Here is a 72,089-nt window from a genome sequence, read left to right on the forward strand (position 1 = left end):
TAGATAATGTGACTCGTTAAAATCGTACTAGGAAAAAATCTTGGGAAAAAATCCTATTGAAGGAAAAAGAGTACATATTTAGTAGACATAATACATTAACATGACACTTAACTTGGCTTCAATTGGAAACTATGGCATTAACTTGGAGTGTGCACAAGTAGGCACTTAAACTTGTATAAATTAAGAAAGTAGACACATTCATCTTACATGAAACCTTACATGGAAATTGTGTATCCTACATGGCGTCCTATGTGTATTATGTCATGTGGAATAAATGTATCTACTTATTCAATTTTATGTAAGTTTAAGTGCCTACTTGTGCACACTCCAAGTTGGAGGGTATAATTATCCGTTGAAGTGAAGTTATGGATCATGTTTATGCATTATGTCTACCTAGTAATACATATTGAAAGCTACCTCAATAAAACCCTGGCCAGTAAAATTTAGTGGGACAAAACCCCACTTAAGAAAAAAAGAATGCAACACATATTTTACCCCCTCCCCTCCCCGATTAAAATATTACTTAACTCTTGTAAAGGAAAGCTCTCAATCTTATATTAGCTTTTGAAATATGAATATCGATTGTGTCTTTGTACCAAATAAAATTCACAAAGATGTTGCATCCTTGAGTTTATTCTGATATATTATTTTCTTGTCTCTTGGATATGTTGGGTTTAGCCAAATGCATCATTGACAATCACTTAGTTTATGACCTCGTTGGTGTAGACAAATTGCTCATTTGATTTGTTTATAGCAATAGTCAAGTGACAGACCTTTTTATGCAATAAAATTAATTGTCTTGTTGAATAATATGATATGAAAGTATTTCCGCATGAAAACATATATATCTCTTGAAATAAAACTTCCTATAAGTCAAATGATTCCCTATAGTTTCATAACCATTAAACCTTGACAAGATTGGTTAGAATAAACACATTTATAAACAAATATTTGACTCACTTTGATATCTCTATTGATATGAGTGATGTTATATTTTGCATTCACATTAAAAAATTACTAGACCATGAGTAGTAATATCATGATACATAAATGCACCAATTACACTCAAACATAATACTTTCTATTCATTTTAAAGAGATTGATATGAATCTTTATGTTAAGAGATCTCACAATTATTGGGGTACTCAATAGGATCATTTCGAAATATTTACTCTTCAAAGATTTTCATATAATATTTACTTGTCTAGCTAGACATGAAAATCATTTATTATGTGTATTCGAGTTTTTCATATATTGCCAGATCGGAGAAATCCCATTGCATCCATCAAAGGAAAAACACATCTCCATATAATAAAGTCATGACTTTTGCGAAAAATCTTTATATCCCTATGGCACAAGCCATACTCTATATATTAGAATTTTACTTGTTGCACAATAATCTATTTGTACCCCACTGACATTATATTCAAAATATTACTTTTCAAGTGAAATAAAATATACTTAAATTGTGTATTTTCTTTGGTCAATCATTTATCTATCGATACTATTTGACAAAGTTGAATTTATGATCCGTCACCGTTTATCATTTTGAGCGCTACATTATATTAAAGATATCATTGATGTTTATCTAATACTGATTCTAATATGACATAACTTGTCAAACTCTCTTTATTTTTCATCATTTTCAAGTACCTAAACCTTTTCCAAGGTTTTATAAACTATTATGTCATCGTACTTCTTATAAAGAAATTGCCTCATTATTATGATCATCTTGATCATTTTTTCCTTTTCATCCTCAATAAGATTTATCTTTCGATTTGTTTTATCTATCATGCTTCAGGCATGTCATAAATTATGTCCTTCAAGGAATTTTCATTGAAGCATCGCAACGAAATTTTAACATAGGGTCAGCAAACGTGTCTGATAACTCTCGCTCGCCATTCTCCCTCTCTCGCTCGCCAGTCTCTCCCTCGTCTCTCTCTCTTTATAGAAACAAAAATTTATAAATTGTGTAAAGTGAGAGAAAATTTTATTACACATGCAAATACATACATCTTCGTCCTATACACTAATAATCATACTATACAAATATTCACCTGCTCAGTTCTCTTTTATCTTTCTCTCTTTCTCGCTTTATACAAACAAAGATTACACAAAATACAATTTATGATTTATGTTTGTTAAAGAGAGAAAGAGTGAGATTTGATACACAAACATTTTATTTCCATTCAATTGTTATACAAATTCAAATTTTGTGCAGATATACAAACACATAAAGTTGAACTGAGAGGATGTTAGCAATTTATAAAAACGATAGGCTGACAAAGATTTATACAAATGGTCTGCAACCAAAATCATACAAATTTGAAGAGAAACCAACGAGTTATATAATCTGATGCTCTGTAGCAAACATAAATTTTGTTATGGGGCGCAATTATACAAACTATAATTATAGAATACAAATATGATTTTATATTTGATATATTTGAAAGTTGCTCAAAATGGAATGAGGGAGGCATCATAGAAAAGTGAGTCCATGAGTTGGGCCCACACAATTCAACAATAGAGTAATTTTTTATAGGACATATGAGTTATTATGTAACGTTAATTGGTTTTTTGGTCTAAAAAAAGGTACACCGTTAAAGCAAGAGATTACAAAGGCTTCATAAAACTTTAAAATTCCAAAAATATTCTTGTCATACAAGCAAGCATGTTGAGGAAGACATGTCTAGGTGTAAACTCTTCAACTATATAGTAATAATATACTAGTTGATGTTTTGCACAAATCCAATAACATAAATTTTTATATTTGATTAATTACACTTTCTATATTTTATATTAATTGAAATGTTTTCTTTTATTTCATATTAACTAAATTTTGTGGTATAACAACCCGAAAACTAGTTGTGGAACTAGAGCTTTAAGGGTGTGTTGTTAAGTTTAATACTTTTTCCTTAAGTTTAGTGTGTCCGAAAGTCTTTTTGTGCTAATTTTTATCTAAGTTTCTCTTTGTTTTGCAAGAAATCTGTCCAAAGCTGAATGCCGAGATTATGAGCGAAGAAATGATGTAGAGACCACCTACAGAGCTTATGACGGTCCGTCATGCTTGTGACGGTCCATAGGTGGCAGCGTAGTGCAGCTGCTGAAGGAAGATGGGGAAGTCTGACCAAGTGTGGGGTTACGAAGCTTGTGACGGTCCATCGTGTCTATGACGGTCCGTCCTGCAGGTTCGTCATGAAGTTCAGAGAAGTGATCCCAGTACCCAGATTCCAAGAGTAGAAGTGTTTTAGAACTAAGACCCTCGACGGACCGTTGTGCCTATGACGGTCCGTCATACTTGCCATCGAGGGTGGTGAAGAGAGCAGCAGAAGAAATTGCATAAGTATGGGACGAAGGAGTCCATGACGGTCCGTCGTGACCACGACGATCCGTCGCGTGGTCCGTCGACCCAGCCGCGTTTTGGCAGATTTCCAGCAAACAGAGTCCTCGTTTAATTAGTTTTTATTTTTTATAAATAGTTCAAAAAACCTCGTTTTTGAGGTTGGACTCGGTTAGGTTAGACTCTTAGATTGTAAAATTCCTTATTGGTAAACATTGTATTGTGACATTCTTGATAATCATTAGACTTTTTGTGACATTATTGATTACTTTGAGATTCTTGCAAGTGAATATTGGTGATTAATCAAGCAAACTTTTGGATTTTACTCTTTCTCATTGAAGGAAGTACATGAACTCTTATTTAATATATTTGAATATTGTGTTTATGGCCATGAGTAACTAAACTCCATAACTAGGGTTGTGGGAACCATAGGCAAATAATGAGATAAACCCTAACTGAAATAACAATTCTAGAATAGTGTCTTGCATGTATTAATAATTCTTTCGCTTAGAAGTCTTTTTAACGGATGGCCAATGTTAGAACTCGCCTTAATGCTACTTGCCGGACCAAGGAGGTAGATAATAGGAAAAGAATTATTAACAGAGATTTAGTGTTTATATCTAATAGGCTAGTATTGATTGGTACGAGGTAATAACTTACTCAAATATCAAATACGATGTTTAATCTGAGGTAAGGATAAGGGTTAGTATAGCAACACACGTAGCCGGACCAAGGTGCGAAGTGAGATTTTCTAGGAAAGAATTGTTATAGTTAGAGTTATCAAGTTATGAACCTGTGGGGAACACGTAAACCCTAGTTACTTTGATTAATTGATTAAAATCCAACATTCAAATTTGTTAAGTGTCTCTGTCAAGTTTGTTAATTAATTTTACTCATTAAAAATAGAAACCCCCCTTTATTGTTTTTACTTTCCAAAGAAGTCATTGACCAAACAATAGTAATAACAGGTTGAAGTTAAGTCTAGACTATTTTCCTCGTGGGAACGATCCCAAACTCATTAGTTGGGTTATTTACTTGACACGACCGCTTTACTTCTTATTTGAGAAGTAAGTTTGAGCGTATCAAATTTTGGCGCCGCTGCCAGGGATTCTAGCTTTTAGATTAACTTGAACTTATTACTATAGTTTAGTTGATATTTTCTTGATTTTACTTTGTTTTATTGTTTTTGATTTTTTTCAGAACTATCCTCCCTGTATGTCAAATACACGGAGAGGAAGAGAGCCCTTGTTTCCCTACGATCACGAGTTAGAGCGTACACTGCGCAATATGAATCGAAACTTGGGAATAAATGATGAGGATCCGAACCAGAACATCCCAGCTCCGGTTGATGTTCATGGTTAGATGTTACCCGATGCTTCGGGTGAACATCAACAGAGGGGAAAAAATCCCGTTCCACGGCCCCAAGCATACTACAGAGGGTATGATAACATAGCAGACTCGGATGGGCCACTTGTCTTGCCCCCTCTACCCACAAGCCATACCTTTGTGGTAACTAGTAGCCTGATGCAAATGCTCACTGCCAGAGGTTTGTTTTCAGGGCTACCTTCTGAGGATCCACATGCCCATATAGCTAAGGTAAGGGCAGTGTGTAAAAGTTGTGTGGGGAGGCCTGATTTGGATCTAGATGTAATATGGCTCAGAGGGTTTCCTCTCTCACTAACGGGAGAGGCTGCTCTATGGTTCACCGAGCTCCCATACAACTCAATCTTCACATTGAACCAATTAAGAGATGTCTTCTTAGCACGTTATTATCTGGTCTCCAAGAAACTAAACCACAAAGACAGAGTGAACAACTTTGTGGCACTACCAGGAGAGTCAGTTAGTAGTTCTTGGGATAGATTCACCTCATTCTTGAGAAGTGTTCCAAATCACCGTATAGATGATGAGTCACTGAAGGAATACTTCTATCGGGGACAGGATGATAACAATAAAGCGGTGTTGGACACTATAGCAAGTGGATCTTATGGGGAGTGTCTTTATGCTGAGATTGCTGAAAAATTAGAGAAAATCTCCCAGAATAACAAAGCTTGGAGTACTAGGAAGTCTGATACAGCGAGAAACACCTTCGCAGTACAGTCCACTCACAACCCAGCCACAGATGAGATTCGTGAAGAAATGGCTCAGATGAGAACTGAGCTTGGGTTGGTACTAAAACATGTCACAGGGGGTGCAGAAAGATAAATGTAGTTAACTACTTGGCTAAACAACCACCTCCTAATGATGAGTGCTATTATGCGGAGGACACTTAAGCAGTAAATGAGCAGACGGGGGCTTTCCGACCAAGCGCCCAAGGCTCAAATCAGGATAACTGGCGCCAAGGTCAAGGGAACCAAGGTCGGAACTATGGTAACTACAATCGTGAGGGTCATTATGTCCGAGATGGAAACTACAACCGCGACAACAATTTTAACAGGGGTAACTATGCTAATAGAAACAACAGGAATGGGCCCTATGTCCCTCCTCAAAATCGTGAAGTTACTCCTAGGGATGGTGGAGATAGTATGGGGCGAGTTGAGGATATGTTGCAAAAAATGATGAGGAGGTTCGATGCTAGTGATGATCACATTAAAGAGTTGAGGTGTGATTTAGCTAGTATTGGGCAAAAAGTTGATACACATGCAATTTCGATTAAGCAGATTGAGTTGAAAATGGCCCAATTATCTGCGACAATGAACACACGGCAACCGGGCACTCTTCCTAGCAACACTGTCCAAAACCCAAACAATGATGCGCACTGTATGGCAATCACTACTCGGGGTCGTAAGCAAACCATTTACCCACCTATGCCATCTACTGAGGAAAATGTGAGAAGGGATAATGATAATGTGGTAAACGGTAGTGGTGAAGCAGAGGAAAGTAATGGAAAAGATGCAGAAGTACCTATCAAGGTAATTCCCATGCCTAGGCCACCACCATCCTTCCCTCATGGATTAATGAAAAATACCGAGGATGGTAAATACCGGCGATTCATAACAATGTTGAAGCAACTTTCTATCAATGTCCCTTTGGTATAAAATTTAGAACAAATGCCCGGTTACGCCAAATTTATGAAAGATCTAGTCACCAAGAAAATATCGGTCACTTTCGAGGATGATGATAGACTGCAGTATTGTAGTGCTATTACTACAAGATCCCTCGTACAAAAGAAAGAAGATCCTGGTGCGTTCACTATTCCTTGTACAGTTGGGTCATTACATTTTGCGAAAGCATTATGTGATCTGGAGGCAAGCATAAATCTCATGCCCCTCTCAATTTACAAGAATTTGGGTTTGGGGGATCCAAAACCCACAGCGACGCGGCTACTGATGGATGATCGAACAGTGAAACGGCCTATAGGGATACTCCATGATGTGCTAGTAAAAGTGGAGTCATTCATCTTTCTGGTTGATTTTGTTATTCTTGATTGTGAGGTCGATTTTGAAGTGCCTATTATTCTTGGGAGGCCATTCCTTGCTACAGGCAGAGCCTTAGTTGATATGGAGAAGGGACAGATGACATTTCGATTGAGAAATGAAGAAGCGACCTTCAACATTTGTAGGACCATAAGGCAGAGTGATGAGCTCCAATCGGTATCTGCCATATCTCACAAAGAAAAGATGAAGAAGGAGACTGAACAAAAAAATGCAAAACAAGAGTTTATGGTTGGGGATTTGGTGCTTGTAGACAGTTCTGGGGTGCCTTGTTTTCCGAGCAAGCTCAAGCCCAAGTGGACTGACCCTTACTTGATTACCCAAGTATTCCCTCATGGAGCAGTTGAGTTAAAAGCCAAGGAGGGAGTGCGGTTTAAGAGGAATAGAGATAGAATAAAACTCTATTTTGGGCATAAAGCATCGAGGAATAAAGTGATAGAGGCATACCATCTTGATGATGTCTGAGTAATCAAGGGTCCCCAGTCATGCCGCGACATTACATCAGGCGCTTCTTAGGAGGCAACCCAATACTTATAGTCTTTTTAGTAATGGTAGCATTTTTCTACTAATGGATTTTTAAATTTGCAGGCACATCACAAGGAAATTTTGCAGAAAACTTCTCTGCACCAGTCACTGACGGATACATCGACGGACCGTTGCGCCTGTGACGGACCGTCATATGCCTCCGTCGTACCAGGTACGTCATTTTGTTATTTTCAAACTAGGGCACACACGACGTAACCAACGATGGGTCGTCACAACTGCGATAGACCGTCGTCGGGGAACCGTCGCGTGATTAATGAGTCGTACCTGACCCGACCCGGTTGAAGTCTTTTTCAAAATTAGACTGTTTAAACCCCCCCAACCCTTCATTTCACCCAATTCATTCATTATTCCTCCCACTTCCCTCTCTTTTAAACTTCCATATTCTCCCCCTCGATCATTGTTCCCCCAAAATTCTCCAAAGCCCTAATAGTGTTAATCTACTAGTCGGAGTTGCTGCTGTGGGTGTTTGCCTAGCCACCGAGTACTTGTCCAGTTTTTTTCTCCATTTCTAAGGTATGTGTCTCAAATTTCTACTCATTTATCTTGAATTTTTGTTTATTAGTTAGTATTATCTTAGTTCTTCGTCATATGTTGTTTCTTTTATACGATTCTATCTAACCTAGGTTTAAAATGTTTGAAAATTACCATGTTTACAACCCTAGACATAGGTGCTTTTGCATTGCTAGTTTCCTAGTAGTTGGGTTAGACAAATGTAGGTCAAAATTACTACAAGTTTGATGTGGGTTCATCGGGGATGCATAGGGTACCGTCAGTTCTGTCACTGTTATTCAGAACGAGACCCCGATGACGGACCATCGTACCCACGACGGACCGTCGTAGGGTCCGTTGCAAAAGCCGTAGCACCTTGTCCCAACGGACACATGTGACGGACCGTCGTACTCATGACGGTCCGTCCTGCACAACCGTTCCGGTTGTTAGAGACCCTGTTTCTAAGGGTCTCTCATTTTTTCCCAAGTGTTCCTCAACGGACACATGTGACGGACCGTTGTCTTCTTGCACAACCGTTCTTGTTGTTAGAGACCCTGTTTCTAAGGGTCTCTCATTTTTTTCAAGTGTCCTTCAACGGACACATGTGACGGACCAGCATACCCACGACGGTCCGTCCTGCACGACTGTCAAGACGGTCAGAGACCCCTCCCCTAAGGGTCTCAATATTTTTTTTCAAGTGTTCTACGACAGACACCTACGACAGACCGTCGTACCTGTGACGATCCGTCCTGCACAGACCGTCATTCTAGTCAGAGACTCTCCTTCAGGGTTCTCTATATTTACACAGTCCAAGTAATACACGAAGAACCTCATGACGGTCCTTCATAGTCACGATGGGTCGTCACCAGGCCCGTCGTGTGCCACTATTTCTATAGCAATTACCTACTATTTTCAATGTTTTGTTAAGTATGGTTTTGCTTGTCTTGTTTGCCACTACTAGTACTAATATTGATCCTTTACAGGTACTATCTACTATGGAACCCAAGCAAGACCGCATCTATGCACGCGGGCGATCGAAGTCTGTCGCCTCTTCTACCCTCATGGTCATTGGCTTTGATGATGAGCGTGACCTTGAGTACGTGCCCCCAAGCACTTCCACCCCTTCCCGTGCTTCGCGTGCTCCCAGAGCCACAACCCAAAAAGGTGGCGTCCGACGTAGTGACTACCTCCCAGTCTGATGAGGAACGCACACTGACCGGCACACCCTCTGGGTCAGCCACAAATGAGGAAGGAGCGTCTGGCTCCTTAGGAGTATCATGGTCCGAGGAAGCCTCCGGCTCTGCTTAGGTTCCCGCACCCACCACAGCTGCAGCGTCGGCCTTGTCTGATGAGGCTGACAGTTCAGACTCTACATCAGGCTCACCAGTTTAGGTCCCCACCCCAGCCACTGACCAGCCCAACCGGTGGTGTGTTGACGGGCAATTCCAAGTCTACTCTGACGCCAAGTTCCTGACTGATAAAGGAGTGATGACTCGAACACTTACCTTGGAGCGGCGGGTCCATACAGGGAGTCTCCAGACGATGCCTGAGATCCACAATCTCTTCATCAGGCATCGCTTGGAGTGGATAGCACGTCTGTTGGGACGATACAGTGAAGAATTGGTCCGAGAGTTCTACGCATCTTACGTAGTGACTCTCCGATCACAGATAGATAGATGGGCTGCCCCCGCTAAACAGGCCCCACTGGAGCAGGTCCGAGTATGGGGCGTACAGGTTGACATTTCCCTGCCAGCCATCTACCGATTTCTATACGGCGAGAGTGTTGATGCCACTCGGACCCCCCTCACTGTCGAGTTTGACTACCGCTGGCAGATAGTTAAGGATGGCCAGTTCTTGCGCGAGCCATCACTGAGAGAGACCACCAAGAGGTGGATGGACCTGCACCTGTCAGTAGATGGAGATGGTGCCGATTGGGTGACTGAGCCGAATGGGGCCATCAAGAAGGCCAACCTCATGTTCAAAGCAAAGTTCTTGTGGCTGCTTGTGCGTCACTACCTTTCCCCCACAGCTGCTGAGAACATCATTACCTGGGATCGAGCAGTGTTGATGGTGGCGATGATAGCCGGACTCGAGGTGGACTTCGCATGGCTTCTCCAGGCAGTCATGTACGAGAGGGCATTCAAGGTCACTACTACCTACCCTTTCCCGTGCATGATCTTTGCCCTCTGCAGGTCCGCAGGTGTGCCCATATGGCACGTAGATCAGCTTAAGACCCCGCAAGGCACTATTGACGTCGGTCTCATCAGAGACGAGGCCAATGAGTTGGCTCCAGGCAGAGGGCCCCGTCCGGAGCTGCCCCCACTTGCTGATACGGTAGCCCAGGCCCGCACAGCTACACAGGCGGCATCCACTAACACTACCCTGGTCGATTCTATGCCGGCTAGTAGCACTGCCCCAAGCTCCTCTCGCACAGCCCCTCTACCGGCACTGGTCCCGCTTGCTAGGGTCCAAAAACTAGAGGCACAAATGTCCACTTTTCTGCATCATATCCAGCCGTGGATGCAGAAGTCGATTACTGAGTCCGAAGAGCTCCTAGAGAGGAAAATGGTGCAGTTTACAGAGCGGAAGATCGTTGATGTTAACCAGCGCTTGGACGCCTTTGAGTTGAGGGTGCTAGCCCGACCAGCCCCTCCGGTGGATGTGTCGACCCTTCAGGCTGCAGTCGACAGTCTTTGTGCAGATATCGACACGATCTTAGAGGCTAGGGTGCCAGATTCTGAGGCCCCTTCTGTCGAGCCTGCTGAGGACACAGTGTTGGCGGCCCTTTTTGCTACTTCTGAAATTCCACCACCTCCCCCTCGAGAGAGTGCCAAGAGGCGTAGGGGTCGAGCATAGGACGAGACGTGAGCACGGAAGAAGGAGCGCCGAGAGATAGAGGCTGCGAGGAGAGCCTCACTTGCTGATGAGGCGGCGCACCAGATGAGAGCATCAGAGTTAGCGGTTGTGGCTTCTAGCTCCCGCACTATAGAGATAGCAGGAGGCACTACTGATGGTGTGGTTGTTGCTAAGGACACCACTGAGGGTGTCCAGATTGTAGAGGACGTGGGTTCTTGGGAACCAGACCCACCATTGGGGACAATTGCATGTTTTTTTGTTGGGGGTGGGGTAAATGGAAAGTGAGTGTTAGGGTGAAGTCTGAGTAGCCCAATTCACTATCCTCTTTTGGTGTTTTCTTGCCTGTGTTCTTTTTCCCCAAAAGACTGATTACTTTTTCTATTGATCCGGCATGTTTATATCTTTTGTACATAGTTTAATTCTGGAGCATGATGGCTAAAATGATATCCTGATAAACTGGAAAATAATGCATGACTAAGCATAGTAACTGATAATTGTGTTGCTCTAAGCATGAAATAGAGTTGCACCATTGCATTACCCTAAGTCTTAAATTCGAACTAGGTGTCTGATAATCTGGTATAGTGATGAGATGTCAAGTGAGTGTGAGGAAATTTGAATAGTCCACTATTGGTACTGATCTAGAACTTGCCTGGTTAGTCCTGCTAAAAGTAAGTTGTAATAGACAATTAGGAAAGGATCATAGGACCTTGTTCAATATAGCCCATTTCTAGCCTAAATAAAAGAAACCAAATGAAATTTATCCTTCTTTGATCCAAATAATCTGAGCTTAAAATTAGACCTTTCTCTTTTTACCCCAACTAATCTTTTCTGGGAACAATGTGTTGGCCCTGGTCTCTCCTTAGACATGTGCACCTCAGCTTATGCCAAAAGCATAAATTGAGGGTGGCTAATGCATAAACAACCTTCGTTATGGCCCTGACCCAACTTTGGGTATTGTGTACCTTGACTCATGGCAAAGCCATGAGTTGAGGGTGGCTACTATGAGGAATGCTCTAGAAAGTGGGGTTGAAAGAACAAAGAGAGAGAAAGAACAAAAGTAAAGTGACTTAAGAATTAGTTGAAAAGAAAAGTAAAGAAAAAAAAATACACAAGAAATACAAGCAAGAAAAGAACAGAGTCACTTACACAAATGAAGAAAGAAGAGAAAATAGCAAGGTGAAAGAATATGAGAAACTGAGCAAGATAAAATAATAGAAAGTGGAAGGTTTAGCCGAAATGTCAAGGAGGGCAAAAAGTCACTAAAGTATACCTAAATATGCCCTACCTGACCCTGAGCCTTTGTCCGAAAGTCTTTTTGTGCTAATTTTTATATAAGTTTCTCTTTGTTTTGCAGGAAATCTGTCCAAAGCTGAATGCGGAGATTTTGAGCGAAGAAATGCAGAAGAGACCACCTACGAAGCTTATGACGGTCTGTCATACTTGCAACGGTCCGTAGGTGGCAGCGTAGTGCAGCTGCTGAAGGAAGATGGGGAAGTCTGACCAAGTGTGGGGTTACGAAGCTTGTGATGGTCCGTCGTGTCTATGATAGTCTGTCCTGCAGGTTCGTCATGAAGTTCAGAAAAGTGATCCCAGTACCCAGATCCCAAGAGTAGAAGTGTTTTGGAACGAAGACCCTCGACGGACCGTTGTGCCTGTGACGGCCCGTCATAATTGCCGTCGAGGGTGGTGAAGAGAGCAGCAGAAGAAATTGCATAAGTATGGGACAATGGAGTCCATGACGGTCCGTCGTGACCACGACGATCCGTCGCGTGGTTCGTCGACCCAGCCGCGTTTTGGCAAATTTCCAGCAAACAGAGTCCTTGTCTAATTAGGTTTTTTATTTTTTATAAATAGTTTAAAAAATCTCGTTTTTGAGGTTGGACTCGGTTAGGTTAGACTCTTAGATTGTAAAATTTCTTATTGGTAAACATTGTACTGTGAGATTCTTGATAATCATTAGACTTTTTGTGAGATTTTACTTTGAGATTCTTGCAAGTGAATATTGGTGATTAATCAAGCAAACTTTTAGATTTTACTCTTTCTCATTGAAGTAAGTACATGAACTCTTATTTAATATATTTGAATATTGTGTTTATGGCCATGAGTAACTAAACTCCATAACTAGGGTTGTGGGAACCATAGGCAAATAATGAGATAAACCCCTAACTAAAATAACAATTCTAGAATAGTGTCTTGCATGTATTAATAATTCTTTCGCTTAGAAGTCTTTTTAACGGATGGCCAACGTTAGAACTCGCCTTAATGCTACTTGCCGGACCAAGGAGGTACATAATAGGAAAAGAATTATTAACAGAAATTTAGTGTATACTATCTAATAGGCTAGTATTGATTGGTACGAGGTAATAACTTAGTCAAATATCAAATACGATGCTTAATAAGAGGTAAGGATAAGGGTTAGTATAGCAACACACGTAGCCGGACCAAGGTGCGGAGTGAAATTTTCTAGATGCCGGACCAAGGATTTAGAAATACATAACTTATCACTTTGCATGCAAGATACTAGGAAAGAATTGTTATAGTTAGAGTTATCAAGTTATGAACCTGTAGGAACACGTAAACCCTAGTTACTTTGATTAATTGATTAAATCCAACATTCAAAGTTGTTAAGTGTCTCTGTCAAGTTTGTTAATTAATTTTAGTCATTTAAAAATAGAAACCCCCCCTTTATTTTTTTTACTTTCCAAGGAAGTCATTGACCAAACAATAGTAATAACTGGTTGAAGTTAAGTCTAGACTATTTTCCTCGTGGGAACGATCCCAACCTCACTAGTTGAGTTATTTACTTGACACGACCGCTTTACTTCTTATTTGAGAAGTAAGTTTGAGCGTATCAGTGACAAAAGAGTTTCAAAATGAATAAAAAGTGATACAAGTTTTAGTTATTGAGTAGAGGTGACAATTTTTTGATTAGTGCCAATGACACTAATTTTAAAACCCTCAAGTTCTATTATATACATAAAAACCCTATCCCCCCTCCCACCACACCATCTCTCCTCTCCACTTCTGTCGCTTTCATTTCCTCCCCATCTGTTGTAACCGTTGCCGTCACTACTTCCTCCTCTACCACAACCATCAGTTCTTGCTCCATTGCCACCACTCTCTTATTCTTCCTCGTTTACCACCATTGTTGCCACCTCCTTATTCTTTCTGCCTCCACAATAACCATCACCTCCACCTTCATTGTTATCACCAACATCCTATTTGCCTCTCTACCACCCTCTCTTTTATCTCACTAAAGAAACTTCAACAATTGCTACAATAATTTCAACAATTGTTGTACAAACTTCAACATTTGCTTGAATAACTTTAGCAGTTATTGCGATAACTTCAGCTATTGCTTGATTTTCTTAAACGAAACAATGACTTCAACTTCAAAAAATTTAAAATTAAAGCAAATTAATTTGTGAAATAGAATCAACAAGAGAAAAAGATAACACGTGATAAAACATAATAAACAACAACGATAAAGATAGCGACAATAAAGAAGAACAAGTATTCCCTCCGTTTCAAAAAAAAAATGATCTTATTTTCTTTTTAGTCTACTTAAAAAAGAATGACCCCTTTTCTTTTTTGACAACACTTTAACTTTAACTTTCCACGTGACATGTTTAAGACCACAAGATTAAAGGGTGTTTTGGTACATTTGACATAAATTTAATTTAGAACTACAAGATTAAAAAATCTTTTTTATTTTCTTAAACTCCGTTCCAAGTCAAAATAAATAATTTTTTTATGCGGAGGGAGTAAATGGAAGAAGAGAAAACGAAATGAAGAAGAAGCAATCTGGAAGAGAAAGAAAAAAGGAAGAAGAGGGAGAAATAAATTTTGAAAGAGATTTTAAATTTGAAATTTAAGAAGACAGAAATTTTTCAAGCATTTTGAAACTAGAAATTGAGTTTATTTTGAATATTTTAAAAATTTAAAATTTTTAAATATTACATTTTAAACATCAATTATTTTAATCACTAATTTAAAATTTTTTGACTTGATTAATTTATTTTTGTCATCAATTTTAATTTCAAACACTTTTTTAGCATTTCTCTTAAAATTTTATTTTTTTGGCGGGTAGATACCCTAAATTGGGAGCTGAAGCTATCATCATTTGTTACATTCAACTTGCATAACGCAATTTATACTTGAATGTTTGATTATTCTCAAATCGCACTCTTCTATTACGTTTCTCCTCTCAATTTCTGTCTTGCCTTTCAGTCTTTTGTGCTGTCACTCCCGTACATATCTGATGTCTGAAAGGAGTACCAGTCTATGAATTAATATCAGCATATATATTATACTAATAAAGAGTAATGGAAGGGAGACGAGTTCGACGGTTTGGCAGATGGCGAAGCAATCAGACTCTACTACCTGTGCGCGTCAATCGATTATCTAACGCTGTTTCATGTTGGTATGAGATTTTTCTTCTTTTTCTATATCCTGGCATTTAAGAGTGTTTTACGAGGTTGAAGTTGTTGGCGCTGAGTTATTAGCCATCCTTTTTTGAAATTTGCAGGTATTGTGACTGCAAGTCGTCAATATTGAATGAACCCTTGTTTCGTTTCGGACGAAGATATTCAAGGTGCCCTTTTTTAAACCATTCTAATTGATATATGCTTCATGCTTTTTCAAGGTCCTTTTTACCCAATTTATGTAATTCATTGTATTTCTTCTCACACTTTATACTTAATTTCTACCTAGTAGCAACTAATGCTCCTTATTTTCAATTACATTTGCTTCTCTACAGAGGTTAATTTGAAAATCTAATTTTGAAGTTTGCCTAACCTATTACAAAATGTTTTTACCATTTCTAGGATTTCCTTATGCATATCTTATGTTAAGTTAATTTAAGGAATATTAAATTTGCACAAGAAGTTTAAGCTGCTGATTTGTTGTTAACTAGAGGTGCTCTATGGCGTATGCTCTGAAGTTATTTAGCTTATTCTCAATCTTTGTAACTTTGTTGGTGTAATTTGTAACCTAATGCTCTTTATCTTTATGGAATTAGAATTAACACGATACACAAATAATTCTGATAACTAATTAAGCAAGACGTTAAGCATATTTCCATCTTCACCTTTGTTACCTTTGTCAAAAAAAATAATATTTCCATCTTAACCACAAGTCTATTTCTTAATGCCCATGTTCACGAGCTTGCTATACTCAATCCTATTGCAATCAGTTCTCTTTTTCAAGGTCAATTCAAGATTCATAAATAGTATCCAATTGTTGGCCAGTTAATCAAATAATTAAGCACAAGAATTGAATGTATAACTCAATAAGGTATGAATTCATCAAATCAATATCTAGATGTCAAATTTATGACAGGACCGTAACCATAGAAATATAGTATAACTACTCATAGTCATGCTCTAATCTCAATACAATCTCAAGGATTCATAAAAAAGCAAGAAAAGTGGGGGGTAAAAGATCTAAAATGAATCCTAAGCTTCACAATTTCTCCAATGGCGCCCTTGCGTTGAAAGTGTCAATGGTACCTTAAAATTGCTGGGTTTGTACCTTATATACTTAGTACTAAACATGTTTAGACTAACCCTTCGGGGTGACCCAGTGGTTTGGGCTTGACTTCCATGTTGGGAGTCTCAAATTTGAAACCCCTTGCCAACGAAAGCCATGAGTTAGCCTTCTGAGTCGAGCTTGTCGCACTAGTCTTGCCTTGTGCGGGTTAACTCTTTTATGTGGTTTGCGAGCTATTGCATAGAAACAAGTATTTTACCTTGTGCACACCCAAATGGTAGCGGCTATGAGTTTCCTTTGTCATAAAAAAAATAAATACTAAACATGTTTGGACCAAACTGCATTTTGACTTCATGCTAAGCAAATAGGCCATGCATGGCATTAGCTTGTCAGCGGGGTCCCCGTCATTAGCTCTTCAAGTGCAAAGCTACTTCTTATCCACATGGGCTTGTCTACCAAATCTTCTCACGGCTTGGCCTGTGTTTCTGTTGCTTTAAACTCCGAAGCCTCTAATTTTGTTGCGTTCTTCGCTATAACCTCGCCTGGTGAGAGTGTCCTGAATTCTAGAAATTCCATCTTTGACTTCAATTCATCCTGAATTGCTTGAATTTAATAAGAGAACATATTACATGCTTGATAACACTCAAGTTACCCTCATAACAAGTAAGAGAATAAGCTTTATAAAAAAAAACAAGTAAGAGAATAAGCGGTCGCTAGCAATGAAATTACCCAAAAAGATTTGGGATAGAAATCCTGCTGAGAGTGATATAATGCAAGGAATTCAATTAGGAAAATAAGGGTGTAAACCAATTCATTTGTAGCAATTAAAAGAGATGGATAGGTGATCCCACCAAATTTACGAAAAGGGTTTTGGTATTAAGTAACACAATTATACTAGAATTTGGATTTTAAACGAGTAGAAGACGATCGGGCGTGAGGATTGATATCAATGTCAAGTAGGGGTACTTGTGCTTGCTCATTATCTCTAATCAATCATGGATAGGCTAGGTAATCTTAAATAACACTAATCTTCTTTTGATCTCATAACATCAAATCATAGAATCTCCTTTGGTCCCATCTATGTGAATAAAAAATCAGCTCAATACCTTACTAAAATCCCTCTTTCAAGCAGATTTGACTACAAGAATTGAACTACAATTTCTCTTTCAAGCAAATTATATTAAACAAATCTGAATTGCAGGATTAAACTAATTACCCACTTCAATTGATCCCTTTCGAGTATCAATTGAGGATCTAGATTAGGATTAAGTTTGCAATCTTAACCATGAATTAACCCTGTGGTAATTAGCTTAAATCCATATATCTACCTCTATAAAACAGAGCAAGACACAAACCCACAACAATAAATCAACACCCACCCCATAATCACACCCCTAGATTTGGGGTTTTAGCCAAGCATCATAAAAGGAAAAGAGAGTATACCCATTATGGTTTCAACCATTGAGAAATTGAAATTAAGCAATAATCCTCTTCAATTTGAACCTTCAATAGTCAATTACAAGGTTGTTCACAAACCCCAAAACTAAAGAGTATTTTCTCAAAGGGTGAAAAGAAAATATTCAAAACTCTTTCTCTAAACTATTATTGAAATGAAAATAGTCCTCTATTTTCTCTCTTTTGGACTATTTATTGTTTCCCAAAATTTGGCCCCAAATTCAATGCGTGACTAACTCGGTGAAATTAGTAGGGATTACCAAACATGTTCGGCGGATCATCGTTTGTTCCTGAACTCACCCTTCATTTGTTTCAGGATTCAGGTGTTTGAACCTCACTTGGCGGACTTGATCGAGACGGCCTTTCACATTTGACGGATCGCTGATTACCACCTTGTTCGCCCTTTAAGCCTTCACTTTAATTTAGAGTTCTGTAACTTTCGACGATGGTCTTCTAGTTCGCCCATTCAGATTCAGCTTCAGCGAGTCTCTGTTTCTTCTTTTAGTCTGCTGACCTGCCTTGAATATTTTTAATTGTGAGCATTGTCACTTTGGGCGAGGTTAGGCCACTTGGGCGATACACCCTTTTTGTTAGATGATTACCAGTTGGGAGTTTTATACTCCTTTCAATGTTTTTGGCCTTTTTTCATGTATTCATCCTTGCCTTGTCTTTAGCCTTCATTGCTGCAAAACATCAAACTATCATTAGAATAGGACACAATTAGGCATTGAGGACGTTAATTGTTGAGGCCTTTAATGAATGTAATTCTACCACTCATCAATGCTACCTAAATCTGTAGTGAAGCAGCTACATGAGTCAGGGAGCAATTTTTTATGGGAAGGAAGAGCACAGTGTTGTACCCTTGATGAATATAACACAAGGATTGATTTAACTGAGGGCAAGCCAGATTCGATGTGGTGTGCACTGGCTAACAACTAACAAGGGCAAGTTTTCTGGTAAATCTTGCTACTAGGCCTTAAGCAGTAATGGAAGAAGAGAACAAAAGACATGGAGAATGTTCTGTAATCCGAAACCTCACTAAAGATGGTGTGATTACAGTATATGGCCTTACATGTTGCATGCTTAACAATTGAAAACTAAGGAGAGGCTTTAACATACCTAGCAGATGCTGTTTGCGCTATAAAGATTGTGAAATTTCAGCAGACGCCCTAATGCAGTGTACATTTGTTAACGCTATTGTAGACATGTTCCTTAACATATTCGGGGTGCAGTGGCTATGCCGAAGACAGTCGGAGCTACTGTTGATAGCTGGCAGTGACAGAGAGAGAGAGAGAAAAGGGAAGTTGCTGCTTGGAGGACATATTCCTGCTTGCATTTCTTTGGCTTTGTGAAAAGGAGAACTTACAATATATTGAGCATAAAAGCACAACCCCTTTTCTTGTTTTAGGTGTAGAGTTCTGCAGTATCTGAAGTTTTGGCGTTTCTTTTTTTTTTTTTTTTTTTGCGTTAGATGCTAATTCTGATATCAATTTCATACATTTACTGCAAGTTTTATATTCAAGGAAGATAAAATTGCTGAAAATATGACATACCTACTTATGCAGTTTAATGTAATTTCTTACTTATCAAAACCAAACCTTTGATGGAGCTTACATTTCTGAGATCAACAAGCCCAATGAGGTTGGATCAGAATTACCAACATAACCGCCCTTTTTCTTTAATAACTGTAGTATACTGGCCAGCTTGTGCGTACCTCAACTAATTCCATGGGATACCTGCTACCTCCCACCCGCAGCATGCACTAGGTAGCCAAGTCTTAGACTGATGGATAAACAAGATTCTAGCTTGTTTTAATTGTTTGTTTGTGCCGGAATTCGTTCACCCGACTAATCCATGGGTTTATGTCATCTCTCACTTGCACATATACCGGGTAACTAAACCCACCAAAGAATTAGACAGATGGGAAGAATTCATATAGTGTGGCCTTTATTGGGACTCAAACCTTGGATGGCAAGGTTGTTATGCTGCTCTTCAACTGCTAGACTAGCACCTAGGCGGGTTTTGGACCATGAAAGCTTATATGTCATGAACTTGAACTCTCTGTAATTAGGTGTTATCAAAGGTGCGCTTTAAGCACGCTTAAACCCTTAAGCCCTGAAGCGAGGCTCAAAACGTATTGAGCGCTTCGCCTCGCTTTATGTTCGCTTCAGTGTCGTCATCAAGGTTTTAAGAAAAACTTTTCCTTGACAATGAGCCTCTTATGAATAATTGATACGAAACAATTGATAAATCACTTCATAACTATAAAAAATTCAATTCATTGGTCATATATTTGTCATAATGTTTATAATTATTAGTTTTGGACTCAACATATATATTTATATTTTTTCTCCCTTTGCGCCTTTTTTAAATAAAGCCCACGCTTTGATTGCGCTTTGAGCTTAAAGCCCCCACGGGCCTTAGAGCTTTTTTTGCGTTTCGCCTTTGATAACACTACTCTGTATTTGTCTATAGCAGCTTGTTTATATTATGTTCTTCACAACTTTTACCTTTTTTCACTTATAGAGGTTGCTGTTTGAGGTCAGTTTTATGTCTTGATAAGTGACTACATTTGTTGCAGGTTCTTGAAAGCTTGGTTCTCAATGGGTGTTGGTTTTGGTCTTGCCGTTTTATTTGCTGTTACAATGGTATGTCCACCTGCTAGAGTTTATCGTTTTAATTTTGTTCACTCCTATCTGATTCTCTCTATAAGGTTTCAAGTCCTATCTAACTGTTCTTTTGAAAATAGCAAGGAAAGGATCTGCTTTATCCAGTTTGTTTAATATCTTCCCATTGAATCATTTTTCTTATTCTGGCCAGATTCTTTTGTATGAAATCGTCCAAATACTGTGTCTTTATTACGGCAACACCCAGATGAGCAATGTGATGAGTAAATACCTGTTTGGTTTTTCTTCTATGGTATGTATTTTTTCACATTATTAAGACACTTGGTTTTCATTTGTTCTTTGGATTTCTCTGCTTCAAGCCAATACTTCATTACCATCATGGCTAGGCAAACAAATAGCCTGTCAAGAAAATGATATTTCCTGTCATTTTTGGTATTCATACAACATAAAAGTAAAACATTGAATGCAAAGAAATGAACTTCAATCACTTACAATCAAAGCTCTGGTGTTTATTCAACCCATGTACCAGTTCTTCTCTTGTTCTCCATGCAATTAAAAGTTACCACCCTCGTAAAAAGGAAAAAACATAAAAAAAGATAGAGAGAAGATTGATGTTTTTTCTCTCTTTCTTGAGCTTAGTTTCTTTTATTAGGCAAGATGTTATGCTTATTTGATTTGCTGGAAACGTTGGTTATACTCTCAAAATCATACCTTAAGATAATGCAACACGGTCGCATGCAAATATTTTAGATGATGAAACGCGATCACATGCAAATATAGTAACCCAACAAGGTTGAGTTTGAATCCCATTGAGAATAGGTGAGAAAAGATAAAAATTGGACAATTAATTGACAATCTAGTTTCTATTTCATGAAAGTAGAACATATTGTTTTGATCCTAAGGGCTTGTTTGTCAGTGTAAGATGAAATCATATGAGATGAAGTTTTGTTTTGAAATGCAATTTGGATTTTCAAGTTGTACTTTTTGCTCATAAACAGTAAAGATCTCGTAAGTTGTGAAAAGTATTAATATTGCCTCATTTCTTTATACAATGTTACCAAATAAGCAAAAGTTCATTCACAAAAATAACACTATCACAGAGCTATTCTAAAAAAGTACAATAATTGTTGATTAACTTTAGTTCAATAAAAAGTAAAATTGATCATGACTAATGGCCATAAAATGTCTAGTCACAATAAATAAAATAGGTGTTGATTTGAAGTAAAAATAAATTTGGTTGGTGAGAGTAATAGTTATATATATGGTTTAAAGGTTGGTAAGAGTAATAATATCAACTATAAAGTTTGTTTATATATGAAGTAAATGGTTGGTAGCATATAAATTGGTGTTTTTTTTTTACAAATTATAAATTTGTAGATCGATTTAAAAAAATGTGACATTATGATATGAGATTCCCAAATCAAGATTTTTAAAGAGTCTAGGATTTCATCTCATGAGATGAAATTTCATGTCCAAACGTTGATTTCATCTCATGATCTCAAATCACGAGATGAAATCAAATCTCCAAATGTTCACTAAGACTAACAATGTTGTAACAAACTTGAGTTTAAGCTATATTGATTAAAGAACTAAGCTTGTGTCCCTATAATGGAATGTAGCATTATCATTTTTCATGTGGTTACAAAGTTTCTGGTGTTTTTTTAGATATGCACTCAATTCCTACACCATAACTCAATCTTTCCCAACAACAACATACCCTGTGAAATCCCACTTAGTAGGGTCTGAGGTAGAGTGTAGGCAGACCTTACCACTACCTCATGGAGATGAAGAGGCTTTTTTTTTGAAAGATCTTTAGCTCTAGTGCATCAGACACAAGTAAAAGAAGGAGAAAACAATGAAGAAAGCATAACAACTGAAGAAGAACAATACAACAGTAAATAGTGTGATAATCAGAATACAATAAACAACTTACGGGCAAAACTACAATGGGCTACGACTAGTACTACAACATGCACTAACAAGCCTAAACCCTCGCAAGGTAAGACAGTACTTTACTCTTACTAACCTTCTACCCTAATATACTATCTCCACTCCTTCCTATCTAGAGTCGTCTCCTCGGTAATACGAACTTGTGCCATGTCCTGTCTAGTCACTTTTTCCAATATATTTTTGGCCTATCTCTACCCCTTTGTGTACCCCCAACATCCCACCTCTTGCATCTTCTCACTGGGGCATCTGCGCACCTCCTCTTCCCATGCCCAAACCATCTCAGGCTCGCTTCCCTCATCTTGTCGGAGTGCATTCTTACCTTCTTTCGAACAACCTCATTTATGATCTTGTCTCTCCTAGTGTGCCCACACATACATCTCAACATCCCCAACTCCGCAACATGCATCTTCCGAATATATGAGTTCTTAACTCGCCAATTCTCCACTCCATACAACAAGGATAGTCGAACCACCACTTCGTAGAGCTTACCTTTAAGTTTAGGTGGTACCTTCTTATTACACAGGTCTCTAGAGGCAAGCCTCCATTTCATTCATGTTGCCCCAATGCTATGTGCGACATTATCGTCGATATACCCACTACCCTTGATTTCAGACTGAAGATACTTAGAACTTTGTCTCTTGAGAATAGTATGTGTGGCAAGCCTCACTTCCACAATTCCACATCTGCTTCATCCACTGGATTTGCATTCTGTTAGAATAGGAAAAGGAATAGAAACTAATATACAATCCCACTTAGAATAGGAATAAGAATAATATACAGAATCCTACTTGGAAAAGAATTGTAAATAGTGTCCTAGTTTGAAAATGAGTCTAATGTAGTGTTTATAGATAGGGACCTATATGGAATAATAAATGGATGGTAGGGATTGATTTGGAGGTATATGGTAGTAGGGGGGAATAGTTATTTTATGCGTCATAAGAGTTTGGAAAGGGGAAATGGTAGAACATGGCAACCAAAGCATAACATGTAAAATGTCTTGGAAAATTCTGATTTCTTTTCGTTTTGTGACAGCCGTGCATATTGATTGTGAAAGGGTGGAAAGAAGAGAGTTATGTGGGGGGGGATATTCAGTGGGAAAGGTGTGCAAGACCTTGGATAGTGGGAAGTGATTTAATGTAATCAGATATCCTAATGAAAGAACAATCTGTTTCAGATTAATTGGAGCAATGTCTAAGTTTTCTGAATGCATTGAAGTGATTTAATGCTAAAAATTCCATTTGCAACTTCAAATTCTCAATTAAAACATGAACAATTAATTGAAGCCACTTCAAAACAACATTAAGATAGTAACTAACGACACCCATTAACTAATTAAAGCATTCAACTACATAATCATACCCCAAGGAAAGGGGTTTTTAGCCGCACATAATAAAGAACAAGAAATTGTTATCAACAAAGTTTTCCATCTGATGGGCTAACAATCTCCAATTTCCGAAAAGTTGAAATTGAAGCTAGAGTACCACAATCTCTAAATCTCTCCTCAAAAATGTAAAAAAAAATAATGCTCTCGAAATGTAAAGACTCAAAAACCCTAAAGGTGAATAGTGTTTGAAACTTGGAACTTCTATTTCTTTGTTTCAAAATTATATTTATACATTCGTGAAATTTCAACATAGAGTCAACTTGGCGCAGTCACACGGGTTCGCTTACCAGTTCAACAATGCGCTGAGTTGTTCTTCTCACCTTTTTGGTCTGGCTCTTTCATCCGATCATTGTGTAACTTTCGGCGAGCCAGATTGTCGTCGCCGATCTCTTCGACGAATCACCTAATTTCTTGTTTATTCGCCAAGTTGGTCTCTTCATTGGTTGTTATGCTGGAACTTTAGGAAAGCTTGAGGTCTACTCGGCGACTCGTCGAGTGACTTTGGCGAGTACCAACTTTGCTTTCCTTCAACTTTTTCACTCCTTTTTGCATCATGTTCTTGCCTTGCCCTTGAGCCTTAATTGTTGCATGTCAACATTTTCACATCAATTGTGAGCGTAAATTAGGCATTGAGGACACAAATTCTTGAATAATAAGCCCTAAATAAGTCGAAATCTCCGACTCATCAGTGGCTTTGACCATATATGTCGCCCGTCTGCCAATGGTTGTGTTAACAAAAGTAGGGCCAATGCTATATGCCTAAACCCCATATTCATGGAAGAAAACTTAGCCGGGCAGGTCACCGTCCGTCAATTTTTAGTGACTTTCTAGGGCTGTTTTGTGTCAATCCCATATCTGTTGGTGTTTCTGTAGCATTGTGTCAATTGCCATCTTTTCAAGGACTATTTTCTTGTATCTAATTTTGTGTAGCACCGTGCCATCCTTTCGGTGACTATTTCACATATCCAATTTGTGTAGCACTATGCCATCCTATCAGTGACTAGTTTTTGATTTCTAATTTGTGTAGCACCGTGCTATCTTTTTAGTGACTATTTTTTCATATCCGATTTGCATAACATCGTGTCATCTTTTCGCTGACTACTTTCTCTTATTCGTAACACTATGCATCTTTTTGGTGACTACTTTTTCATATCTGATTTGCATAGCACCGAGCATCTTTCTAGTCTACTTACTCGTATCCAATTTGTGTGGTACTGTGCATCTTTTCGGTGACTACTTTCTGAAAAATGATTTTGCATATCATCGTGCATCTTTGCAGACTACTTTCTCATATCTGAGTTTCGTAGTATTGTGTGTCTTTTCGGTGACTTCTTAGATCTGATTCGTATAGTTTCGTGTCCCTTTCCACTTACAGGGATACTCCCGCGTGGTGAAAATAACATGTCCGCCTTTTTTAATAACAAGATAAATCCGCAGTCGCTACCCTTTGGGTGCGCATATGTTAAAACTCTCGCTCCTATGCAATAGCTCGCAACCACATAGGAGAGGTAACCTGCACTAGGCAAGCCTGGTGCGACGAGCTCGACCCATAAGAAAAACCCCTTGCTTTCGCTGGCAAAGGGTTTCAAACTTGAGGCCTCCAACATGGAAGTCCAAAGCTCAAACCTATTGTTCACCATTAACCTTATAATCAGTAGGACATTAAAAATGTTTTTCTCCACGGTGATCTTGAGGTGAGAAAGAACTCTATATGGAGCAATCACCTAGTTTTGATGCTCAAGAGGAGTGCCTTGAATGTCAATTGCACGGGGGACTCTATGATTTGAAAGTCTTCTCGAGCTTTGTTTAGGAAGTCAACATAATAATTTAGGAGTTTGGCATGACTCGTAGTGGAGTTGATCATTCTGTGTTCTATCGACATTCTGCATAAACTCCAGTACTTCGTGAAAGGAGTAAGCATATTGAGATCGAATGTTATTATGTTAGAGAAAAGATACTTTCGAGCGATAGTTTACAAAATTTGTGAAGTTAAGTGATCAACTTTTAAATATCTTCAGATACTTTCGAGCGATGGTTTACAAAATTTGTGAAGTTAAGTGATCAACTTTTAAATATCTTCACCAAGTCCCTCACTAGTCCTCGTATTAATAACATTTGTAACAAGCTAGGTACATATGACTTGCATGCACCAGAGGGGGAGATTTAAAATAGGAATAGAAACAAGAACAGTATACACAATCCCACTTAGAATTGAAATTTGTATAAGACTATAAGAATAAAATATATAATGTTGCTTGAAAAATAATTGTAATGTAGTGTCCTAGCTGGAAAAAGAGTATAATGTAGTGTGTATAAATAGAATCTCAAGGTAATAATATAGATAAACAATTCAATAATATTCTTCTCCAATATTTCTAATACATACCAAATATTTCATCTTCTGCTCAACCTATACCCTTTGGACTCTAGAGTTTATCTCCAAACCTCCAACCTAGTATTAACCCTATCTCGTGTCTCATTATCAATACTATGTTGTCTGCAAATAACACACACCACGGAACCTCATCTGGAGTAGAGCGCGTCAACTCATCCATCACCAAGGCAAATAGGAAAGGGCTAAGAATAGATCCCTGGTGCAACCCTATCTCAACCAGTAAGTGCTCCGAATCTCCTCCCACCGTTCTAACCCGAGTCTTAGATCATTTGTACATGTCCTTTATCATTCTAATATAAACCATCGAGAAACCTTTAGCCTCTGAGCACCTCCAGAGGACATGCCTCGAGACTGTCATAGGCCTTTTCAAAGTCAATGATCACCATATGTAGATTCTTCTGTCTTTTTCAATATCTCCAACAGTCTTCGCACAAGATGGATGGCTTCAGTAGTTGATCGTCCCGGCATGAATCCAAATTGTTTCTTGGAAATGGACACTCCTCTCCTCAACCTCATCTTCACCATAATATCCGAAACCTTGATAGTGCGACTTAGCAATTGGAAACTCCTGTGATTGTACAATGGTACCTTTGTACTCTACTTCCATTGTTGAGCATTTTTGCATGTCTAAAAATAGCATCAAACAAACCAATTAACCACTTCATACCTGCCTTTCCTGTGCTCTTCCAAAATCCCACAGGAATCTCATCGAGTACAATCGCTCTTTCCCCGCTCAATCTTTCGCTAGAGTTGAACAATTTATCTCAATATCATTTTTTCAAATCTATAGGAGTTATTTAGAGAAGAGTGATTAATTATGCCAAGTAAATTCAACTTATCCTTGAGAGAATTTATTAAACAAGGGTTAGTGCCTTATTTGATACCGTTATTACCCGAAAAATATGCAACACACAAAAACCGTATGAACGTTACACCTGCATTAGGTTTGTAAACTTAGTAAGGGATTTAACTACTCATAATGCAAGAGTAAAAGTAAGAAGAATAAAATGAAGTCATAAGACTTACTTAGAATTAAAGATGAAAATAAATAATAGGTGTCTTCACTTTTCACCAAACTACGTACCTAGAGAGAGAATATTGTTCCGAAATCAAAAACTATAAAAAATTGTAACTCCCTATTACAAAACCCCTATTAAATGTATTTATGACCCACAAACTTGGAATCCTAAAACTGTCAAATTCATCGATACAATCCACAGACAGTACATAAATCCACGGTCCATGAATTGCTTTTAAGTCTTTCGTGAATTCCCGCCTAGAGGTACTGGACTATGACCATGGTTTGATCCGTTGACTGTACAATATTCCACTGTTTGTAAAACCTTCCAGCATTGTCTTATCCAGATGTACGTATCTTGAATGTGACATATGGTTCGTACTTCCCACCATGGATTGGTCGACTTCAGAAGACCAAGCAGGTAGCATCTCTAATATCTTTTCCGCACCATGCCAGGATTTAAGGCCCGCACTTTGTTCTATGGATTGTGGATTGCCATTCTGGCCATTTTCTCAGCTTTTCCATGTTTTTGGCCATTTTGACATCAAACATCTAGAAAACAACATTCGAACACTAAAAACACAAAAAGAGTCATGCAAAAGGACTTTGAAAACTCAAGTAAAAGGCAGCAGCTGTGCAATTTCAAGGCACATCTGTTGATCTCAACATGGATCCATATTGGTTGTCTGTTTCTCTTAAGGCTTGAGGTGAGATAGCCTTCACTTATTGTTATGGTCCCCTGTTATGGATCTATTTATGGAAGCTGCAATATAAAACTAATGTTTTCTTCCTATGACCTATGGTGATTGTTCGTTGAGAGTGAACCTGCAATCTCTTGAGTTAAAGTACTCAAAAAGTGAAAATACTTTTCTGCTTTTATTTCCTGAGACAAACATATAGTTTAAATACAACACTAACTACCCCTAGAAACTAGGACTTCCTAATATTACTGGAACGGAAAACTGCACTATTACAGGAAAATAACTACTACTATAAAAGAAATAACTACTGCTGTAACTAGTTGATGACTAAGGAGTGATTACATTTATGCTACCTTAATGGCTTAAGGTAAAGGGGTGAGCATGGTGTGACCTACATATACATGATCTGAGCTAGAAACAGCTAGTTGCACTCTGATTCAATGGTTTTCTAAATACTTGTAATTGCTTCATATGTTTTGACGTGCAGATATCAGGCTTGACCATCTCACTGGCTGACATTGGTTATCTATGCATGTCTTCCTTCATATCGGTTTCAGTACATGAACTTGGGCACGCTCTGGCTGCTGCAAGGTTAAGGCTAATGCTCTTTTGAAATTGTTCTAAGGAAAATGTAAAATGTGGATTATACTATACTTGGTATATATTCATGGAAGTCTTCTTGAACGATTCTGTTCCTTTCTCTTACTTGTACACTTTCATTATTTCTACTGATTTTGGAACTAAGGGGAGAAATTATTACTTGTGTGGCCAATGCATATATGATGGGCGATGATTAAAATTCTCAGTGGATGAGTTTCTGCGGTCATGAAGTAAATTAATTCATCAAACAAAAAATTAAATACTGGCAAGCCATCAAAAGTCTAGGCTTCTTGGAAGACCTTACTTAGAGATGATTGGGAATTTTAAGCTGTTATTCTGCGACATAATTAGGGTTAGTTGAGCAAGAGAATACGTTACAATAACATCTGCTGATGTAGATGTATTTCCCATGCTGCTTTGATCAATGAAACGTCTGGGGCCTAGAAAATCCAAAGCCCATTCCGGAAAATGGAAACTAAAAGGGCAAGAATCGTATACTGGTTCACCCGCGACTTACTTTTGGTGCTTAGCCTAATTTGTCTTTCTATTGAGAATCGTGAGTTCTAGAGCCCTTACAAGTGTTTCTGAGTGGCAGAGAGTTTTGTGGACAAATGTTCGGGCTGGAGGGAAACGAGGGCTATGGATCTCTATTTCGGGTTGAGATTTACTAAGACATAGTTTCTTATGTGTGATTGAACAGGAGCAAATGAGGGATCAAAGTGCACTTCAGTCACTGTAGTTCCCAAGGTGAAACACCCCGTCACCATCAATGACTTTTGACCAACTTCTTGTTGCAATGTTTTGTGTAATCATAAAATCATTACCAAGAGACTGAGTAAAATCATTGAAGACCTTACTGATAGAAGTTGATAACATATGTAACATTTGTACCATGAAGGTTGCTATCTGATAACATTGTCCTTAGCCATGGACTTGTTAAGGGGTACAAATACGAGGGGGATTTCTCCAAGGTGTATGCTGAAGAGAGACTTCCAGAAGGCCTATGACTCGGTAAGTACTAAGTCGGTAGTAAGAATTTATTTGGAGGCTGGTGCAAACTCTGGCCAGTCTTCATTTCCTAGATCTAATTGTTGAATGGATCATGACATGCCTCTCTACTGTGACCTACTCTATTGCACTTGATAATTTTCCAACTCCTCCCTTCGCTATTAAGAGAGGTTTGAGGCAAGGATACCCCATTCCGTTTTCCTACTTTTTATTTTTATGGATTAATTTAATAGACTATCGAAGACTCTTCACACTGATAAAAAAATTCATTTTCACCCAAGATGAGGATCATACAACTAAGCTTTGCTGCTGACCTGTTTTCATATAGCAGGGTGATGTGCAATCTGTCCATGTTTATTCCAGTGTTTCTCACAAGTTTCCCAAGCTTCTGGTCTTCATGCTAATCTGCACAAGTATTCCATTTACTTTGGAGGGGTAAACCAAGCTATACAAACTCAAATACTATGCTATATTGGTATTCCTAAGGGGGAGTGACTTTAAGCACCAAAAGGCTTTTTGTCATTCAGTGCCACCCTTGCTTGACAAAATGCTTGGGAAGACAACATCTTGGACTTTCAGATTCTTATAATATGCAGGCATAGGTGTTGCCTGTCTGATCACATTTTCTTCTGTTTTTCTTCCTTCCCAAGCTATACAAACTCGTCTGTCCAACATTGGTGCTCATCTTCCTGTTCGAACATCGTTCATCTCTCTAGAAGCTGTTATGGTGCACTTTCTCTTTGCTGACCAGCAATGTACTTGCTACCCCCCAAATCCTTTGATCTTAATTTATTAAAACCTAAGGTTTGATCCCCTACGGGTTGTTATTCAGGAAGTTGTTAGAGTAATGAAAGGAATTTGGAAATTCTTTTACTAGAGCCAACAATGTTTGAGTCCCTACTCTAGAAGTTCTTTTTCGGACATGGAGGGGATTCAGGTTAGAATATGTTTCTCTCTCGGCGCATTTTAGCTAGGATTTTGTAACGTGCACTGACTGAGGAATCACCGTGACTTTGATCCAAATTTCCCGGAAGGGAGCTACAACAATGCTGTAATTGGTAACTCCAGACGATGGGCTGAGCTGTAAACTACACCGCTCACCTTTGGTAGCTTCATTCCATCTCAACTTCAATCGATTATGGAAGGGAACAAAGACCCCCATTCTTATTCAGATTCGCAGAAGTATCTATATCTTAAAACGTTTGGTGAGCCTACTTCTCGGTCACAGCCAACGGTTCGCCGACTTCAGTTCTCGGAGGCAGGCACCTCTGCTTGGTCAACTCCGGTGGAGAAGTCTGATTCCAGGGAGAATCGAATTGAACAGAAAGGTAAATATCTTTCTTCGTTCCTCCATGTACTAAGGGAGAAAAATCTATGTGAATATTGAGAAGGATGATTCAAAGCAACAAGAGGAATACTGGAAGTCACCATATAGGATATGTTATCGGAGATACTGTGTGTAAAAATTATGGAGAATTTTATCTCAACTGCTTGGTATTTTGCTACCAAACCCCATATACTACTGCATGATGAGAAATTTGCAATCTGCAAATCATCCAACTCTGCACCAACTGATGTAGGACTCGTCAATACTTTGTATATATAAAAATGGTTTAGACTTTAGAGTCTCTATTATTGTGTAAATAGGATAAGAAATTATCAAGGAAATACTTTCCTTTCCTTTGTAGGATCACTTGAATCCTTTCCTTTTGTCTCTGGGATTACTTGTAAACACTATTTAAACCCGGTTATGCTCGAGGAAATAAGCTTTTTCTTTTGAAACAGTAGGGAATAAGCAAGCAATTCGTTCCAAATATCTTCTTTTTAAGGTGCTTTTTGCGAGTCATGATTAATAGCTTCTATAAAATCTTGGTGTATAAGCATCATTGCTGCACTGCGAATAATAGACATGCTTCTAGGAAAGTCAACTGGGTCAGAGTATAGCACATACTTGAACATTAGGTACTTATTTAGAGCTGGTTATGTTATATCAGGTATTCTTTATGATCTTTTGACTTTGATTCTACATTTGGCTGACTGTATGTGCAAACCTGATCAGTTGACATGTTTTCAGTTGACATGTTTTGAGACATAGTAGTGGTGGTACATGAATCTCACAACTGCTTCTGTAGGCACTACATTCTGGAAAAGCAGTGAGGGCATACAGATGGAGTACATCGCTGTATTTTTGGCTGTATTATTTCCAGGCGCTCTACTGGCATTCAATCATGAGTTATTGCAGGCATTGTCCAAAGTTTCTGCTCTTCGAATATACTGTGCTGGCATTTGGCATAATGCAGTTGTGGGTGCTTATAGCAGCTCTTAGTTATTAAATGCTAGTCGATCTCCATTTGTGTTTATCATATTCTGTAGTTTTTGAACTAATGGGTTTATTATCTTTCAGCTTTGTGCTGTTTGTGCCTGGGCATTGTTCCTTCAACCCTTTATCTTGTATGCATTTTACATTCATGATGAAGGCCCCATGGTAATTGAGAATTAATTCTTGTACTGCAATGTGCTAATTTGGGGGACCTAATTAGGCATTTATGTGACTAATGGATTACAATCACATGATCTTGAGCAGGTACTGGAGGTGTCTCCAACATCGCCGTTGGCTGGCCATTTGTCTCCTGGTGATGTCATTATATCATTGGATGATTTCCGCATCAATAATGCTCTGGAGTGGTCACAAATAATTGACGTATTAACTGAACACTCTTATCAAACCTTCCAGAATAACAGCCTTCTTGAGAACTCTATGAAAAGTAGTAGTGGTAAAGGATACTGTATTCCCTATTCTTTGGTTGAAGAAGGCAAACATGTTTCATTGGAAGGCAACAGAACTTGTCCTGATGAACTAAGTGCATTTATAACCATTCCATGCTCGGACCAGGCCATGGTTGATGATGACAATCTTGAGGTTAACCATCAAAGGGATGGAGGTGTATTCCATTGCTTTTATGATAAGGATGTCTTGAAGCTTGAGAAATGCGGTGATGGTTGGGGCAGACTTCACAGCAATAGGAGCAGCTGCTTCTGTTCCAAGGTACGCAGTTCAGTGTTCTCCAATTGAGACCAGAAGCTACACGTTGTATCAGTTTGACAGTTCATGTTTCTCATGAACAGCCAAAAATATTGCTCCTGTAGTTTATAATACACAAATGTGATTAGATTAAGCATAACAACACAAAGAATGCATTTGAATATGTGAATAATTGATGTTTTGGTGTAGGAGGCAACATGCTTTCTTCCACTTTTGTCAACTGGTGTAGCATGGGTGGAGATCACATATTCAAGCTCTTCTCTGCCACAGTGCTTGCATCTTGGAAGAACACATGTAATCGAAGATAACAATTCCAAGGAGAATCCGTGTGTTAAGACCTCTGTTTTTGTGGGTGATGCAATTTCAATAAAGCATTCAGTTCTCTTGACTTCATATCAACCTCGTTGGTCTGCTAAATTTGGTGCACATTTTCCTTATGTACTGGAAAGGCTTTTGATGTTCACCTTTCACGTCTCTATGACACTTGCACTTCTCAACAGCCTGCCGGTATGTATTCATATCTAAGAGATAACTCTCTGTTTCCCATGTTTATGAGTCTGCATGTGATCATATCTGTCACATCTTTTGATGTGAAGATCCAATTGAATCTCAAACGTGCTGTTGTTGGGAAGTATCAGTTCTGTTAGGCACTGAAGAAATGCACGGTACTATAGAAATCAAATATGAAAAGGTAGTCGCCGAAATGATAGTACTGTGTTATGCAAATCGAATATGAGAAAGTAGTTGCGGAAAATGGCAGGATACTACACAAATTAGATATGAGAAAATGTTCACTAGAAAAATACGATGACCCAACTTTTGCTAACATTATCATTGGCCAGACGGGCGACATTATATGGGTAATAGTCGCCCACCGACAGCGAAAGCTACCAAGACTGTAGAGGCTTTGACACCTTATCAGAAATATTTGTGAAGAATATTATTGAACAGTGTATCCATACTATTACATTGAGACCCTATTTATCGCCACTACATTAGATTCCTTTACCAAATAGGATTCTATATACTATTCCTATTCCTATTCTAAGTAAAATAGTATATATTATCTTTTTCCTCTTCTATTCTGACATACTTCTTCCAACCTTATATAGACTTCACAAACTGAATGTTTATTTAGAAAATATTGTTTTCTATAGTAATTATAGCTTGCGAACAACAAATTATGAAGCATCCATTGGACTAGAAGCGCTATAATCACATAATATTTTATCAGTATTAAGGAGGAAGCAATTGAGCAATGCTAAGAAACTTGTCATTTTATTGCTTTAGATGGCTTAAGTTATGTGACACAAATAAACATGCTTTTCATGCAGCCAGGTGAAACGTGATCCTTGCATAAAATGATTGTGTTCTTTCATCTTACCTGTAAAAGTTGGAACAGAGAGAAAAATGTTAACTATTCGAGTACTTGAATTGAACTCCAATTTTACTGTTCATGTCTTTGTCTTCTTTTTGATTTATAATACCACTTCATTTGGATTGCTCGGACTCGGGTGCAGGTGTCCGATACCAGTGTGGATCTAGAGGTCGGATACTTCATTATCTAAGATTCGGGGAAATGGATCCATGTATGGATACGGGTGTGGGGATTTTTTTTAAATATAATTGAAGTATCTGAAAAATAGAGTTATAAAACCTAAATTATGAGATATTATGCAGAGAACTTGAGGAGAATCTTGGAAGGAGATTAAAAGAAAAAAGTGACATAGAAATTTCTAAATAAAAGGTATTCATTCCTTCAAGTTCACCTTGACTTTTGTATTGATTATAGAAATCATTAAAACTATCCAGATTTTCTCTTGTTTTTGGTCAAAGTATTCAAAATTGGTTGACCAAATCGGACATGGATTCCACACCCATGTCGTGTCGACACGGGTGCTGTACCAAAAGTGAAAAGTCAGAGCAACTTAGCTTGAACCTCATCATGGCATTATTAAGACTTGTAAACTTTAGAAGCCCCCCCCCCCCCCCCCCCCAAAAAAAAAAAACCTGCTATCTGTTCTTTTTCCCTTTTTTTTCTCTCAAAAACAAAAAACAAAAAAAAACACCCACTATCTGCTTAAATCGCCTAGAGAGATATGCAACATTAGCATAAATTTATAGATGTGCTTCAATAAATTTTCTGACTTGTTTCATTGAAAGAGCTCACTGCTGGAAGACTAAACTGCTCATTTGGGGAAAAGAAAAGGCATATTTGTGCTTTAACAGAGTTGTGAAATAAGTAAAATGGCAATGATTTCCCCATGCATTTCCTAGACCTGCATTCTGTGCTCATTAATGTAATGTCTATTGGGGGTGCCAAATTAGATGACATCGCATCTGCAAAACTGTACTAGGTTGAGGTAAATGCTTTTTGTTAAAGTGGGCCATTCCTGCTTGAAATATACCAGACAACTCATTAGATTCTCTGTTGGTCAGACACTTATTTGTCCGTAGACATGGATTAGGTACCTAAATGCATATATAAATGACTTGCTAGAAACTTTTAAGGGTATGCATTTCCAGTATGACATATGTCCAGTCCCAAGTCCATGTAAATGGTTTAGAGAGATCACAAGGAAACTGCACCAAAAGTAAATGTGTCCATACAAATCTTGAAGCCAGCCGAAGAACCTGATTGAACTTAAATGTGATCTAGACGTGGTAATAAATTTGAGACACTTCATTAAATTATTCTATGAGCATCTTCCTTCACAAGAAAAGAGATGATGAAAGAATGTGTAGGACAATTTGGAAACATCGATGTGCCTCTTTCATTATATTGAGACCCTAGTGAGCTTTGTTCTAGGACTTTTCTGAAGAAAGAGAACTCATTCTAGGGCTTTCCTTGGCTATTTACAGTTGTTACTTCATGCTCAGCCATCTTGTCTCTTGCCCCCTTCAGATTAATTAATGAGTTCTTATTAGTACTTCTAGAATATGTTATTCCTGTTCGAAAGGTGATTTTGTAGTTCCATCTTAACCATTGGATACACGCCGTTGTAAAGTCAGGTTGTTGACCCATTTTACCACATTAACCAATCTATTGTAGATGACCATTCTCTTTTGTATGCTTCTAATTTATGATTATTGTGTCATAATATGTATTCAATCCTAAAACAGTGGACAACAGTCACTGCAAATTTTATGCAATTCATGTTTTTATGATTACCTCTATTTCTTCTCCAGGTTTATTTTCTCGATGGTGAGGCTATCTCAGAGGTGGTTTCGCACTACTTCAGGATTGTAAGTCCCAGGAGGAGGAGAACCATTCTACAGTATTTCCTGTTTGGTGGAACAGTTGCATCTATTATTATGTTCGTCCGGATTTTCCTTGTTTTATTCTGAGGTAAAAATTTGTCATAGCGTGCTTATTATAAAGGTGAAGCTTACAGACATATTTTCCCTCTCCGCAGGTTTGGATGTATTATGTCTTCATTTATGTTTTGATTTTTTTGTGCCCCCTCAGACTCTCCGTCCACAAACGAGCAAGGAAACTCCAGTTTTCTCATCAATGAGTCAATTTTGGTCCTATAGAAAATGTTTACTATCCTCAAACTTGTTCTAGAAATTTCCCTGTTTTTTTTACTTGTGTTGGCGGTGTTGACCTTTTATTCAGTGGCACAAAATTTGGTAGACTAGCAACCTTATCTTATGTGTACAAGTTTTAAATTTTTCTTTTTGAATTGTTCTCAACTATACTGTTAAAGCAAATCACATCTTCATTTAATGTTGTTAAATTCTGTTATATGGTGGTGTAACATGATGAGATTATTGCTGAAATGAAGTTCAGACAATATGGACTGTTAATTGGCAACTGTTGTAGGTAAGTTGCTCTTTGAAGAGGGGCAGTTTGATAAAACTCGTTAATGGTGCAATTGTTTCTGATGTCATGAAATGGCAAAAGTCAAGCCCTTCACAAAAAAAAAGGGAAGAAAAGAAGACGTTCGATATCTATGGTAAAGCGTTTTAGCTTTCAACTTGGGAGATTGCAAGACTTGAGGTATATCCTCAAAGCTATCACGCAGCAAAATGTGGAAAGCCCGTTCGAGTCAAGTGTCCTCTATTTATCTTTTTTATTTTAGGGCAAAATTGACTAGTATGTTTATTCTGGGACAACATTTTTGGTTTTTTTCAAGTGTTAAAGCAAAGTGTTTGTTTCAATATGACAGAATACTCTGTATTATTTTCCTGATACACTTTAGGCTCAAAGTTATAGCTGACCCCATTCTTTCAGATGCACCTTAATTCTCCTAATTTATTGGTACACTTATCCATACCCTACTGCCAAATATTACAGATACTTTACATATGGATAGTTGTTTATGGACCTTGTTTGTTTATCTTATCAATTTTTTCTATTTTTGTTGGAAAAGCTGTAGACACATTTGCGTCAGTCTTTCTACCATCTCCAACTCACCTCAACTCACTTCTAGTTTACTCTCAATTCTTTGTATTTGAACATTAAAATAAAAAATGAGCTATTCAACCACCTTTCATTTCACTCTTTATTCTCTATTTATGGAGAGTTGAATAGTAGTTCTCCAAATTTGGGGAACTACTATCATATTCTCTATTTCACTTTTTGGTTATTTTGTTATTATTTGTATTATATAATATTTACAATTAATATATTATAAATCATATAAGACCATTATTTTAACTTTTAATACTCATTATTTATTAAAATTTAGAAATAGATTATTTAATCTATACTAGTTTTATTTTGAATTAATAATATTTCATTTTTTTAAAAAAAAAACTTCAAGTGGTATAGTTTAAAATTATTTTTATTTATTCACTATTAAGAATGCACAAAATTTAAATGGTAAGATGAAATTTTTAATTTTAACATACAACGCATAATATAATAATCTAAATACAAGAATGCATAAAAATGCTCATTTTGAACTTTATAACACATTAATAGGACATTTCTGAGAGCAACGTAATAATCTTGAAAGTTGAATTTTTATGTGATGATTATGTAATCATATTTCATTAATAATTTTATTTTTATTTGAATTGTCCATTAATATGTATGTATACATTAAATTTGCTTGTAATTTCTGTCTTTTAGAAATTTAAAATAAAATATAATTTTATAATAGGTAAAGAATTTGAAAAATAAAAAAAATTATGTTACATGAAAATTATATAGAGTGATTATTTGTAAACAAAAAGGAAAGAAATGATTTAGGTATGAAATGAGAAAATAAAATGAAATAGAAATAACAATATAATGTTAAGGAAAAGGAATAAAAAAATTTTAGAGGTGAAAATAGAGATTGGCTAAGGGCCAAATATACCACTAAACTATTCGAAATAGTTTAAAGATACCCTTTGTTATACTTTCGAGCTAAAGATATCTCCCCCCCCTCCCCCTCGCGCATTATACTTTCGAATTAAAAATATCATTAACTAACAAAGGATATGTGGACAACTAGGATTAAAAAACTATTCAATCTAAAATAAATTCAATTCGGATATAACTCGCCCTGCCCCAATAATATACACGACCTAATCTATAACATTGATCAACCCAATTTATCTTTCAAACAAAGCAACCTGATGCATGATTAAGTATCTCCAACAACCAAAGAGGCATGCAGCCAAAGAGGTATGCAGCGAATCACTTGTCAGTCATACTTCAATGCCAAATTGAGACAACTCACGAGCATATGTAGTGGCAAGACTAATGATGATAAACTTAAATTTTGATGTTAATTTATAATTCAACAATAAGAAGTGAGAATGCCGAGTCGTTAAAAAATGGAAACTTGTAGTTTTGCCAAATTGAAGGTTGAACTTTAAATGTCTTTCAATAACCACCTCTGTCAAAAGTCAAAAATCATTTAAGAAAGAACAACATGACACATACAAATGTTCCTTTTTCGAAAATGGTTAACTTCAGAAACAATTTTTACTAGGAATTATTGTACATGGTAACAAGGTGTTTGGTGAGCACACACTGAATGACTCAACTTCATCAAACGACACTTTCTTTTGAAGAATGCTCCTTTCCTTTGCTAGATACAAAAAAAGATGGATTTTAGGGCTTTTTATGTTTCAGATGAATTAGGTGGGTCAACATTATACATTAGGTCGGGTTATATCTTAATTGAATTTATTTTAAATTTAATAGTTCTTTAGTCTCATCTGTCCATGTGTCCTTTGTTGGTTATAAGTGTATATGACTTGAAACTTGAAAATATAGAAAAGTGGTGTATTTAACCTTAAAGTTTAACGAGGGGATATACTTAAACTATTTCCAATAGTACTAGGGTGTATTTGGCCCTTTTCCGAATAGAGAATTGGATTAGAGTTGGTTGTCTAAAAATATAAAAAAAACTCTATATTTGTAAAGTAAAATAGAAAGTAAGGTTAGAGATGCTCTTATGAATTTATCAAGGAAGCCAGAATATTGATACAAGTGGCAAAAAGAAAAACATCTCAAGAAAATGCTGCAAATCTCAATTTTGTTATAAAATAAATATAAAATTGAAATCAAATGGAAAGAGAAAGAAAGAGGAATACATAAACTAATAATATGGATAATAATCCCCTTTTTTGAGTGTTGTATTGTTGTGGGAATGCCTTCTATATAGGTGTAATATGACTTGGAGATGTTATACTTCTAGGGTAGCAAAAGTGGGGCACATCACATGACATCTATAAATATATTATTTACAAGACTTTCCATTGGATGTTTATGTACAATTTTTTTCTAAGAAAATGTACTATGTGTCGTACATATTATTTGTTATCTTATCTAGTGAGACAAAATCTTGGTTGAGAGTAGTGTGTTCTACTCCCTTCACAAAGACCACAATTCAGTTCTTTATTCTTCGTATGCCAATCTTGCTTGTATTTTGTCAAAGTTGATATGAATTTTGTGAATTAATCTGTGGTACTATAACTTTTATAGATTTTTTGTATATCAATATAATCATTCGTGGTTGCAAGCCTAAGGAAGCTACTACAAGGATTTTCAGCAAACTACTTATTTGAGCTATTTGGAACTTGTTTAGAAAATTGTGCAATGGACATCGACAATATGGTGCATTTACTACTTACTAGAGCTAATCCATAGATAATGAGACTCGTTAAAATCGTACTAGGAAAATTTTTTGAAAAAAATTCCCTTTGAAGGAAAAAGAGTACACATCTGGTAGGCATAATACATTAACATGACCCTTAACTTGGCTTCAATTGGTAACTATGGCCATTAACTTGGAGTGTGCATAAGTAGACACTTAAACTTGTATAAATTGAGAAAATAGACACATCATCTTACATGACACCTTACATGAAAATTTTGTATCCTACATGGTGTCCTATATGTATTATGTCATGTAGAATAAATGTGTCTACTTATTCAATTTTATGTAAGTTTAAGTGCCTACTTGTGCACACTCCAAGTTGGAGGATCCGTTGAAGCAAAGTTAAGGGTCATGTTTATGTATTATGTCTATCTAGTAATACACATTGAAAGCTACCTCAATAAAAACCCCTGCCAGTAAAATTTATTGGGACAAAAGCCCACTTAAGAAAAAAAGGATGCAACACACATTTTACCCCCCCCTCCCCCCGATTAAAATATTACTTAACTCTTGTAAATGACACCTCTCAATCTTATATTAGCTTTTCAAATATTGATATCGTTTGTGTCTTTGTCCAAATCACATTCATGAAGATGTTACATCTTTGAGTTTATTCAGATATATCATTTTCTTGTCTCTTGGATATGTTGGGTTTAGCCAAATGCATTATTGACAATCACTTAGTTGTGACCTCGTTGGTGTAGACAAATTGCTCATTTGATTTGTTTATAGCAATAGTCAAGTGACAAATCCTTTTTATGTAATAAAATTTATTGTATTGTTGAATAATATGATATGGAATTATTTCCGCATGAAAACATATATATCTCTTGAAATCAAACTTCCTATAAATCATAGTTTCATAACCATTAAACCTTGACAAGATTGGTTAGAATAAACACATTTATAAATAAATATTTGATCACTTTGATATCTCTATTGATATGAGTAATGTTATATTTTGTATTCACATTAAAAAATTACTATACCATGAGAGTAATATCATGATACATAAATGCACCAATTACACATAATACTTTCTAATCATTTCAAGAAGATTGATATGAATCTTTATGTTAAGAGATCTCACAATTATTGGTCTACTCAATAGGATAATTTTGAAATATTTACACTTTAAGGATTTTCATATAATATTTACTTGTCTAGCTAGACATGAAAATCATTTATTCTGTGTATTCAAGTTTTTCATATATTGCCAGAGTGGAGAAATCTCATTGCATCTACCATAGGAAAACACATCTCCATATAATAATGTCATGACTTTTGCAAAAGCTCTTTATACCCCTAGGACACAAGCCATACTTTATATCTTAGAATTTTACTTGTTGCACAATAATCTATTTTTACCCCACTGACATTATATTCAAAACATTACTTTTTCAAGTGAAATAAAATATACTTAAATTGTGTATTTTCTTTTGCCAATCATTTATCTATGATACTATTTGACAGAGTTGAATTCACGATCCTCGTCACCATTTGTAATTTTGAGAGCTACATTTTATCAAAGATATCATTGATGTTTATCTAATACTGATTTTAATATGACATAACTTGTCAAACTCACTTTATTTTTCATCATTTTCAAGTACCTTAGCCTTTTCCAAGGTTTTATAAACTATTATGTCATGGTACTCCTTCTAATGCACTTGCCTCATTATTATGATCATCTTGATCATTTTTTCCTCTTCTTCCTCAATAAGTTTTCTCTTTCGATTTGTTTTATGTATCATGCTTCATGCATGTCATAAATTATGTCCTTCAAGAAATTTTCGTTGAAGCATCGCAATGAAATTTCAACATAGCTTCAGCAAATGTGTCGGATAATTGACTTAAATTAATTCATAGAGAATCATACAATTATAATTTATTATGTATAACATATTTTTCAGTTGCTAATCATTCCTCCCCCAAATGTTAGAGAATCTAACATTCATCCATCCTTATTTTGGGACTCATATTTGTGCATTGCGTAGTGGTGATTCAATTGAATAATATATCACACAGTTAAATTTCTAGATGAGAATAATTTGGTACCTGGCTCTGAACCTATTTTGATAGGAGAATCTTGTTGGATTGATATGTACAAGTGTTGCTACATTTTAAAAAACATATGACATACAAATTTTTAGGAGTCTTCTACTCATAACCAATGGGTTACTACAATTGGAGTCCTATAATTTTTGCTTAAACCACTTGTATATGAATAAACATCATTATTATAAATTTATAATTTTTTGTGTGCTGTTGATTTAAAAATTAGAGCAAACACCCTTGAGAAAATCAAATTGCAAATTCATACGAAAGCACATGTGACCATAATATAGATGCATACATTAAAATCATATAACAGTATATGCTTCACATGGATGGTGAAAAAATCCATATTCACCTTTTCATACATTTCAAAAATTTAGAAAATAAAAATCTCAACCTTTGTCAAGCTCGAGGATACCCCCTAGACGTAATATAGGACCTAGGGTCACACGTAACTCCAACTTAACCCTGCGTCTGCCATATATCAAGCATGCTAAAAGTTAATGAGTAAAACATAAACTATGCGAAAGCTAAAATAGGGGATATATGAAGATGGGTAAAAAACCCAAATAGTTTGAATATAAGTAAAATAAACTAAGAGTTTAATATTGACTGACCAACATGTAACAACTTGAGCTAATCTACTACTATGTCTGAAAGCCTCTACTGAATTGAGTTGTTGGGACATGCCCCAAGCTATAACTATAACAAAACTGAAAATTGAAAGTAAAGACTTATATTGTCCTTGAAGTCTAAGGACTCACCACTAAAGCTGCTGAATTCGAATTGAGAATCGATCTAAGCATGATCTGCATGCTGAGTGCCTAAACCTACATCATTAAATTATGTAGATAAAAGTGTATGTAAGTACTTGGAATGTACTGAGTATGCAAGATACAAATATGTTACACTGAATAAAGTATATAAGCTGAACAATGCATAATTGAGAAATCATACAATATGAACAAGGATATAGATATGTATTGAAGTATAACTGAAAGATAAACTAAATACAATGACCAAGTAATAATCATGATGATAACATACTAAACTGTATACTGAAGTAAGTGCAAAAACCTAGTCAATACATAAAGAGTTCAACTGTGGAAGCTACTATAAGTCTGACTGTGGAAGATACTAATAACCTACACAGACCACATGACATAAACATAGAGTCCAAAGAAGTGATTGAATTCCTTGGTAACACAGCCAACCCCTTCGTCGCCTCTCGCATAAGGGAAAAAGGAAACAAGCGAAGACGAACCAATTTTTAATAATGTCCTTGAAGGAAAATGAATGACACACATCCACAATGTTTCGAATGTGGTCATGAGAATACTCTATAGCTAAACCTCAAATAGACCCTTCATTTGCAACAACTGCAATATAGTACTAGGCACATGAAGCACCGCATTTCTGACAATTGAAGGCAACCAAATAGCACCCGCACATCCAAATCGATCTTTAATGACATCATGCAAGTTACAGTGTCATCATTATGAAGAGGTCGACTAGAATTGCTCACGTTAACACTCATCTCTTCACCTGTTCAAGAGCAGCCAATAAAACACAAAAATGAGTGGATTCAAATACAAAACGATCAGTTCTTAACTAAATTTCACTAAAATAATTGTAAACATCATTCACGGGCAGCAACACCATTTTTGATAATGCTCAACTACACTTAATACAATTCTAAGTGTAGGAGGTCGCAATCAAGTATAAATCCAATAAAGAGTTGTGGTTGATCCCACATGGAATGATACAATAAAGAATTCAATTACAAAGTGAAAGGAGTGTCCTAATAGATTGTAGGAGTATACAGTTTTGAAATAATTAAAGTAAATGGAAGAGGCTTGACAATTAATTTCGATTTGGGGGGGGGGGGGGAATTATAGTGATCAATTAACAACTACTGACACATGGGGTTAATCAAGGAGAGAGGGATCCTTGGGGATGTGATCAATTGAACACCAATTTCTCTGTATGGGTGATTAAGGTTTACTAAAAGTCATTGAATCTTAATGGGTAGGCTAGACTTTAGGTGAAATAACCATCTCTCAATCAACTATCACAAATCAAGCGGATTATCTCAAACCTCGACAAACATAACCAAGATAAACAACCCAATACCTCAATCAATATACTCTTTCAAGCTATATTCGTAGGAGTGATTTAGAACCACTTTCTCAAGATAAGTACACAATAACCCAATCACTACAATCATCAATTAATAGTTTTCACTCTAAGTTTCTTTTTCAAGCAAGCTTAGAATACTATGCTAGAATTGCATTTGCAACTAAAATTGATCAATAAAAACTCAAAAACTAATTAAACCCACTTCAAATGAAAAATGAAATCATTAAATACTAACACCCATAAGCTATTTGAAACATTCAACCACATAATCACCCCTCCAAGATTTAGCTACACATAGCAAAGAGAAAGAAATAGTTACCAACTATGTTTTCCATTAGCTTGGGTAACAATCTACAAGTCTTGTAAGTGCTTCACTTAACTTCCAAAACAATAAATCCCTAAAAATCTACTTAAAAACATAAAGAACAATGTTTGGGATAAAAATCCAAATGTAAGAACTCTCAAAAACTCAAGACTATCTCCCTAAAAACTTAGAATTTACGGAACTGTCTTTTTAAAATACCTTTTAATACTCACACATATTTTCAATTTCAGGACCAATTGGCAAAATAAGTCGAGCATTGCCGACCAGATCGGTGATGCGCCGAATGTTCCTTCCATCGCTTTCTTGGCCTAACTTTTTACCATCTCTTTGTTGTAAATTTAGGCGATTATAACGTACTTCACTGATTCACCATTTTAATCAGCGAGTTGTTTTTATCCAAGGGCTGGTCTACTGGAACTTTTGACGTGTTGAAGAGCAACTCAACGAGTCACCGAGTGGCTTTGGCGATCATCAATCTTTCTTTTCTTCAATTTTTCTCTCCTTTTTGCTCGTTTATGTCCTTGACTTTCTCTTATGCCTCTATTGTTGCAAACTAACATTTAAACATCAGTTTACAACATAAAATAGACACTGAGGACTTTACAACTCTAGATATTCAACCCTAAATGAGTCAAAATACCAACTCATCAACTATACTGGTCATCCGTGGGGTGGATTAGAGACCCCTAAGTCTAAAACCCAATGATGGGACCCCAACTATGTTTCGTGGGTCCATTAACAGAATGTGGACCACAACCATTGGTCTCATCTTTTGCTCTTAAAATTCCTCTATGTCTAGGACTCACCTAAGAAACCTACCTATGACTCATGCATCAAATGAATAATCTTCCTAGTGAAATGTATAAAAGTACTGGACCTAACATTTTGGAGAAGTAGGACTTTCCAACCACGGGCCCACCTATAGATCATGTGTTAGACCACGGATCGTTGGTGGCTTCCGTAGGTTCTAGTGCCAAATACTGGAAAGGTTCATTTTTTTCCTACCTTCTCGAATATTAGGTGTTATAAATATCGCCCCCTTAGAAACATTCATCAGAGTATACTTGGTAATCATGGCTGCTTATGTTTCCCAAGTAGCTCCTTCTACATACTGCCTCATCTATAAAACCTTTACTGAAGCGACTTCCTTATTTCTAAACCTACGAATATGATGGTAAAAAATTCCAACTAGAACATTTTCTTAAGTGAGACTATCCTTCATAACCACGCTTTGTAATGGTACTATCGATGCCAGATCACCCACATACTTCTTCAACAAGGAAATGTGAATACTAGATGAAACACTGCTAGTTCTGCTGGCAACTCTAACTCATAGGCCATATTACCAACCCTTGTTAGGATTCCGTAAGGACCTACATATCTATGACTCAACTTAAATATCTTTCCAAATATCATTACCCCCTTCATATGTGATACCTTCAAGAAAACCAAACCATTAATTTCAAACTCTGAGTCCCTTCTTTTCACCTATGCGTAGGACTTCTAACGACTTTGAGCTGTCTATAATCTATCACTGATGAGATGAAATTTCTCCATAACCTCATGAACAAATCTATACCAATCAAGACTGCTTCACCTATTTCAAATCAACCAATGAGGGATCTTCATCTATTCCTATATAGTGCATCATACAGATTTATCTTGATACTGGAATGAAATATTTTCTTATAGGCAAACTCTATGAGATGTAGGTTATAATTCCAAACATTCTTGAAATAAATTACGCAAGCTCTAAACATGTCCTCTAAGGTCGTAATGGTACTCTCTGCCTGACCATCTGTACCTGGATGAAATGTTGTACTGAGATTTACTTGAGTACCAAGACCTTTCTGAAATGATTTCTAGAAATGAGAGGTAAGTTGAGGATCTCTATGGAGATGATAGAAAAGGGAACCGAGGCAACTTAACTATATCATTAATGTAGAGTTTGGAGTAGTCTTTCACTGAATCTGTAGTCGTGACATCCAAGAAGTGAGCGAACTTCATGTCTTTGTCCATTATCACCCAAATAGAGTCATGTTGTCTGCGAGTACAAGATTAACCCGTAATGAATTCCATGTTTATCACTTTCCACTTCCAAGTAGAAATTCTAATATCTTGAGTCATACCTCCTTGTTTTTGATGTTCTTTCTTAACCTATTGATAGTTAGGACACTTAGCCACAAAGTTTGCCATGTCCCTTATCATGCCATTCCACTAAAAGACTTCTTGTAGATCACTATACATATTAGTGGCACCTGCATGATTGGAATAACTGGAGTTATAATATTCATTAAGGATCTGATTCCTCAATTTACATACATCAGGAAAACACAAGCCACCTTGGTAACGAAGCACACCATCTCCTCTTTGTGAGTAAACCTCAACTTTCTGCTGATGAACTGCACCTTTCAACTAAAGTAATATTGGATCACTTTAAAATTCTTAATTAACCTCCACTACCAATAAATATTATGATCCAGTTTGGACTACCGCACCACAACCTGATGTGCATGTAAGCCAAACTCCTAATCAAGGAAGCCGGTGTACATCTTTGGCAAACTCTTTCTTTTCTTCTGTAGCGACCCTAATAATGAACTACATTTAAATAGAGAAGTTAATAAGTTGTTAAAATGTTAAATATTATCATTAGAGGTCAGTTTGAAGAGTTTGGAAGTCAAATGTCAAGGGATGACCAAGACGTTCGACGACTAGATGCCTATGTGCTTTGTGTGTTCATGTGTGACTTTGCATGTTTTTTTTGTGTTTTTTTTGAGGTTCAAATTGATACTAAAGGACCCTAATACATAGATAACCATTTTTGGGGGCTTAACGTCTGGGTTCGACTCCGCCTAAGACCCACGAGGGGCCCTAGAGGAGGACCCCAGTCTTATCCTAGAAGCTGCTAGGTAGAATTTGGCAGTGTCAAACGACGAACGAAACAATGGCTAGTCGATCAGAAAATGGCTCGTCTTCCTATTAAGGTATGGTAGTTCATCCTTGATTCCTCTCATTCAAGGAGCCAATCTAAAGACTTTCCAAAAAGGGTTTCAAATTTCAAAATTCTTTTATTTTTAGTTCTAAGCACGGGTCTTTGCATAAAACATGTTTTAATAAATGAAATATGATATTTTCAATGTTAGTTGATGATTTTAATGTCAAAAACTCGATCAACCCATGCTTATGCAAATTCTCAACTTTTGACTTATGAAGTGGGTTTATTGTATACGATTAGATAATGTTAGAGTTCTGTTTCCTTATATTGTATTGTGAGTATGTACTGCCATTTATGATTTATGGTGATTTATTGGAAATATTGAGAAAAGGTATCCAAGGCTTGGATGAAGGGCAAGTTGGTTTATATTGTTTAGTTCTTATTGAGTTGATCTTTAGTGGTATGGTCCACCTTTAGTGGCGTGTTTACTTGAAGTATATGAATATATATGCGTATTATGAGTATGTACTTGAAGGAATTGAATGTGTAGTAAAGAGATGTTATAATGTATATGCATGATATTTCTTAGGAAGTTAAAAATGTGTATCTTGAAGATACTACGTATAAATGAGGTATAATGTAAATGTGAAGCATGATAGTGTGTGAAATATGATGAATGTAGTATGATCACATTTACAAGTCAATGTCATGAATATGGCGCTTATGTAAAGAGTGTTCTCACATGTACTCTCGCACACACACTTTGAATGAATGAATGAAGTTAATGATCGAAAATGGGGGATTCTACGGTAGACACTATTCATTAGTAGGTATGGAGTGTTTAATACCAACCCTACTATTCCTAAGAATTCTAGTTAATGAAAATGGGGATTCTAGGGTAGACAATATTCATGAGTAGAGATAAAGTGCCTAATACCAACCCCACTATTCCTAAGAACTCTAGTGAATGAAAAAGGGGGATTTTAGGGTGGACACTCTTTGTGAGTTGAGATGAAGTGTTTAGTAGCAACCTAACTATTCCCAAGATCTTTAAAAAGAAAGGTTGGAGGTTGGATACTCTTCATGAGTTAAGATGTAGTATTCCAAAGTAACCTCTAGAGGTTAGTACTCTTCGTGAGTTGACATCTAGTACATGGTAGAATCTATTAACCTATAGCTAACGAATGTAATGAATGCCTAGAACTACGTGGGGACTTATGCTAGAACTAAGAGGATTTGAAGAAGGGGTGGATACTCTTTGTGAGTAGAGATTTTGTATCCAATGTACCTCTTGAGATGAGTACTCTTCGTGAGTTGAGGTGTGTTACTCAGAAGAAATTTCCTTATCCTTTAACTATTTGCCTTCATAGGTTTAGCTATTGGAGATCTATGTAAAGGCTAAGAGAATGACCCTACCTTAGGCAAGTGGGGATCCCTCATCTAGTCGGGGTTAATACCGGGATTCCATGTCTAGCTCTCATAGTGTATGTCGGTTAAAGATATCCCCTACAAATGAACGTAATGAACTAAGTCTTCTTAAGGGTGTACTACTTAGGGTTGGTGGTGGTTTGGGATGTCATCTATCCATTGCACGATTAGGTATTTTTTGACGACCTGAGAGTACACCATAGAAGAAATGGTATTTCTCAAATCGTGGCATGGCGTACTCGATCTCTTGGAGGGATGTACAAACATCGTTCATTGCGTACATATATGAAAAGTAGTGCGGAATTAAAACTTTTTACACAATTGAATAAAGCTTCAAAATATATTTCATAGAAAACAAAACATATGGAATAAGGCTAAGTCTCAAAGTCACCATCTTAACACACGAATATCTTGGGACACGGCCCTTACATCAAAATATAGAAATATCTAAGTCTATTACAATGATTTTAACAAATAAAACTAAACATAGTAATGTCCTCGGATTTAGTGAGAACATACCCAACTTTGGTTGAATGGATACTAATGTCCAAGCTTCACCTCAAAGGACTCCTCTAGAATGTCACCTACACCATTCTAAATAGACAAAATATATGGATTAGTACATTATAATGCACTAAGTATGGTGACATGCAATTAAAATCATGTTAAAAGGAAATTTGTATAAAACATGCTCTTTTTTAGAAAACATCATAATATAAGTATAAGAGTCACTTACACGTCAAAATAAGCACATATAGTCACATTAAATAACATAGCATATAATTACTTCAAACAATACAAGCATAACTCCTACCAAAGGTCTTCCCAAGGCTCACATGAGTGAGACATGAAGCAGCCGCCCATACAACCCCTTCACACACACCTAAGAGATCCTAAAGGATTCCTAAGGTAAGGTTATTCATTATGTTCAATTAAAGACCCTATCTAAAGTTACTTTAAGACTCACCTAAGTAAAACATGATGAGACCGCCCATACACCCTCTCTAAGCTTACCTAAGTAATCCTTAAAGCTACTCTAGATGAGTACTTTTCCATTTACACGAATTTAACTTAGTCACTATGTTAATTAGACCATTGAAAAGAAATTCAACAATTAAGGACTTTCACATAATGGTCTTGGAGATGACCTAGGGAAACTACACACTAGCATCTTCAAAGCCTACTCGTGCAATATCTAGATGGCATCCTATTCCACTAGCTAAACTTTGTAGAACCTATGAAACACTAGAATGTATCCCATATAATGAGAATAGAAAATAACCGACATAGACCACACTACCTAGGCAGGGAATCTGGAGTCAAAACCTACTACGATGGAGGGTGTTCCACTTGGCAATGGTAGAACTAGGACACATCCCATGTAGGAACATGGTTAAGGAATATCAAGGGTTTCTTTGTACTCTAATCTCATCTTAAAAAGAGTCACTACCCAAGCATACTCACTCGGTGCTAGCCTTTGCTCTCATAGAGTGATTCAATCAAGGAACATATGAATAGGTACCATATAGAAGTCACAGCCAAATCATAATACACCTTACCAAAGAGGGTCCACTAGGGCTGCCACGCAATGGTTACTAAGATAGCTCAATGACTATCCTAAGAATGATTTCATGCCGTTCCATCCAACCAACCCCAACGTGCATCATTCACACAAGAAGGATACCACCACTGCTTTCAAATTCAATGATATCGTGACCTTCTATCTAGGTTGAAGGTTCCACATAAATAACCCTCTTAACTATGTTCAAGGTCATATTTCAATCATACATATACATACATGACAAAGGTGCTTTATCCTACTAAGTCAAGTGTCATATTCATATTCTTCATGCATCAAATAGAGGTACATACGTCTACCACAACAAGACACATATACTTCACATTATCACATATAACATGACATTTAAGAAGCGCATAGGGTCAACCAAGTCAACAATAACTCACCCTATTCACTCCTATAAAATCATCACATAATCCATCACAAGACTCATATATTCGACTAAGAAGCATCATACTTCAACTTCAAGTATATACACATTAAAACATCACTATAGCCTACTATAAATCTATCATCAACTTAGAAGAACACATGCCTTGACTTCAAATATACACATAAGTCATATAGACCTCACATTGACCACATATACAAGTTATAATATGACAATATCATAATTCATGAAAGTAATGATGACACAACCACATTCTTTACAAGTATAGCACATAAGCACCACCACCATAAGTGGACCATACCAAATATCACAATTGAAACAACTATACTACACAATATAGAGATGATTAGGTCAACATACTACCACTCTAATATCAACATCTCCAATCCATAAATGCTCTTACCAATAGCCATAATCAGCAATTCAATCCAATAATCACAATATACAATGATACATGATAATACAATATGAAATTAACCAATTTAGGACAACATACATACAATTCTAACATGATTCTTACATAATTTAGCAACCCAAAGTAAACTACACAAGAATTCAATACAATAGAGACATGATCAAATCACCCATAAAATAGTCTAAATAAGGATTTCATGATTCACATGGGTCCATAGGAATTTTGATCTAAATTCATTCAATTAACCTTAATTCAATCACAAATCATTGTTCAAAACGTCTTATGCAAGAACCCATGGCTGGATTATCAAAATAGGACAATTTATCTTTTGAGAAGTGTTAAAAATCACTTTGAAGATTGGATCCTTGAAGAAAGAAGGTTCAAGTATGAAAACCATATATTGATGAAGATTATCCACGAAATTGAAAGAGTATTGATGGAGAAATCAAGCTCAAAGCTCCAATCTCCTTCAAGCTTCAATGGAGTTCTAAAGAGTTCTTTTATGGGTTTGGGGTTTTCTTTTTGAATAATAAATTGACTTGGGGTTCTAGAGATATAGAAGTACTTAAAATACCCAAAAATCCCTTAAGTAACTGCCCAAACCAATTTTATGAAGCTAGGTGTAATACCTAAAATACCCATCCTTTGGCCAAGACCCTACATAAAATTCTGCAGGTCACCATCGATGGACCAGTCGACGCCTCGTAGATCCATTAGTGAACCGTCCTTCTGGTCCGTGGTTTGGATCAGAGGCTATTCAAATGGGATATTAAGCTCCCTAGAGTAAGTGTCAGCTTACGCCACAAGTGCTTGGGAATTGATGGACCTACGGTCTGTTGATTGTCTGATATACCGTGGTTTCACGGTATAATTAATACTTTTTCCTTAAGTTTAGTGTGTCCAAAAGCCTTTTTTGTGCTAATTTTTTATATAAGTTTCTCTTTGTTTTACAGGAAATCTGTCCAAAGCTGAATGTGGAGATTTTGAGCGAACAAATGCAGAAGAGACCACCTACGGAGCTTATGATGGTCCGTCGTGCTTGTGACGATCCGTAAGTGGCAGCGTAGTGCAGCTGCTGAAGGAAGATGGGGAAGTCTGACCAAGTGTGGGGTTACGAAGCTTGTGACGGTCCGTCGTGTCTATGACGGACCGTCCTGCAGGTTCGTCATGAAGTTCAGAGAAGTGATCCCAGTACCCATATTCCAAGAGTTGAAGTGTTTTGAAACGAAGGCCCTCAACGGACAGTTGTAACTATGACAGTCCGTCATACTTGCTGTCGAGGGTAATGAAGAAGAGCAGCAGAAGAAATTGCACAAGTATGGGATGACGGAGTACATGACGGTCCGTTGTGACCATGACGATCCGTCACGAGGTCCGTCAACCGAGCCGCATTTTGGCAGATTTCCAGCAATTAACGTCCTTGTTTAATTAGATTTTTATTTTCTATAAATAGTTCAAAAAACCTCATTTTTGAGGTTAGACGTTGGATAGTTAGACTCTTAGATTGTTAGACTCCGTATTGTTAGACATCATATTATTAGACTTTGGTGTATTTGTGTTTTATTTGGAGATTCTTGCAAGTGATTGTTGGTGATTAATCAAGCAAACTTTTGGATTTTACTCTTTCTCATTGAAGTAAGTACATGAACTCTTATTTAATATATTTGAATATTGTGTTTATGGCCATGAGTAACTAAACTCCATAACTATGGTTTTGGGAACCATAGGCAAATAATGAGATAAACCCTAACTAAAATAACAATTCTAGAATAGTGTCTTGCATGTATTAATTATTCTTTCGCTTAGAAGTCTTTTTAACGGATGGCCAACGTTAGAACTCGCCTTAATGCTACTTGCCGGACCAAGGAGGTAGATAATAGGAAAAGAATTATTAACATAGATTTAGTGTATACTATCTAATAGGCTAGTATTGATTGGTACGAGGTAATAACTTAGTCAAATATCGAATATGATGCTTAATATGAGGTAAGGATAAGGGCTAGGATAGCAACACACGTAGCCGGACCAAGGTGCAGAGTGAGATTTTCTAGATGCCGGACCAAAGATTTAGAAATACATAACTTATCACTTTGTATGCAAGATACTAGGAAAGAATTGTTATAGTTAGAATTATCAAGTTATGAACCTGTGGGGAACCCGTAAACCCTAGTTACTTTGATTAATTGATTAAAATCCAACTGTCAAAGCTGTTAAGTGTCTCTTTCAAGTTCTTATTTATTTTCACTCATTTAGAAATAGAAACCCCCTTTTTATGTTTTTACTTTCCAAGGAAGTCATTGACCAAACAGTAGTAATAACAGGTTGAAGTTAAGTCTAGACTATTTTCCTCGTGGGAACGATCCCAACCTCACTAGTTGGGTTATTTACTTGACACGACCGCTTTACTTCTTATTTGAGAAGTAAGTTTGAGCGTATCAAATTTTGGCGCCGCTGCCGGGGATTATAGCTTTTAGATTAACTTGAACTTATTACTAGAGTTTAGTTGATATTTTCTTGATTTTACTTTGTTTTATTGTTTTTGATTTTTTTTAGAACTATCCTCCTTGTATGCCAAATACACGAAGAGGAAGAGAACCCTAGTTTCCCTACGATCACGAGCTAGAGCGTACACTATGCAATATGAATCGAAACTTGGTAATAAATGATTATGATCCAAACCAGAACATCCCAGCTACGGTTGATGTTCATGGTCAGATGTACCCGATGCTCCGGGTGAACACTAGCAGAGGGGACAATATCCCATTCCACGGACCCAAGCATACTACAGAGGCTATGATAACATAGCAGATGAGGATGGTCCACTGGTTTTGCCTCCTCTACCCACAGGCCACACTTTTGTGGTAACTAGTAGCCTGATGCAAATGCTCACTGCCAGAGGTTTGTTTTCGGGGCTACCCTCTGAGGATCCACATGCCCATATAGCTAAGGTAAGGGTAGTGTGTAAAGTTGTGTAGGGAGGCCTGATTTGGATTTAGATGTAATAGGTTTCAAAGTGTTTCCCCTCTCTCTGACAGGAGAGGCTACTATATGGTTCACTAAGCTCCCATACAACTCAATCTTCACTTGGAACCAACTAAGGGATGTTTTCTTAGCACACTACTATCCAGTCTCCAAGAAACTAAACCACAAAGACAGAGTGAACAACTTTGTGGCACTACCAGGAGAGTCAGTTAGTAGTTCTTGGGATAGATTCACCTCATTCTTGAGAAGTGTTCCAAATGACCGTATAGATGATGAGTCACTGAAGGAATAATTCTATCGGGGACAGGATGATAACAATAAAGCGGTGTTGGACACCATAGAAGGTGGATCTTATGGGGAGTGTCCTTATGCTGAGATCGCTGAAAAATTAGAGAAAATCTCCCGGAATAACAAAACTTGGAGTACTAGGAAGTCTGCTACAGGGAGAAACACCTTCGCAGTGCAGTCCACTCACAACCCAGCCACAAATGAGATCCGTGAAGAAATGGCTCAGATGAGAACTGAGCTTGGCTTGGTACTAAAACATGTCAGTGGGGGTGTAGAAAAGATAAATGCAGCCAACTACTTGGCTAAACCACCACCTCCTAATGATGAATGCTATTATGCGGAGGACACTTATGTAGTAAATAAGCAGATGCGGGATTTTCGACCAAGCGCCCAAGGCTCAAATAAGGATAATTGGTGCCAAGGTCAAGGGAACCAGGTTCTGAACTATGGTAATTACAATCGTGAGGGTCATTATGTCTGAGATGGAAACTACAACTGCGACAACAACTTTAACAGGGGTAACTATGCTAATAGAAACGACAGGAATGGGCCCTATGTCCCTCCTCAAAATTATGAAGTTACTCCTAGGGATGGTGAAGATAGTATGGTGCGAGTTGAGGACATGTTGCACAAAATGATGAGGAGGTTCGATGCTAGTTATGAGCACATGAAAGATTTAAGGGGTGATTTAGCTAGTATTGGGCAAAAAGTTGATACACATGCAATTTCGATTAAACAGATCGAATTGCAAATGGCCCAATTATCTGCGATAGTGAACACACGACAACCGGGCACTCTTCCTAGCAACACTGTCCAAAATCTAAAGAATGATGCACACTGTATGACAATCGCTACTCGGGGTGGTAAACAAACCATTGACCCACCTATGCCATCTACTGAGGAAAATGTGAGAAAGGATAATGATAGCATTTTCTACTAATGGGTTTTAAATATTCCCAGTCATGCCGCGACATTAAATTAGGCACTTGTTGGGAGGCAACCCAATACTTATAGTATTTTTAGTAATGATAGCATTTTCTACTAATGGGTTTTAAATTTGCAGGCACATTACCAGGAAATTCTGCAGAAAATTACTCTGCAGCAGTCACTGATGGATACATCGGCGGACCGTTGCGCCCGCGACAGACCGTCGTATGTATTCGTCGTGCAAGGTACATTTTTCTCTGTTAGTTTCAAACTAGGGCACACACGACGGAACCAACGACGGGTCGTCACAATTGCAACGGACCATCGTTGGGGAAATCGTTGCGTGATTAATGAGGCATACCCGACCCGACCAGGTTGGAGTTTAATATAAAATTTCACCATTTAAACTCCCCAACCCCTCATTTCACCCCCATTACTTCATTATTTCTCCCATTACTCTTTATTTCTCAACTTCCAAAATCTATTACTCTATCAAACACCGATCATTTCCCCCCACAATTCTCCAAAGCCCTAAAAGTGTTAATCTACTAGTCGAAGCTGCTGCTGTGGGTGTCTGCCTGGCCACCGAGTACTTGTCTATTTCTTTTTCTCCATTTCTAAGGTATGTGTCTCTAATTTCTACTCATTTATCTTGCATTATTGATTATTAGTTAGTATTAGCTTAGTTCTTCGTCGTATGTTGTTTCCTTTATATGATTATGTCTATCCTAGGTTAAAAATGTTCGAAATTGCCATGTTGACAACCCTAGACATAGGTGCTTTTACATTTCTAGTTTCCTAGGTAGTTGGGATAGACAAATGTAGGTCCAAAAAACTACAAGTTTGATGTGGGTTAATGTATGGGGTACCCCCAGTTCTTTCACTTTTATACAGAATGAGACCCCGATGACGGACCGTCGTACCCACGACGGACCCTCGTAGGGTCCATTCCAAAAGCCCTAGAACCCTGTCCTAACGGACATATGTGACGGACCGTCGTCTTCCTGCACAACCGTTCCGGTTTTTAGAGACCCTGTTTCTAAGGGTCTCTCATTTTTTTCCTAAGTGTTCCCCAACGGACACATGTGACGGACCGTCGTCTTCCTGCACAACCGTTGTGGTTGTCCGAGACCCTGTTTCTAAGGGTCTTTCATTTTATCCCAAGTGTTTCTCAACAGAGACATGTGATGGACCGTCGTCTTCATTACGGTCCATCCTGCACAACCGTTCTGGTTGTCAGAGACCCTATTTCTAAGGGTCTCTCACTTTTTAAGTGTCCTTCAACGGACACATGTGATAGATCGTCATACCTACGACGGTCCGTCATGCATGACCATCATAACGGTCAGAGACCCCTCTGCTAAGGGTCTCCATATTTTTTTAAGTGTCCTACGACGGACACCTACGACGGACCATCGTACCTGTGACGGTCCGTTCTGCACATACCGTCATGCTAGTCAGAGACTCCCCTTCAGGGTTCTCTATATATACATAGTCTAAGTAAAATACGATGGACCTCATGACGGTCCGTCATAGTCACGACGAGCCGTCACCAGGCCCGTCGTGTGTCACTGTTTCTATAGCAATGACATACTATTTTCAATGTTTTATTTCGTATGGTTTCGCTTGTCTTGTTTGACACTACTCGTACTAATATTGATCCTTTACAGGTACTATCTACTATGACACCCAAGCAAGACCGAATCTACGCAAGCGGATGATCAAAGTCTGTCGCCCCGTCTGCCCGCATGGTCATCGGCTCTGATGATGAGCGTGACCCTGAGTATGTGCCTCTAGGCACTTCAACACCTTCCCGTGTTGCACGTGCTCCCAGAGCCACACCCAAAAAGGTGGTGTCCGGCGTAGTCACTGCCTCCAAGTATGATGAGGAGCGCACACTGACCGGCACACCCTCTAGGTCAGCCACAAATGAAGAAGGAGCATCTGGCTCCTTAGGAGTATCGTGGTTAGAGGAAGCCTCTGGATCTGCTGAGGTTCCCGCACCTGCCACCGCTATAGCGTCGGCCTTGTTTGAAGAGGTTGACAGATCAGATTCCACCTCAGGCTCACCAGCTCAGGCCCCTACCCCAGCGACTGACCAGCCCAACCGGTGGTGTGTCGATGGGCAATTTCATGTCTACTCCGACGCCAAGTTCCTGACTGATAGAGGAGTGATGAATCGAACACTCACCTTGGAGCGACGGGTCCTTACAGGGAGTCTACCGATGATGCCTGAGATCCACCGTCTCATCACCAGGCATCACTTGGAGCGGAAAGCACGTCCGCTGGGACGTTACAATGAAGAAATGGTCTGAGAGTTCTACGCATCCTACGTAGCGGCTCTCTGATCACATATCGATAGGCGGGCTGCCCCCGCTAAACAGACCCCCCTGAAGAAGGTCCGAGTATGGGGCATACAAGTTGACATTTTACTGCCTGCCATCCACCGGTTTCTATATGGAGAGGGTGTTGATGCTACTCGAACCCCTCTCACTGCCGAGTTTGACTACCACTGGAAGATAGTTAAAGATGGCCAGTTCCTGCACGATCCATCACTGAGAGAGGCCACCAAGCGGTGGATGGCCCTGCACCTATTAGTAGATGGAGAGGGTGCCAATTGGGTGACTGAGCTGAAGGGGGCCATCAAGAAGGCCAACTTTACTTTCACGGCGAAGTTCTTGTGGCTGCTTGTCCGTCACTGCCTTTCCCTCACAGCTGCAGATAATATCATTACCTGTGATCAAGCGGTGTTGATGGCGGCGATGATAGCCGGGTTCGAGGTGGACTTTGCATGGCTTCTATAGGCAGTCATGCACGAGAGGACATTCAAGGTCACTACTATCTACCCTTTCCCGTGCATGATCTTTGCTCTCTGTAGGTCTGCCGGTGTGCCTATATGGCACGTAGATTAGCTTAAGACCCCGCAGGGCACTGTTGACGTCGGCCTCATCAGAGACGAGTCCAATGAGTTGGTTCCACACAGAGGGCCCCATCCAGAGCTGCCCCCACTTGCTGATGATCTTGCTGATACGGTATCCCAGGCCCGCACGGCTACACAGGCAGCGTCCACTGGCACTACCCCGGTCGAGTCTATCCTGGGTAGTAGTACTACCCCGAACTCCTCTCCCACAGCCCCTCTACCGGCACTGTTCCCGCTTGCTAGGGTCCAAAAACTAGAGGCGCAAATGGACACACTTCTGCATCATATCCAGCCATGGATGCAAAAGTCTAGAGGAAAATGGTCTAGTTTACAGAGGTAAAGATCGCTGAGGTTAACCAGCGCTTGGACGCCTTTGAGTTGAGGATGCTAGCGCGACCAGCCCCTCCAATGGATGTGTCGACTCTTCAGGCTGCAGTCTATAGTCTTCGTGCAGACATCGATATGATCTTAGAGGCTAGGGTGCCAGAGTTTGAGGCCCCTTCTGTCGAGCCTGCTGAGGACACAGTGTTGGCGACCCTTTTTGCTACTTCAGAAATTCCACCACTTCCCCCTCGAGAGAGTGACAAGAGGCGTAGAGGTCGAGCAGAGGATGAGGCGCGAGCACGGAAGAAGGAGCGCCGACAGATAGAGGCTGCGAAGAGAGCCTCACTTGCTGAAGAGGAGACGCACCAAATGAGAGCATCAGAGTTAGTGGCTGGGGCGTCTAGCTCCCGCACTATGGAGATAGCAGGAGGCACTACTGATGGTGCAGTTGTTGCTGAGGACACCACTGAGGGTGTCCAGATTGCAGAGGACGTGGGCTCCGACGAACCAGACCCACCATCTTGCTGATCGACGGTGCTTTGCGCCACAGGTTTGCTTCACCTACCAGTATCGTATTTAGATTTTTATGAATTGGGGACAATTGCATGTTTTTTGTTAGGGGTGGGGTAAATGGAAAGTGAGCATTAGGGTGAAGTCTGAGTAGCCCAACTCACTATCCTCTTTTGGGGTTTTCTTGCCTGTGTTCTTTTTCCCCAAAAGACTGATTACTTTTTCTGTTGAACCGACATGTTTATATCTTTTGTACATAGTTTAATTCTGAAGCATGATGGCTAAAATGATATCCTGATAAACTGGAAAATGATGCATGACTAGGCATAGTAACTGATAATTGTGTTGCTCTAAGCATAACATAGAGTTACACCATTGCATTACCCTAAGTCTTAAATTCGAACTAGGTGTCTTATAATCTGGTGTAGTGATGCGATGTCAAGTGAGTGTGAGGAAAATTCGAATAAGTCCACTATTGGTACTGAGCAAGAACTTTCCTGGTTAGTCCTGCAAACAGTAAGTTGTAATAGACAATTAGGAAAGGATCATAGGCCCTTATTCAATATATAGCCCATTTCTATCCTAAATAAAAGAAACCAAATGAAATTTATCCTTCTTTGATACAAATAATCTGAGTTTAAATTAGACCTTTCTTTTCACCCCAACCGATCTTTTTTGGGAATGATGTGTTGGCCCTGGTCCCTCCTTGGACATGTGCACCTCAGCTTATGCCAAAAGCATAAGTTGAGGGTGGCTAATGCAGTAACCAACCTTCATTATGGCCCTGACCCAATTTTGGGTAATGTGTACCTTGACTCCTGGCAAAACCATGAGTTGAGGGTGGCTATTATGAGGAATGCTCTGGAAAGTGGGGTTGAAAGAACAAAGAGAGAGAAAGAATAAAAGTAAAGTGACTCAATAATTATTTGAAATAAAAGTGAAGAAAAAGTAAAATATACAAGAAATACAAGCAAGAAAAGAAGAGAGTCACTTACACAAATGAAGAAAGAAGAGAAAATAGCAAGGTGAAAAAATATGAGAAAATGTGCAAGATAAAATTATAGAAAGTGGAAGGTTTAGTTGATAGGTCAAGGAGAGCAAAAGGTCACTAAAGTATACCTAAATATACCCTACCTTACCGTAAGCCTATGTTACAAGCCAAGAAAGTCCTATCGTGATCCTAAGGGTTGTATAGCAAACTTTAGGCAGTGAAAATAAGGGCAAGCTTATGGCAATAGGTATGAATGAGTGTGACTTTGTTATGAGAGCGAGCGTTGAAAAGTAATCCTTATACTCAAATTGAAATCACTGTGTGAAAAAAGAAGATTTTGTTTTGAAGTGAAGACACTAGTTGCAATACCGAAAATGTTAGCACCTTAGTGAGAAATTGAAGAGGATAGGTGTTAATGCATGGCGAGTCTGTGTCATGTTCTGATCCCACATAGTTCAAGCCTAATAGTGATAGCATGCATAGATTTTATTAGATTAATTGGGATTGATAGCCAAATGATTGCAAAGGATAAAACATGGATACTATTGTACAAAGATTGTGTAGTGAGTCATAGTGTGTCGCTTGAGGACAAACAAAGAATTTAAGTTGAGGGTGTTTATATACCATGGTTTCACGGTATAATTAATACTTTTTCCTTAAGTTTAGTGTGTCTAAAATCCTTTTTTGTGCTAATTTTTATATAAGTTTCTCTTTGTTTTGCAGGAAATCTATCCAAAGCTAAATGCGGAGATATTGAACGAACAAATGCAGAAGAGACCACCTAAGGAGCTTATGATGGTCACTAGGTGGCAGCGTAGTGCAGCTGCTGAAGGAATATGGGGAAGTCTGACCAAGTGTGGGGTTACGAAGCTTGTGACGGTCCGTCGTGTCTATGACGGACCGTCCTGTAGGTTCGTCATTAAGTTTAGAGAAGTGATCCCAGTATTCATATTCCAAGAGTTGAAGGTTTTGAAACGAAGGCCCTCGACGGACCGTTGTGCCTATGACGGTCCGTCATACTTGCCATCAAGGGTAATGAAGAAGAGAAGCAGAAGAAATTCCACAAGTATGGGACGACGGAGTCCATGACGGTCCATCATGACCATGACAATCCGTCGTGAGGTTCGTCGACCCAGCCGCGTTTTGACATATTTCCAGCAAAAAGAGTCCTTGTTTAATTAGGTTTTTATTTTCCATAAATAGTTCAAAAAACCTCGTTTTTGATGTTAGATGCCGGATAGTTAGACTCTTAGATTGTTAGATTCCGTATTGTTAGACATCATATTATTAGAATTTGTGTATTAGTGTTAGATTTGGAGATTCTTGCAAGTAATTGTTGGTGATTAATCAAGCAAACTTTTTGATTTTACTCTTTCTCATTGAAGTAAGTACATGAACTCTTATTTAATATATTTGAATATTGTGTTTATGAGTAACTAAACTCCATAACTAGGGTTTTGGGAACCATAGGCATATAATGAGATAAACCCTAACTAAAATAACAATTCTAGAATAGTGTCTTGCATGTATTAATAATTCTTTCGCTTAGAAGTCTTTTTAACGGATGGCCAACGTTAGAACTCGCCTTAATGCTACTTGCCGGACCAAGGAGGTAGATAATAGGAAAAGAATTATTAACATAGATTTAGTGTATACTATCTAATAGGCTAGTATTGATTGGTACGAGGTAATAACTTAGTCAAATATCGAATATGATGCCTAATATAAGGTAAAGATAAGGGCTAGGATAGCAACACACGTAGCCAAACCAAGATACGGAGTAAGATTTTCTAGATGCCGTACAAAGGATTTAGAAATACATAACTTATCACTTTGCATGCAAGATACTAGGAAAGAATTGTTATAGTTAGAATTATCAAGTTATGAACATGTAGGGAACACGTAAACCCTAGTTACTTTGATTAATTGATTAAAATCCAACTGTCAAAGCTGTTAAGTGTCTCTTTCAAGTTCGTTATTTATTTTCACTCATTTAGAAATAGAAACCCCCTTTTTATGTTTTTACTTTCCAAGGAAGTCATTGACCAAACAATAATAATAACAGGTTGAAGTTAAGTCTAGATTATTTTCCTCGTGGGAACGATCCAAACCTCACTAGTTGGGTTATTTACTTGACATGACCGCTTTACTTCTTATTTGAGAAGTATGTTTGAGCGTATCATTGTCCTTCGTTGGTTGGGACTGTTTTTTGGCAATTTTACTCATAAGTTTGGTCCTCCTTAAGGACCCTTTAGTTGGTCCTTAGGTGTTTTTCCTGGACTTTTCCAATCCAAATACACTCGTATGCATTTTAGAAACATCTCACATCAATTTCATCAAAAACGAACACTTAAAACATACATACAAGCACATCTCAAGGCAAATCTTTCAAACGTCATGAACGTTCTTTGACGTTTGACCTCAAAACATCACCAAAGTTTATACACTGCTTCAGAATAGTATTATAAACAACTTTAGGACTTCAAAACCTCATGAAACGCATGTTAGGATCTATGTTCACCTAGTTCATTTTAGAGGTGTTACACATTTGGGGGGAGTCTTGGTGTATCCTTATATGAAAATGTATGAATGGGTTACTATGTGATATTAATTAAGTATGTTGAATTTATGTGTACTCTTAATGAAACATGTTGATCTTATGTCTAATATGATGAAAGTTATGTAAAAATGTTGAATGTGTTGTGCCTAGTCTAGGGTGATTCCTAAGGAGCACTAAGTAGAAGTAGTAGTATGATATGCTACTTTCATATTGCACAAAATGTAACTTGGGGGTTTGTCTTGGAGGATTTTATTTATGTTAAGTTCTTAAATGTATGTATGTTTCCTCTAGTAACTTTAGTTATACATGTTGACTTGTTTAGTTGAAATAAAGCATGCTTATCTTTGGAAGTCTTAAGGATCTCTTAGGTGTGTATTGAGAAGGTTGTATGGGCGGTCTCTTCATGTCTCAACTTGGTGAGTCTTAGAATAAATTTAGATACGAAGGTCTAAATGATAAATGGATTACTTGATGAGTATGACTAAATGTTAAAGTTCATGGAAATATAATTTGAATGATAAATGATGACTATATGATGTTTTGTACACTTGATATATGAATGTTTTACTAAAATAGCATGAAAGTTTTATTTCAACTAAAATGTCCTCTTTAGCACGTTTTTACATAATGCCATACTTAGTACAATGTTAATACTACCCATATACTCTTCTATATTTCTAAAAGTATAGGTGGTAGGCAAGTGAAGGTTCTTATAAGGCAAAGCTTAGGAGATTCTCTCAAGATTATTATGTCCTTATATGTTCGAGGACATAGACTATGTTTCTTTCAGTTTCTTCTTTTATGACTTTGTGTAAGACTTAGTATGTTTGTTTTAATGTAAAGGGCTGTGACCCTATGATTTTAAGATGTGTCTAAGTTTGCTTGTGATGATGAAACTTATTCCTTAGCATTTTATAATAGGGTTTCTTATTAGTTATATTGTGAAAAGTTTTAATTCCGCACTACTTTTCATACCTATGTAATGAATGAAGGCTAAGAGGCTTGTACAAGACCTCCGAGAAGTAGAGTATGCCGTGTGGAGACTTAAGAGTGCTCTAACTTCTAAGGTGTACTCCCAGGTTGTTACAAACTTGGTATTAGAGCATAGGTTGTACGGAAATAGTTTAGAGTCCAGACTCACAAGCCACGTCTAATGGAGTCTTGTTCATCAGTGTGAGTTGCGACACATCTATGAGCGAGAAGCTATAGGGCGATAGAGTTTTCACCTTATTCGTTACTCTTCTATCGTTCCATAGAGTTGAGTTCTATAAGTGTCTTTCCTAATCTCTTTTCTTGTGTTTATAAGATATGAATACAAGAAGGGGCACCCGCAAGAAGAGGAGAGGAAAGAGTAGTTAATGAGGGAAATCTTCCGCGGGGTGAACAAGTCCCTATAGATAACAAAGAAAATGTGAATAAGGAGGTCCCCTTCAAGTTCCCCAAGGTCCTTAATGTCCCAATGTTGAAGAGGTTACATCTAATGTGAAGATAAGGGCTTTTCTTCTAGCTTTTACTCAAATCATGATGAGTCATGCTCAAGCCTTCACTTATCATGTTTGCCCAAGATAACCTAGGAGTTGGATCTCAACCCAATGCAAGTACTCTCCTTCTAGAATCAAGTATTTCATGAGGATGAATCCTCCTACTTTCCATGGCACCAAGGTGTATGAGGATCCAATAGGCTTCATAGATAAGGTTTTCAAGGTGGTGATTCCATGGGTGTGACTCCTCGAGAGATAGCAAAAGTAGTTGCTTACCAACAAAAATATATGTCTAAAGTGTGGTTTGAGAAATGGAGAGATGAGAGACCTTTAATGGATAGATTGGTAAGTGTTTGAGAAAACTTTTGTTGATAGGTTTCCCCCCATATATATGAGGGAGAAAACCTTAGTAGAATTCATGAAGCTTCGTCAAGGGGGAATTAGTTTGAAGGTGTATTCTCTCAAGTTAACTCAAACTCTCTATGTATGCCCCAACTGGGTAGCCAACTCTAGAGCTAGAATGAATAAGTTTGTGATGGGGGTGTCTAGTTTGGTGGAAGAAGACAGTCATATGATAATGCTCCATCATGATATGGATATCTCTAGAATCATGGTGTATGCTCAAAAAATTGACGAGTCCAAGCTTAGAAAGATGAATAGAGATAGGAAAAGGCTAGGGCGGATGAACCAAGTCAATCTAAGTGTAAGAAGAGGTTCTATAATCAAGATGCTTCCATGGGGAACAAGGATAAGATCTCCAACAAAAATTCTCAAGGAGGTGCTGTACTTTTGAGAGGGCTAGATGTACTACATGTGGGAAGAAAAATTTGGGTAAGTGACTTGCCGGTACAGATGGATGTTTTGGATGTGGTAATAGGGTCATAAGATGAAGAATTGGCCAGTCCTCAAGGCAAAAGGGAGGGAGACCAACCAAGATCACCATGACGACCCAAATCCTAATGCTCCAAAGAAGAACCGTTTCAGTGCATTTCAAGCTTACAAAGGAGCTAATCCGGAGTGAAGGCCCCGGTAAGTCATAGTTCCTTATGGTTGTTTTGTTTATTTCCAGATAGGTTTATCCTATGTGGGGGAGAATGAGTTGAGTATTAGCGTGGTTGATATCCTTATCTTTTCCTTCTATTCTCACTCAAGCTTGAGACCAAAATTCTTAGTAGTATGAGTTTCATGTCTCCTCATATTATGAGCTTCATTGATAATATTATGTTTCACATGCTCTTGATGAAATCATAATTACATGGGAAGGTTGATAGTTAATCCATATCTCTCATGTCAATGTGCATATAATGATATTTACTCAATTGGTTCAAAGATTGTTATGATTATTTGCCAATTTTTGATTGAGAGATATTACATGTTGAGATTTATAATGATGTGATGAGCAAGTCTAATGTTGGATAAGGTAGTTTCTCAATAAATTAAATGAAAATGATGAAGTAGGTGTGCACCTTAAATTGTGGAAATAGTTACAAATTTGCTTGTGCTGTGTAAAGTCATTAATGATATGAAGTTGGTGTTCCATGTAAGTTTGGTGCATTGAATATGAATGTTATCTCCATGATGATATGTATTGTGAGTTGGTACTTTAGTCCTTGATGTTCTTGAAAGTATTTAGCGTCATTGGAGGATAAATATTTTTCTAAGTCGGGGAGAATGTAGCGACCCTCATAATGAATTACGTTGAACTAGAGATTCACACGTGTTTCATGAGTTAATAAGTTGTTAAAATGTTTATTATTAGCATTAGAGGTCAGTTTGAAGTGTTTGGAATTTAAACGTCAAGGGACGACCAAGACGTTCAATTACTAGACGCCTATGTGCTTGTGAGTGTTCTAGTGATTTTTTGCATGTTGTGTGTGTTGTTTGGGGTTCAAATTGAAATGAAAGGACCCATAGACCTAGATGTACATTTTTAGGGGCTTATCATCCGGGTACGACTCCACCTTGGACCCACGAGGGCCCCTAGAGGAGGACCCTATATCCTAGCCTATAAGCTGCCAGTCAGCCTCCTTGGGAGTGTCAAATGATGAACAAAACGATGGCCAATCGATCAAACGACGGCTCATCGACATGGTCCATCAATTGGACCTGCAGTCCTGCACAAAAGCGAGTCTCTGAATCAAACGATGCCCATGCAGGATGGTCTGTCGATCAGACGATGCCACGTACATGATTTTCGTCATTTGATGCTTGCAACACTGCCTGCATTTTGCTAATTTAGGGGTGAATTGGGAAATTAACTCTACGTCCTAAATAGCTAGTGGTTGATTGTTTTAAAGTTTTTTTTAGGTATTTTAAGTTATTTTATACCCTTAGAACCCAAGTTAGTATTCACTTTTAAAAACAAAACTCTTCTCCCATGAAAAACTCTCTCAAGATCCTGTTGGAGCTAAAACTCAAGGAAGGGCTAGGATTGAAGGTTTTGAGTGGTTTCTTCACCAAATATTGTAGGATTTATTCATATTAAGGTATATTAGTTAATATTGATTCTTGTCTCATTCAAGGAGCAAATCCAAAGACTTCTCGAAAAGGTTTTCAAATTTCACCGAATCCAGTGGGATTTATTAATATTAAGGATCTTTGCATGATTGTGGCATGATCATTAATACTGATTTCCAACAGAGGGGACTTATAATCCTATATGGGAACATAGTTCTAGGACTATGAAGATATGCTAAACCCAGTGCATCTCGTTTCTAAGTGTATGCCTAATTGAATACATATGAAGCTAAAATTCACTAAATACTGAGTAGCTCAATATACTTGCATACTAACTGAGAATGCAACATTTATATACTGAGAATATAACATTCAAATTCGGAGCATGATTTTCTATTTAACATACATGACAAGCATAATTCATGCACTAAGAGTATTTAAAAAAATAGGGTTCTGATTTTTATACAAGGAATAAAGAAACGTTTCCAGGTAAACATGTTATGTAGAATATGGATACTATAGCAACTGAAATCACCACAATTCACCAGCTTTTACAAACCCTAGGTTTAAACAATTTATGTGGAATCAAGGACTTGAATGAATTATTGGGACACATGTGATGAAAGGAACCTGCTAGTGAAATCCCACATACATGGTGACAAAATATATGGATAAATCCTTTTGATTTCAGATCTGAACTTTGAAGAACACTGGTGCATGTTCTTGAAAGAAAGTAGCGCCTCTTTCTATTGTTTTTGTTCTTACTTGGATGATTTTTGGAAAATGGGGGTTCATGTATATCTGACAAGATTATTAAGCTTAAAATGAGTAATATGATGTATTTTATGCATCAAACGACGTACTTTGAGTGCCAAAATATAGGGAAAAGACAAAAACAACCCTAATATATAGATAATTAAGTGCCAGTCTCGAGGGGACTAAAGGACCATCATTTGAACCATTTTCCATCAATTGGGTTGTCATTTGAGGGCTGTCTGATTGGCCTTCACTAAAACGAGCATAATTTTTTCTCCGATTTTGAATTCTAGCAAACTCGATGGCGTTAGAAAGAGCACTCAATTATCTTTAATTTGATAGGTCTTGCAATACATAATTCATTTTTTTCTTAAATATATGACTGTTTGAAGTTGACCCAAACAACATTTTCCCCTAAATAACTGTTGACCCTCACCTACGGCCTGCCCTACGACCCGTAGGTCCAACCGCTGGCTACACTTGTTGGCCGTGGGTGGTACTAGAGACTCCTAAGTCTATAATCCAATGACGGGACCCCACCTATGTTCCATGGATGGACAGACCATGGACCACGACCGTAGGTCTCATCTTTCGCTCCTGAAATTCCTCTAAGTATGGAAGCACCTACGAGACCTACCTACTATTTGTGTATTGAATGACTAATTGTGCTAGTGAACTGTATAAGAGTACTGGGATCTACATTTTGGATAATTGGGACTGGCTCATGGGCGCACTTACAGACCGATTGTCAGACCACAGATCATCGATGTCTTCTGTTGGTTCTAATACCACATCCTTGAAAATTGTATTTTTTCCTACCTTCTCAAATTCGAGGTGTTACAACCTTAGCTAGTACAATGTAATTTTCTAATAAGAACAAAAAACACGAGAATTCTTAAATAGGTTATAATTAAGCACATAAATTCTGTATTACTATTAAATATTTTTTGAACCGAGAATATCAACTGGCCACACTAACTAATATTTATTTTAGTAAACTTTTTATTTACATTGCATATGATTTGTTTATCATGCTCATTTATATACAACAAAAAACACAAAAAATATGTAATCTCACATGAATATTTATATCCCACTTTGATTGTACTAATATGAAGATCTTAAACTTTCTCATGTTATATAGTCTCAATATAATTATTTTTCTCCTTGACTATTTCTTTGAGGTGTAAAAAGTTTCTTTTGAGACATAATAGAATTCCAATATCATGAGCAATGTTGTTTCATTGAGTAGTTTGAACATTCATCATCTTCATGGTCAAAGTTAGTTACAAGCAAAACTTGTTTCTCTTAGGTACATAGTAAGAATTGATGAAAAATGGAGGGAAGATGAATAAAGGAATTTGAAAGTTTCGCTTATACTTTAGTAAGAAGAAGTATTTTGTCCCTCATTGATGGTGGAAATAAAATATAAAATTTTTAAATAGAGGAACACTTTTACTAGTTATTCAAAAGGTTAAAAAAAAGTACCCCTCAAACTTCTACTAGTTATAAAATTTTGTCGCTCGCTTGGTTTTGACTTCAAATTTGGAAAATGATCAATATACAAGGTTTGTTTTAATTATTCTGCGCGACCAGTGTTTAAAACATCTTTCCCATTTTATTTGAATTTCCCACTGTTGGAAATGCCTGTTTTGAAAGGTTGTAACTTTTAGGAACAACCATGACCGTTCTGGATGGTTGAAAACTTTCATGAATGGTCGTGCGATTTTTGAAAGGTTGCAACCTTTCAGAACCAGTGCTTCTTTGCTATAAGTACCTGTGATTTCTTATACTTTTCACTTACAAAATTTCTGAACTTTTTCTTGTTCTTCTGCAGAAATTCATTAGTCATGTACTGTATTGCAGTTGAGTAATATTGTTTGGTTATCAATACACTAGTGAATAGAATTGTGCTATACTAGAAGAATCTATTCCAATTCAAACATGAGATACTAGAAAGTAATAACATCCTTAAAGGGACATTGTGCATTCAGTAGACTCGATTTTCTTTCTTTTCTATTTCAAACGATTGTTACATATTATTGTAGGTTCTACAGTTGTTGATTTATGTTAATTAATTTCTATTCTTCACTACCTGATCTAAACTTTGGAATTTACTATTTCTGCAAAATGTTGTTATCATTTGTATTGGCTTAAATATAGATTGAATAACAGTTTCATGATTTCCTATTGCCTTCAATACCTTCTTCTTCCTTTTTTCTTTCATTACCTTACCAAATATTATTTTAAACATACAGAGGTACATAAGCAATGAAAAATTTGTGCAGTCACGATTTTCCCCCCTTTGATAATTTATAATAAAATATATCATAATATTATGATTTACTAAAAATACTTGACCAATGACCATTTATATCAAAAGAAATTTTTCTTATTTCTCTCAACCTCCCGTAGAGGTGAGTTGTGACATTTATCCAATGATGTATGGACATAATATTAATCATTTCATAATATCATAACACAATTACTTTTAAAAATGGCCGAGCATTCTTGATGCTTATTAGAAGTCACATTCTCTTCAAATAACAAACTATAAACATATTATATGTTTCATAATTTTTCATTAGAAATACATTTTCTTGCTTAGAAAATCATATTTATATGACACGGCTTAACATGTGTACTATCACTCTTTTCTTTGATGATTTATAAACTTGTAAAATTATTAGGTGGCACGACAACAATGTGTTAAATGACCTTTTATACTACTTTGATGACAAAAATTATCTTCACTATTCGAAGAACCATTTTGAGAACTCATAATATTCTTTCATATATAATTATCACAATGATGACTAATATAATTTTTTCCTATATTTTCATATTCATATGTTCAATTATGAAATTATTTTGTAATCCTTCAAGATTCTAATGTATTGTCATCACATTCATTTCAAAGAACGGAGCATATTCAATGGGATGAGCTTCACGGTTTTTATCAAGAGGATATCTATTTTGTCCGCGTCATCATTTTATCATCAATATACTGCAGTAGAATTTAACCCAATGTCCTATCCATATAAATACGTGTTAGGACAAAATAAATGGGGCTTGAACAAAAAAACATTATCATGTTGGTATATCGAGAATATAACCGGTGTGTTAATCTTTTGGTGCAATAAAATTCATTGGGATAGAACACTTTAGGCTACGATAGGGTTAGAAGCCAATGAAGTAATAGTGGATCAAGATTCAAAGTCCATAATTTATCCTCTTGGTAAAATGAAACTTATTTAGTCATATCCTTAATCAATCTATTAAAAGCTCCTTCGAAAATATTGTTATTGAAGTTAATGTTGATCATAAAAATTAAATTGTTAAATTACATATTAACACAATAGGACTTGATAAATCTAACGTCCAGTTCCAGCATTGCATAGATCAGAGAGATTTTTTCTAAAAGAAATAATAAGTTTTGATTAAAATGATCAAACTTTTACTCACCTTATTACCTTCCTACAAACAATATAAGTTGCTTCACCAAAAACTTTGTTAGTCTCCATAAAAATAAAATTATGAAATAAAGAGAAGCAAAATCACCTGATAAATAAATTATCAAATTTAGCTGTGTAATTATTAATTACAGAATAAAATATTTCTCGAAGGAAAAAGATATAGATATAAATTGTACAAAAATATTATCTTATTGTCTATATACAGGAAATACAACAAATATTAAATCTTTCTAATTATAATATTAGTCACTAGGCTTTCAAAATAAAATAGAGAAAGACACCCCATTTTTTCTTCTTAATAGTTTAAATATGTGGAAACCATAGTGTGGGAATAACAAACACAAGAAAGGTACATGTCATAAAATGTGATTATAATGTATGTTACCTTGTATTTACTTATATAGCTTATGGTAAAGGAGTTACGTGCAGAATATTTAAATAGATATATTCATGAGTTTGTTTGATACACATTAAAGTCTAGTATACTAGCAAAGTAATATATCACTATTCAATTAATTAATTTATTTAGATATATTAGAATCTCCTACCATTGGATAACTAAAGAATGATTAACAAAGTGTAACCTCACTAGTATGAAAAAATTGTGAAAGTTACCAAGCACCTCCCCTTAGTTCTTGACGAGGAATGAACTATTTGTATTGATAATGTGTTATAATATAAAGAAAAAACCAAATTCAAATGGATTTAGAAAGAAAGAGAAAACTATAAAGTAGTAATATGGATAGTAATCCCTTATTTATAGGCATAATATGACTTGGAGAAGTCATACTTCTATAGTATCAAAATTGAGGTTCATAACATGGCATCCATAAACACTACTAAAAAATTGACAAAGAAGACCCAAGTCTGTTGCTTTTCTTTTTATATTATCAAAATTGATGGTAAAGCGATGTAGTCCACTTCATTGCTTTTTTGCTCGATGATAAAGTTTTCAAAAAGGGCTATCACAGCCCCACATGGCCCAAGCCTCGCAAACAAAGGAATTTGATGGGCTAGGGTAGGCTAGTCGTTCATACGGAAGGTCTTGAAAACACTAAACCAACCCAACCCTAGAAGGGTCGCATGCTGGGGTATGCTAGCTCTTTTTTTCTTCAAACACAAAATTCTACGACATCAAGATAATGAACAAGTCAAATATGGTAAATAATGGCGTTTTTTGAATAACACTAGTGGATAATCTAGTGTAATTATCATGCATCTAGGATATCAGATACACGAGATACATATATCTGATGTGATGCATTCCGAATATGGGAGAGAGATAAGAAATTGGCGAGCAAGATAGGAAGGAGGTGTGGGAGCAAGATTTGTCAATGTATTCTAAATATATGCAAATTCACTTTAATATAGTGTATTTAGGACAAATTACACTTTTTTGAGTCCATATATGTACATGTATCAAGAAACATAAAAGTATGGTAAGATTCTTACTATTAACACATAGCATGCATCTAAGTAATCAGCTAATACACTAGTGAAGTTTCTGTAAGTTACCCTTAAATAAATAGTTCTGACCCATGGGCCAACCTCGACTCAGCCCCGGTCAAGCCTCAAGGGCCAGAGGACTTATATAGGTAGAACTTATAAGCTCTAGTTTTAAATTGGCTTCAAAAAATCTATCCAATCCTACACCAAGATGGGTTGGGTTGGTTTAGGCCAAGCGCATGGTCTGAGCCCATTTTGTTATCTT

The 72,089-nt window shown here is 37.3% G+C and overlaps 1 protein-coding gene across 6 annotated transcripts; it reads left to right on the top strand.

Annotated features, from left to right (window-relative positions):
- Nucleotides 1-14,711: 14,711 nt before the first annotated feature.
- LOC101252708 (membrane-bound transcription factor site-2 protease homolog) lies at nucleotides 14,712-36,575 on the top strand. 6 transcript variants are annotated; one of them, XM_069297429.1, is made up of 12 exons: nucleotides 14,845-15,085; nucleotides 15,191-15,256; nucleotides 17,924-18,166; nucleotides 20,189-20,255; nucleotides 20,428-20,526; nucleotides 28,170-28,273; nucleotides 31,445-31,592; nucleotides 31,695-31,775; nucleotides 31,875-32,336; nucleotides 32,523-32,840; nucleotides 35,523-35,650; nucleotides 35,750-36,073. In XM_069297429.1, the coding sequence occupies exons 4-12, from the start codon at nucleotides 20,211-20,213 to the stop codon at nucleotides 35,781-35,783; spliced, it is 1,419 nt and encodes a 472-aa protein (XP_069153530.1). In that variant the 5' UTR covers nucleotides 14,845-15,085; nucleotides 15,191-15,256; nucleotides 17,924-18,166; nucleotides 20,189-20,210; the 3' UTR covers nucleotides 35,784-36,073. The 6 variants fall into 6 exon arrangements, with proteins under 6 accessions (XP_010315600.1, XP_010315568.1, XP_004228336.1 ...); XM_010317327.4 differs by having other exon boundaries at nucleotides 15,013-15,085; nucleotides 17,924-18,002; XM_010317298.4 differs by lacking the exons at nucleotides 17,924-18,166; nucleotides 35,750-36,073 and adding an exon at nucleotides 36,160-36,575 and having other exon boundaries at nucleotides 14,712-15,085; nucleotides 35,523-35,682.
- The last annotated feature ends 35,514 nt before the right edge of the window (nucleotides 36,576-72,089 follow it).

This window comes from Solanum lycopersicum, chromosome 1 (assembly GCF_036512215.1).
Source record: "Solanum lycopersicum chromosome 1, SLM_r2.1".
In the NCBI taxonomy this organism is placed as follows: Eukaryota; Viridiplantae; Streptophyta; class Magnoliopsida; order Solanales; family Solanaceae; genus Solanum; species Solanum lycopersicum.

What these genes read in the sequence shown, in the direction of transcription:
- LOC101252708 (XM_004228288.5), top strand. Translation starts at nt 14,988, where the DNA reads ATGGAAGGGAGACGAGTTCGACGGTTTGGCAGATGGCGAAGCAATCAG. An exon ending in TTTTATTTGCTGTTACAATG is followed by an intron (nt 20,256 to 20,427) that starts GTATGTCCACCT and finishes TATTCTGGCCAG; the next exon opens with ATTCTTTTGTATGAAATCGT. An exon ending in CACGCTCTGGCTGCTGCAAG is followed by an intron (nt 28,274 to 31,444) that starts GTTAAGGCTAAT and finishes CTGGAAAAGCAG; the next exon opens with TGAGGGCATACAGATGGAGT.